Source organism: Pteropus medius, unplaced genomic scaffold, assembly GCF_902729225.1.
Source record: "Pteropus medius unplaced genomic scaffold, Ma_sr-lr_union100, whole genome shotgun sequence".
In the NCBI taxonomy this organism is placed as follows: Eukaryota; Metazoa; Chordata; class Mammalia; order Chiroptera; family Pteropodidae; genus Pteropus; species Pteropus medius.
In genome coordinates, this window is record NW_024349802.1 from 6,290,910 (window position 1) to 6,360,844 (window position 69,935).

Here is a 69,935-nt window from a genome sequence, read left to right on the forward strand (position 1 = left end):
GCTTCAACCCTGAGCCTTAAAAAAAAAAAAAACAAAACAAAACAAAAAACCTTTTTAATTTAACTTGTTTTTTGCCTCCTCACTGTACATAGCCTGAATCCAAAGAAAAAGAGCTGTCCCTGCACCCACACATCCCCCCTCAACAAAAGCCTTTAGTTCCTACTTTAGCCACTGGCTTCTCAGATTCCAAAGATCATATATTATAGTGTAGTGTTACAGGAAGTCTTGAGAAAAAAAGGACTATTGTAGTGTTCAACGTATTTTTGTATTAATGCATCATCATAGAAAAACTTTTTTAACATGAGAATAAAGATACTTTTTACTGGGTTTCTTTTTCAAAGCTTTGACCCTGGGGAATAAGCTGTTTCAGCAACAGAGCATGACACTATCCTTTTCTCTGCAGCCATGAAACATAAGATTTATTCTCTATTATAGTACACCTATTCTCAAGACTTTCAACCTAAAGAAGCAGCTAGGGATTAACTCTCATCTCCCCTTATGATGGCTGGGGCCTGCCCCAATCCCCAGAGCCAGGCTTGTGCTGGGTATAAGCTTCCATTCCAAGCTTTGCTCTTAACCCCTCAATCCTCTGACCTCACAACTGATGCAGGCACAGGCCAGTCTGCTCCCCACTGCTCATTAGAGGCTAGGTGGGAAACTACCACCCACAGACCAAAAGACAATCTAACCAGAAATGGGTGCACATCACCACGAGGTTCCATTTTTGGAGGGCTGAAAGAGAAGACAAAACTCCAGTACATTCCTATTTCAAGGAAAACTAGCGAACAAGTCTTAAGCCTGGTATAAAAATCCGAAAAGGTATTTTAAGAGTACCCTTCCCTCCCAAAGGTTGTGTCTATTAAGGTGCTTGAAGTATCTTCATATTTTTATACAAAACCTCTGAAGTTTGATAAATCTACAACCTACTTTTTATATAGCATTTTCCATCATGTTAAAGTATGCTGTTAACTTCTTGAGACCCATCATGAATGTAAAAGGTGTCATAAAGCCACCTCAATAGGTCAGTCAACCATTAGGTACAAATGCTGGGCAAGAACTGTATACAACAGCCAGCCACTGGGCCACCATCATGCATTGTAATTTTCACTGAGTTATATTTTTTGGATTTTATGTTTAAAAATATTTATAAATAAAGTCATCTTCCAGAGTAGTGTCTATTTAAAGTAGGGCACTGGAAGTTGTAATCCCAGATTTGCTTTTTTCTGGAAGGGTGCTAGAGGAGACTAGCCATTCTCTTGACAGCTGTCCCATTTAAAGAATTCCGCTCTGGCTACTGGCCTAGTTGTTTCAAAAAGTTACATTCTAACCAAGGCTTATGCAAGACTGGGTTGCTGCATCTGATTTGGTGTCTTATTTAGAGCACACTGGGTACATGAACAATGCACTCTTTGTGTATATGAGGGTAGAGGGGGGCTTTGGCACTATTGTTAAAATCAAGCCAGTCTTTTTCAAAAAACTCATTTCAAAGAGGAAACTGAAACCCTTCCAGATCACACCAGGACATTCCTATTAGGTCACAGGGTGACTTGAGAGTGCAGCCCCCAATTCAACTTCAAATACATTAGTAACACCTCACTGCCAGCCAAGAACCAACCCTGTTTTCTGAGATATAAGATACCCCAACCTCCCTTGCACATTCCCAGACAACTGGAAGATTTGCTTGAAATACAGATCTTGACCCCTCCTTCCTCTGTTACAGCTGCTCCTGCTTCCCTCCTGTGCTCACAAGACAGATGGCTCAGACAAGCAAGGCAGCAGAGCCTTCACATAGTCTCCCAATTTGAAGGTGTTTCTTCCTTTTATAAGAAGCCCTCAAGGCTAGGCTCTATTCTGAGCTGTAACTATCTTCTGAATGGCCCAGCCACTCTGTACAATAAGGCTGGACAGGAAGGCCACAGTGGAGGAAAGCAGAATGGTTCTTTACATTGTTCCAAAAAAGGAATCAGTTCCTGCATGCATTTCTAGAAAAACAAATAGCACAGAAGGGACAACAGTAACAAGGACTTGCCAGGCCTATGTGTCAAACTATAAGATTCGAAACTGAAAACTAATTCATATATAAAAAGCTGAACTGGCTTTTTAGATTGAAAAGGCTGCTTTAAGGTTGTTTCTCAGCTCTCTTCAGAACTTTGAGTTCACCATGGGTCCTTGAAACAGAGCAGCCATGCAAACACACTAATTGCTAGGTTGTATCAACTCCCCCAGTCTCAATCTCTATTCCAATCTCTTTCTCAAATCCTAGATAACCAGGAAACTTTTTAACTCAGGCTCCTAGGCTCTCCACTGGTCCAGAGCAGCTAATAGACCAATGACCCTTCACTGGTCTACTTGTCCACAATGGGCACGGTGGCCCAAAAAGAACTCTAACTTCATGTACTCAAACAGCAGGGAATGTTAGAACACAGATTGGGATGTTCCCATAGTCAGTTCTCTAGAATAAAAGCCTGACTCAGGTCAGGAGAGATTCTGAAGTTACTACGGATAGTATGGGATCAGATACAGAATTAACTGTAAAGGGCAGATTCTGTCCTGGGGGGGGTAAGAACTATTCTATCCCTAGCAGTCCTCATAAGTTAGGTCACTAGCAATATAAAGTAAGGGGTATTCTAGCAGCTATGAATTATGTGGGAGAGAGTTAACTAGCTCAGGCTCACACTTCTTTCAAGTTCACTAAGGGTTCTGGACTATGGACCAGGGCTTACTTTTTCATTCAGGTATTCTCTCATTCCTCTATCTGAGGCCTTGTTCTTTTAGGCATGTGCAGTCAATGTCAAGGGTTGGGGGCAAGAAATATGGAGTAGGAATTAGGTTCCACTCACGAAAACAAAAACAAAGCTGCTCTGGAAATTCCTCTTAAATATAGATTTCTGAGAGAGTAGTTCTCTCTATAAGCCTCTTGGGACAGAAATAGCTGTAAACCATTTGAAGCAAGTAAGAGTGAGTCAGAGACTGAGGTTATGAATGGTATGCTAAGCACAGAAAGGACAAATAAGAATTTGCACCATACTGGTGGGAAGTACTAAAAGAGAGCACTTTTATGGAAAAAGCTGATCCACAGAGTGAAAGAGGCTGGCATATAGCAGGTTGGGTGCTCAGTAAATACTTCCTGAAAATGTCAATTTGAGTATATCAGGAGGTCATGAGAACTAAAGTGGAAGCAGATATTATTGTGAGCAACTATATTCCTCCCACAAAATACCTCTCAGTGTTGGTGCACAGACCAGATGTAGCCATCAGTGCAAAATACTGCAAGACAGCGTCATACAAACTATCACTCAACGTTCCACAATGGAAATCCATCAAACGAAAGCACTCAACACCTTTATGCCACCACAATGCTCATAACCAGACAGCTCTACAGGAAAGAGTCTCCAAATTCTACTTAGATGTCCAAATGACTCAATCTTGGGCCAACAGACATGTTCTAAACTACATTCTTTGTCTTCATATGGGCAACCAGTTCTCTCACTAACTCTGCCTTTTAAAGACAGTGATTTTTAACAGTAAATAAGAAAAAGGCATCAGGACTCTTGCTGTAAAACTCCAGTATTCAGAATATTTTAGTCTATTACTAAAAAAAAAAAAAAAAAGTTTTAGTTCAAACACTCAAAAATTGCAATGTCTCACATGGGTCTGATGAATATTCTTCCTAGAGCATCACCAAAATTCTGTCACCAGTCTGGCCTTAATGTCTCTTTCCAGCCTATACTGGCAAACCTACCAACACCCAACCTTCTGCTGCCAATTCCAGACTGAGCACTGCTTTCCCCCGTACCTTGAAATCCCTCCACCCTCAACCAAATCCAGCTTGACTTTTGAAACCAAATTAGGTTCTCTCAGACCCTTCCAGCTCTGTATCCCCTCATTTGCTCCTTAATTTGGTTCTGTCCAGGAACATTTTTATTAGTTATTCATCCCCTCCCAGCAGTATTATTTATGCTTTGCCTCTTAAACTATACCAAAAGCACCCAGGACAGCAACTATGTCTTTTACTTTCTACAAGCAGAAGCAAGGAGCTGCACACTTCAGGTATTCAGCCATTTCATATGCTCTCCCTTTACTTGCATTATTCTCCCTTTCTCCTTTCCTAGCTGGAAGTCAGTTTTATACAAATCCAGATAACTGAAAATTTTTCATCTTTTTAAAGCTCAAGCAACTTTGTAGGGAAAACATTTAATTCCTTTCTACTTGAAAGTATACTAAGCTTTAGAAAAAGAAAAATCAAAGATCTTCAAATGGAAGTGATGGCAAGCAAAAGCTTGGAAAGAAGAGTGAGATTCTGATGGCTGTGGATAGGTAAAGGGCACCCTGAACAAGAGGCCTGCTGCTCTCAGCTCTTTTTCCTGGTGAAAGCCACTTCCTATCCCTGTTCGAACTGGCCTATTAATAACAGCCTAGGCAACCTACCTATAATTTCTTCTTAATTTACCTTGGATCAGGAAAAAGACTACAGGATTGTCTAATTTTTAAGTAAATTAAGAGATAATTTGGAATATCTGCTGGCACTGGGTCACCTGACACCCATAGCGACTCAATGTTATCCTCCCTCCTCCTCCAGCTAGCTCCAAGCTAAGCTCAGTGTTAACATGACATCATGTTACAAGGCTGCAGTCTTGGCAGTTCACCAAGTTACAATATAGATTTTGCTTAATTCCAGAAGCTAGTGTGTTCAAACGGTTGTAGAATAAAGAAATCACAGCTACGTCACTCAAGCATCTGTAACTTATAGGGATGCCTTTGTGACTCTGGAAAAATATAAAAATTGTAACGTAATACCTACCTCATGTGTTAAAGGTAGATTTACGAAGGCAAGCAAATAAAATACAGGCATACCTCAGAGATACTGCAGGTTTGGTTCCAGACCACAATAAAGCGAGCGTTGCAATAAAGCAAACTAATCTTTTTGTTGGTGGAGGATCTTGCCTTCGATTTGTAAAACATGCAACATCTGTGAAGTGCAATAAAGCAAAGTGCAAGGAAACAAGGTATGCCTGTATGCCTGTAACTTGCTTCTACGATTTAATTATTAGAATCTATTTAGTCCATGACAATGTTAGGGAGATAGATAGTAGTAAGGAGTTTGGTTTATTTTTCGATCACAAGTGACACAGTCAATGAAAAACTGAGAAGCCAAGGACCGTCACAGAGTCTTCATCACCAACAAATAGCTCCACACTATATGTAACTACTATTTCCAACTTATCCAGGTCATGTAGGCACTAAGGGGCAGAAGCAGGACTCCAGCCTCACAGTATGACTTCATACTACAGCATTAATTTAGAACAGGTAAGAAGTGAGAAGGTAGGCAGGAGTAAGTGTATCACCTTTGAAGACAGGTTTAGCTACTCAGTTTCCCTGGGGAAGATGACAGCATGGGAAAGGGCCACTCACTTTCCCTTGGTAAGGTGACAGCATGGAAACTTGGTCGACATATTAAACAGTGAGTACATAGCAAGGAGGAGGGGAAAAAGTACTGCAGCCAGCTTGAAGGGCCCCTTAATACAATGCCTAGGATTTGTTTCGATACATAATGTCCACAAATGGCCAATTTACTATAGGATGAGCTGTTGGATCTCTATTAAACATGAGAGTTCAAGATTATCAGGACTTTTTATTTGTTTAAAGACTAGGGCCATCATTTAAAAAGTCAGGAAGCGAACAAAAATCTGAACTATATTGTCTGTCCACTCAATCTTATCTGTTCAGAAAGACCCCAGTATCCTTTAAATATGGGTAGTGAAGTTTTGTCCTGTAATTCTAACAATTCTTGGAGATTATACAGATCAGGAGTCAACAGTAATATGCTCTTGTTTCCTAGAAGCTATTTCATTTTCAAATTAAACATAGCCTATGCTAATAATTTTGGACTTTCAGAAAAGATTTGTGTTTGTCATGATATTGCTAGGGATATAATTGGGGGGTTAAGCTTTTTGCAAGAGCTGACCATTAGAACAGGAATTAGTACATGAGGCACTTCAGTTAGGACTGAACTCTGCTGCTACCTTCCCCACTAAGAACAGAACAAATGGAAAACAAGCTTACTTCCTGAGAGTAAATGGAATCAGGGATCCCTTTACTTTTTGTGTAAAACTTTTCGTGTAAAAGGCCAGAGAGTAAACATTTTAGGCTTCTGGTCAAATATAGTCTGTATATTATTTTTTTAACAATCCTTTTAAAATGTAAAATTTATTTTTAACTCATAGACTGCAAAAAACAGGCTGTGGACTGGATTTCACCCACACATAGGCTATAGTTTGCTATCTCTGGTATAGAAAATAAATGGGAATGCATGTGAAACGGTTTCTGGGACTTTATTAAATAATGTAGATTTGGGGCAAATAAGAGGTAAAGTAAAGACAAGCTATTGTCAAGTAATTATCTGAGCCATAACAGCTCACAGTAAACATGAAGAGGACACAATACAGCTACCTGTGAATACAGATAACACTAACTGGGAAAAGGAAAAAAAAAAGCACAGGAGGAAAGAACAAAAATAAAAAGCTCGTGAACCATCTCAAGCCTTCAAGAAAACTTCATTCTACTGTAGGGGAGAGGCTGGAAACAATTGCAGTGCAGCTGTGTGCCTGAGTTCACCAGTTAAGAACTGAAACACTGACTTCAGTGAACCTTTTCAATAACAATTAGAAGAGATAGAAGTCTATCAGAACTCTATTGTTGTCAGTGGCCTCCAGTGAGCTAGGACAGGAACTGTCTACAAGTCTTGCAGCTAAAGAATGGTACATAAATTTAACTCATTTAAGTGAAGAGACACATTTAAGTACACAAAAGCAAATTGTACTCCCTACTATGTAACTTACTTTTTATTGAAAGGATCTTGCATTCAAGATGGATGCTTTCTGGGTTTTGCCACACATTTTAATGTTAAAGGTTAAATTTTCTTTACATGCAAGTAGTGTAGTTTTCCCCACATGGGATCACTGATTACCACAAGGGTTGTCTTTTTTAACTGAAAAGCTAACAAACTGTCTAGTTACATGTCCTCTAAAACCACAAACTGAGTAGTAACTGAGTGTCTAGCCAACATATTCAAAGCTGAGAGGATTAAAAATGCAAAAACAAGTCCTCAGATCCAATTAAGGGAGCCCCATTACATACGGGCTTTACCAATATCAGAGGTACTGCTTAATTCCAGGAAGCTGGAAGACACCCTAATAACCACCACTTAGACATTTATCTCAAAGAGCCTTTTTCTAGCTTCCAACTCATGAATAAAAATGTTAATTCTATTTCAGAAAACTTTTGCAAGTTGTTTTATTTACAATGCCAACTTTTAAAAGGTCACTAAAGTTAACCAGACAATAAACTAGACAGAAATCGCTTTACAAAAAGAGGGAAAGCCCAAAATGCCACTTTCTATAGAGAACCCACAGTTCGATTTTATTTAGAGCAAAGAAAAAAGAAACTTTTGATCATACTGGAAGAAACTCAGCCATAGGTTTGGAATCTGTACCCAAACAACACATGCAATGAGGACAATATTCTGCTAATACAATTGATTTGCTGCTGCATTTGTCTACTGTTTGCCTAATATTAACAATTATAAACAGAGCAGTGCAACTAGTATTTGGAATAATCCTTACAGTGTTACAGTGTCAGGCACAACATTTCACTTCTCTTCACACCACTGGTTCTCTTTGCGTACCTAGAAGAGATGGATATGAGGAAGTACCTTAAGTAGTCTTTCCCAAATTACTACCTAATATTAATTGATCAATATTCTGTGAGATGAGTCAGAAAGGGGTGGATGGAAAACTGAATAAAAAGGCAGTAGGCAATTATAGCTTCAGCTGCCAGAGCTAACAACAAATTCAAATAGTTCATTCACATTATTTCAGTTTGTAGCTGTCAACAAAATCATTCTGATCTATTCATCCATTTACTAAGTTGCTCTGATATATCCTAACACACAACCATCATAGGACCCACTTTCCTGAAGTCACAGCTTACACATAAGGTCTCAGGTACCTTAATGTTTATTTTTTTAAGAAAGCAGTATATTTAAATGTTTAGACTCACAAAGACAGACCCATCTCTAAGAAAGAAAATTTTTAGGATACAAAAGGTAGCTAGTATACCTCAAATACAGTCAATACTCCTTGATACAGACACTTCTTTTCCTGGTATGTTATAGGTTTCATTCTCTTTTAAAAAGCATGTGATCAAGAACAAGCTGTGAGCTACCTACCTGGGCTTCTTCTTCTTCAGTAAAATCATTTTTGATATTGAAGGTCTTGCGAATCTCCTCAGGAGTTTTCCCCTTGATCATATTGGCAACAGTCTTGCATGTAACATCAAGCAAACCTTTGATGTCTAAGTAGTTTGCAGCCTGTAAAGTGATTGTTTTCATTAAAATGTACTTGATGTTTTAAACTAAATCCAAAGTTAGTGACTGGCAATCCATATGTAATTTAAGCTTAAAATGCTAATTTTAAGAAATCAAATGGAGAATAAACGAGGCAAGTTCTTCTGTGAAATATTTTTACATCTTTTGTTATACTTCTATAATTGAGTCCTTATGCTGCCTTAAGCAAACTATACACACTACACTTCAAATATTAAAGAATGGCCACTACTGCTGTGTGTGTACATCCAAGTGTAGACAAGCACATGTCAAATCTTGACAAAAATATTTAAAGAATTCAGACAAAAGCAGTTATTGCATTACCTTTGAGACATAAGAAGTTACTGCATTACCTTTTATTGATCTTCTGAAAGAATCAGCTTTTGGTCTCTGATTTTCTGTTTTCCAATTTTCTACTGATTTCTGCTTTTATCTTTAACATTCTCTTTCTTCGGGTTTAATTTCATCTTTTGCTAGTTTAAGGTAAAAGCTCAGATCACCGATTTGAGACTTTTCCAATATAAATGTTTAGTGCTATCGGTCCCCCTCTAATACTACAAAGCATCTCATAAATTTTCATGTGTTCTATTTCCATTCAGTTCAAAATACTAATTTTTATTTTTTCTTTGACTCACAGGTTACTGAGAAATGTTAGTTTGCAAATATTTGCAGATTTTTCAGATAGCTGTTACTGATGACTAAATTCCCCTGTAACCATAAAACACACACACTGTGTGTGACTTGAATCCTTTCAAACTTGAGACTTGTTTTACAGCCCAGAACATGTCTACCTTGGTAGTACACACTATAAAAGAATATGTATTCTGTTGTCACTGATGTCATTCTATAAATGTCAATTAGGACAAGCTGGCTAATAGTGTTTGTTATTCAAGTCGTCTATACCCTTATTGATTTTCTACTTGTTTTATCAATTATTTAGAGACATGCTGAAATTTCTATTATGAATTTGTTTATTATCCTTTGAGTTTTTTTATTTTTTAACTTTTTGGAAGTTCTGCTTTTAGGCAGGTAAATATTTAGGATTGTTATGTAATCTTAATGATGAACTGATCCCTTTATCATTATGCAACAACCATCTTTAATCCTGGTACTATTCTTGCTCTAAAATCTTTAATATTTTATTAATACTTTAATAAAGTATTAAATAAAGTATTTAATAGTCGCTCCAGTTTTCTTTTGATTAATGATAGCATAATACATCTCTCTCCACCCTTTAAACCTAATTATGTCTTTATATTTAAAGTGCGTTTTTTTTGTAGCTAGAATAGCTGTCTCACATTTTTTTATCCAATGTTACAATCTCTACCTTTTAATTGTGGTATTTAAACCATTTATATTTAATGTGATTACTGATGAGGATTTAAATATAGCACTGCATTTGAGTTCACAGAGTGTTAAAATTCAGTATCAATGAATTTAACAAATTTAACTCTACAAGAACTAAAGGCTTCGAACTAGAGATATCTTGTAGCATGCATTAAAAACGTACCAGTATAAGCTCAAAAAGTGTTCCTTGGTCGACTTTCAGAAATTCTTGGTCCCAAACCGGGATATCATCTGTTCGCTTTTCTTTGTTCTCATCATCCTCAGGAGGAGGAGGGTCATCCTTGTGGTGGGTGCACCACTGAATGACCTACAATAACAAAAGTTCATTCCTCTGCGGCATTTTGTCACAAGGTGTTCATTCCACTGCTGGGGCAAGGTTATTCCTACACCACACTAAGAACTAGCTAGAAGTTGACTTGAATAATAAAGTTAGTAGCCAAGTTCAAAAAGCAAAAATGAAGGCTGAGGAATCTTCACAACTCTAGAGGGTGGAAGATTTTAATAAGTGAATACTGCAGACTGATTACTATATTTGACCACATTAAAAAGCTTTGAAAAAAGATATATAAAGTCAGGACAAGGGCTGAAAAATACCTACGACATGTACCACCTACAATGGATTACTCTATAGAATATAAAATCTGAAAAATCACCACAAAGAAATAAGTTAAAGATATGAACTGGCAATTCACAAAAGAAATTTTAATAGCCAAATGCTCAGCCTCAATAGATGCAAAATTAATGCTACACTCAGATGCAACTACTTTAGATTGCCAAAAAAAAAATCAAGGTTTTGATACTAATTGGCAATAGCATAAGAGTAACATGAACTCTTCTACTGAAGAGTGTAAACTAGAGTAACCCTTTTAAAAAGTAATCTAGTTCTACCCAGTGAAGCTGAGTATGTGCATACATTATCACCAAGCAATTCTAAATACCCAGGCATATGAACAAGACTATTCAATGTAATAACAAAGCAGGAAAAGCCCAGATGTTCTTACTAGGGGAATGAACACATTATAGTTTCAGGAAGCTGATCAGCTAGACTATGTGTACTATCATAAAGGCCAAAATCAACTCCAAAAGTGTTAAGCTGTAGAATCTAGCTGGTAAGTAAATGGGTGTTTGACGTATAATTCAACTTTTCTGTATGATTAAAATTTTTTCATAGTACAATGCTGCGGATTACAAACAATGCTGAGAAAAAATAGCAGAGCCAAGAAATTATACTGCCAGGATGCAAAAAAGGAAAAGGACTATTTCTAGAAGAAAAAGCCAAGCATAAGGGGCTTTAATGAAATAAACGATAGCTTTTTAAGAAGTATTTCAGTTGTATAAGGAAAAAACAACAATTAGTATTTGCTTATACAGGTATTAAAAAACTCTTAAAAGGATAAATTAATGCTATTACTTACGAAGGTTTCTGGTCAGACTAGAGACAAGAGATTTTACAATATATTTTTACAGTTTTTAGATCATGTGATTATTCAATATAAAGTTTAAATATTTATAATAATGCAAATAGATTAAAAAACCTTATTCTCAGAAATGGCCTTATATCATCCAACTCATCAACTCTGACCTTTTCTACTCTACTTTGATTGTTCATTATACTCTAGCCACCTCAAAAGGTACGGCATGATCTTGTCTTAGCATCAAAGCACTTGCTCCCATTGACCAGAACTCTCTCCCCAGCCAGTCTTTGTTCAAAGACCATCTTCTCAGTAAGGTATTTCCTGACCATCTTTATTTTTTAAATAACTAACTCTCCACCTACCAACCCACTTATCCCCCATAGCTTTTCCATTTCGTATATTCCTTATGTTGCACGTTTCCCCCACACCTTTAGAATGTGAACTCTGTAAGGACGAGGATTTTGTCTTTTTGATTCACTGCTGTACCTCCTACACCTAAAACTTGCCTGGTACTTGAACGAATGCAAGCAAAAGTCTTTTTAGACGCATTTTACATTATTATAAAATATAATGTTAATTGTAAGACAATACTCAGAAGCCAGAAAGGAGAGCTAACTAAAATATAAAGCTTGTAAGCCACAAAATACTATGAATTGACATAAGACAAGCAAACAAAGTTTATATAGAAACTCTATATAAAGAAATCCTATAAAAAGCCCACAAGACTACAAAATGGATGAACTTTGAAAACATTATGCTAAGTGATATAACTCAGACACAAAAGGACAAATATTGTATGATCTCACTTATATGTGGTACCCAGAAGAGTCAATTCAGAGACAGAAAACAGAATAGTGATTACGAGGGGTTGGAAGAAGGGGCTAATGAGGAGTTATTATTTAACAGGTACAGAGTGTCAGTTTAGGGTGATGAAAAGATCTCCAGAACATCTTCAGTTCTGGAGATGGTTAATGGTGATGATTGCACAACAATGTAAATGTATTTTATGCCACTGAATTGTACGCTTAAAGTTAAAACGGTCAATTTTAAGCTATCTATATCTTCCCATATTTTTTTCCCCCTAGGCAAAGGAAAACAGACAACGCAGAAAATATAAATGGCCAATAATACATGTAAAAAACATTCAGGCTCAGAGAAGAATCGCCTTTTACGCAGTCTAGTTTAAAAAAACTGGTAACAGACGATTGTGGCCAAGAGTATGGAAACATGCAGTGCAGCTGCATCTCACACCAGGGTCAAAAAAAGCATAAGATGAAACTGCATATGGTCAGTGACTTTTGAAGAGTACCATAGGAAGGGGCCAACTGGAGTCAACCATTCCCATCTCTAAGCCTAGATAGTTTTCCCCCCAATAAAACCAATTGCTGTTTTTTCAGATGAAAATACAATTGAAATGGCTGGCTCTGTTAAGGAGCCATGCACCCTGAAAACACTAAAATCCTATTTGATGTGGAGAGCCATTTACGCTTAGACAATAGACACAAGATAAGGTGATCAACTGAAGAAACAAAAGTACATTTCTTGTTCTCAAGCTTTCTTTGAGCCATACTCAATCGGTGCACGAACTATACAAAAATTTTCCTTTTTGCTAAGCATGTACTATTATAGTTCTGCAATTTAAATGTTAATGAAAAAGACTAGACAACTCAAATATTCACAGGTCCTGGTTAAAAAAACTACAACAAATAGAGTCATAATTATACTATGTAGTTTTTCTTAAAAGGAAGCTATTTCTGAATCAATATAGAAAGATCACCAGAATATTGTGAAAAGAAAAAGATATACAAGTGTATAGTTTGCTACCTTACCTTTTTTAATATCGCTGCATTAACATTTGGTAGAGGAACTGGGTCATCATCACCTTCATCATCCATTCCCAAATCTAAGAAAACCAGAAGAGAGTTGCCATTATTTCCTAACCAGGCTATTTCTCAAACAAGTAACTTGTAAGATATGTTGTCTGAAACATCATAAAAAGTACAATACTAAGAATAGTTCTTTCGACAGCATTTAAAATGGGTGGTTCCTAACAGGAAGCCCATGAACCACCCCAAACTATAAAGTTTTATCAAAAGAGTTCTTAATTAGAAGGAAAATGATTTAATAAGGTAGTCACCTTATTAAAGATGAATGGGCAGCTATTTGGGAAAAAATGAAGCCAGACCCTTTTATCCTTACTCTTTATACTAAACTCTCTAGCTAGACTGCATTTAGAAAAACAAAACAATTGCAAGTAATTACAAGTAATGGAATCTCACACAACAGATCATGCAACCACTGACAAAAACAAGGCAGGTAGCTCCATATATACTGGCATAATTTCAAGATTAAAGTTTTTAAAAGCCAAATATAAAAAGAAATGTTATCTGAATAAAAATGAGAATATACTTATATGTTTATATTTAAAGTATCTCCACAAGAATATACAAGAAACTGTTGACAATATCATGTCTAGGGAAGTTAATGAGAATGTGGGTATATCCTTCGGTGTTTGTTAGTTACCATGTACATATTACCTATCATTTTGAATCTATAGGTTTTTCTGGTAAAAAGACCGAACTTTCAGATTTTCGAAGTGGTCAGTGAACTCCAAGGATACAACTTAATGTAAAAATCCATATTACTTAAAGATTCTAAACATTTTTCAAACCAAATGAGTCCATCCTTAAGTTTCTACAAAACTAAAAAGAGGTGCCAAAGAAAGTTACTTAATAGTTAGCATGTACCAAGACTATAGGTCAAAAGTTACTACAGAAGCATCTTGGTTGTACCAGAGTATCAGTTATGTTGAGATGGCCAGTGTCGAGTCAAACATTTGAGTCCTTGATATATCTAGGTGCTGTCATAGGCAGTGGAGAGTTAGCAATAAATACAGGAGGATGAGAGGAATTGTTGCAATTTTAGAGTTGATCAGGATGTCTCACTGAGAAGATGGCATTTTAGTAAACTTAATAGAGAGAACACCTAAGCAGAGGAAATAAATACAAAGGCCTTCTGACAGGATTGACATGTTCTAAAACCATTAAGGAATCCAGTGTTGTTAGAGTAGGATTAGCGAGGGTGAACAGAACAGATGAGATCAACAACAGGGGACCTAATAGTAATAGGGTCTTCTGCATTTTGGCTACTGCATTGGGAAGAGATGATAGCAGGGGGAAAAAAAAAAGGGAAACCAATTATAAGGCTAGCAATAATCCAAGTACAAGATGGCGGCTTAGACAAGGTTTACAGCGATACAAGAAAAAATGGTCCAACTCTATATGCATTTTGAAGGTAGAAGCAACAGGACTTGCCAACAGATGGGAAATGTGAAAGTCAGGGAAGACTAAGGTTTATGACATTAGGAACTACATGGATGGAGTTGCTATTAATTGATATAGGGAAGGCTGTCAGAGAACTGTGATTTTGGATGGCAGTGAATCAAGAACCCTAGTTTCATAAGTTTGAGATACCAATTAGATATCCAAGAGAAGGCCAAGAAGTTAAATATGCAAGTCTAAAAATCAAAAGAAGACACCAGAACTGTAGGTAAGCCTAGGAATTGGTGTATAGGTGGTTTATAACACTATGAGACAAATGAGATGACCAACAGAATGAATGAGTATAGATATAGTAAAGAAGTCCAATGATTAAGCAAGCCCTGGGGAACTGTAGGCTTTGAAGATAGGGAGACAGAGGCTACAAAAGTGAGGTAACAAGCAAAGAAAGTATCCTGAAGCCAAAAGTAGATGAGAATGATCGACTGTCAAATGCTGTAAAGAGGCCTAGATGAGAAATGAAACATTTCACTTGACAATATGGAGGTTACTGAGTTTAACAGGCAGTTCCAGTGGAGTTTAGATTCAAAACAGTATCTTATTTTCCTTAATGGAGGGAGTCATTCATCGCCCCTCTCCTCCTTCCCACCAATGTCTTTCCCTGATCCTATCTCTGCCAGGAACAAAACTATAAAATGACAATCTCTCAATTTGGATCAAGCCACTCATGCTTTTCCAGAACTAGCATGAAGTATTTTTAATAGGAGGGGAGAGAAAAAAATTACCTATGTAAAATATTTGTGTTTGGAAAATTAAGATTTAGAGGAATCCAACATAATACAAAAGACCAGCTAGTTTAGATACAAACATTATTTGAAAGAAGGCTTACGTTACATTAAAAATAAGGGCCTATGGTTGTAAAGGATTACTTCTGTAGCATTTAAACTAATGATTTGCAATGTTTTTTCTTTGTTGTTGTTTTTTTGCTTTTAGACCTAATGCACAAGTAGCAACAGTCATTCCTTTAAGCTATTTAGTTTCAAGGACTTTGAAAGACACCTGTATCCTGATACTGCACCCTGGACCTGAATAAATCAATCCACAAGTACAGAAGCCAAGATTTTCACTTCTGATTGTCCTGTGATTAGAAGGGTTTTATTTTTGTTTTCCCATAATTAGAGATACTGCAGATGCAAAACAAGGAAAGCAGTAAGTTGCCAAACTCAATTCAAAAAGACTCGAGTCCTCAAGAGGCTAGAATTCTATATAAACCACTAGTATTCAAGATAAAACCATTCACCACTTATGTCCAAATGTGATGGAGGAAAAGAATCATTTAACTGTTGCTGTCTATCAGTCTACTTGATTAAGTGATCCAAGTTGGTGTGGAAAATCATTAAGGAGCCCTATGTTTTTATGTTGGCAAATGCTTCTTTGAAGCAGCACAGGACAGATCACTGTGCCAAACACCAACAAAGATAAAACAAAGAACACTTTCATTGTCAAAGCAAGTATTCAGGCGGCAACTGTGGTATCAGTTTCTAAATCTAGATAAAGCCTTACTCACCTGCTCTTAGAGACACTTGCAATGCTTTCACACTCTTATTAGTGACCATACCATAGTTCTTCATTCAACAGGTACCTGATAAACAGTGACTGTGGGATGTACCAAGGGGTTTATGATCTACATATGTAGGTTACCAGGATACAGGACATGATTGGTATCAGCAAAACAGAAGTCACCTACTAAGAAAACAGAAGACACACCCTCTGCAATTCAGCTTCTGCCTCTACCACACGTAATACCTGCTGTCAGAAGTCCTCTAACTCATTAACTGTGAAATCCTAAATGACCAGGCTGCAGCATATGAATCCAATAATCACTCTGGTCATCTCAAAATGCTTCCCTCTTCCCTTGGCTTCCACAAATCCTACTCCACTGATTCTCCACTTCTGACTTCTACACTCCCGCCCCAATATGGCCAACTGCCAACCTCATTTACTCCCATAGATATATACTCTCATAACCCACCATACAAATAAGTCTACAGGAGTCTACAACACAGGGACCAAAACACATATTCAACTGCCTACAGATTGTTACAAAGATCTTTTAAAGGAATCTCAAACACATGTAACGTATTCAAGCCTGAAGCCATTTTTTCATTCCTCTCAAACTTGTTCTTCAACTCTGCCAGCTAAAGTATCACAATTTGATCCCACTCCCAAAACCCCAAGTAAAACCTCGATTTTACTTTCTCAACACATTCTACGGAACAATCTCCCAAAACATACTAATTCTACTAGGTTTGAAATATCACACTGTAACTTCTCCATAAGCCTGAAGAATAACATCAGCCAAAAGGTTCCCACAGCACTACTTGGCACACAACTTTATCAATGCACTAATTATACCATGTGACAGTTTGCCTTGTTTGGTGTCTGTCTCTCTTCCTAGTTTATAAATCCTTCCAGAGCAAAGATCATTTCTCGCTTACCTTCTTTTCACCAGCATACAGCTAGTGCTTGGCACGTACCTCTTTAGTATCTCTTAAGTATCTACACACTACAGATCTTCCCTACATAAAAACATTTGATATGAGTACTGAAAAACATTCTTATTACTACAGAGGTTTTTTCCCACCAATTCTAGAAACTGATTTGTACGTTTCATGTACTATTTATGTCCACCAGCCCACTGGTAGTAATACTAAGAGATCCATGTTAACTAGTAAAAGTTTCAAAATGTTTCAGAACCTGTTTTTTTGCCTTACTTCTCTGTTGTGCTGCACATACACTTTGCAGCAGTTTCGGAGGAATAACAAAATAGACAAAGGAAAAAACTTGGTTTAAAAAAAAAAACAACAGACATCTACTCAGTTTACAATCTACTCAGCTTACTCTCTCTGTTGAAACAAGGTGCTCTATTTAGCTACCATATAGAAGGAATCTCTTTTCCAAAGGCTTGAATTTTTGTCATTAGAAACTGTGAGTCTAAATTTTCTTGAAATAGAAATGTACCAGTCTGAGGTTTGGAAGTCATTTCAATGTTAGCTTATGCATCTATTTAAAAAGGAAAAAAAAATCATTAATTCAAACAAGTCAGAAAGGGTGACCTGTATCAGAAAAATGCAGTTAAGACCTTAAAGATAGGTAAATGTCACCCTTTCATATTCTAAGTACTTTATGACAAATTATTACTTGTATAAATCTGATGTTCACAGGTTATATCAAACTTGTGTTTTCCCCTTTCCCCTGACCAAGGTTTTTTTTTAATAAACTTACCTTCCAACATAGTCTTGATAGTCACAGATTGTTTGGCAATTTCAACATCAACTTCAAATATCTCTCCATCAGAACTTTGCAACTTAATTGAAGGCATCTAAAAAAAAAGGCATTACACTGAATTCGAAATTTAAGAGATTAGTTTTATATGACATTTCATCAACTACAGTCTGTTAAAAGCTCTCTATAACTTATTAACTATAAAATCCTAAGGACCTGTAATATATAGCCCTGGAAAATACTGTAAGTGATTATTCGCAGGCTAGCAAGCAAGTGTTTCTATAAATTTTTTTCAAAGTATAATTTCTAAGAACAGAAGCTTTTAAAGCCTGAACTCGTTAACCGGTGTAAATTTAAGAGTTACATTCCATATTTTTGATGCAAAATATATCTAAAATGGACTTACTCTTTTTGCCTGCCTTTCTGCTCTCACTAAATGACAACGCCATTTGCATAGTTAACTGCCATAATTAACCACCTGCAAACTGGAGGGAGGTCAGTCCATAATAAACAAAGCTACCAAATAAGGTAGTAATTTTCCTCCAGTGAGATTTCCAGTGAAAAATGAGTTCAGATCCAAAGAGTAGATCAGAATATACTTATTTTTGTTTGGATCAATGCAAGACCATATACCAGAGAATAAAAGATTTAAGAATAAGCTGATGTCAATCTAATTCCCTAAACCCAATAAGAAACTTAAATGAGTCCTTTTTATCTTTCATTACTGACTGTCCAGGTGTCCAAGTTTGAAATCTTCTGCCAAAATCTTCATAGTAATAACCTATTACTTGCTCTGAAAATGTATTTACTAACTCAGATTAATTATGAGTCATTAGGAAAAAAACACCTCTTACATAAAAATTAAGCAATTAACCTCAAAGAACTTGAGTTCTGGCAAAAAAACCACACACACACACACCCACCACCACCACCACCCCACCACACCACCACCCCCACCTCCCCCTTACCTCTCTTTTAAAATTAAAAGTTCTAAGCACACACACACATACACATTCACCCCCACCCCCACCCTTTACCTCTTTAAAATTAAAAGTTCTAAGCCAGCAACTTCTTAACCATCTTTAGATTCTTAGGGGGCAGAGTTTGAGGGGGACAGGGAAGGGCAGCAATACCTGACTGTAAAAATTAATTCAAGACCTTTTGAAATTTCAAGTGTGGACTTTAAAAGCTCATGCTTCTGACGTATTCGTAATCCTGTGATGTAACTATTAACTTGAAAGTACAGAATTTGGCATTTAAAACATTCACGGCACCCATTTTAGGTTCAAAGACTTAAAACTCATTAAATCAGTTAAAATAGTTATTCATCTTTTCCCAGACAATGATCTCCATCCTCCAAACAGACAAGCTGTTAGGGAAAGGAAGAAAAAAGATAAGGTTATGTTTTAAAAACCATAAAAATATGGTTTTGAAATATCCTGCTCTCACTCATCCATGGCTGGAAAGAACTGAATTTCACTTTTCAGTTCACAAATGTCTGCTTCTCCATGTTGCTTAGTGCTTGCCAATAACGCCCAGAGCAAGGGACCTTCCCTGTGACAGGCAATAACAAAAGGAACCCCAAAGGAAATATTTTAACGCGAGCCAATTTTTAATTACAAAATATTCTGTTCTTTTTATGTTCCATAGTACTGGTATGAACATTACAGAATCACGAATACGGCAATGCAGTTGATAAAATTACTTTTAAGCAAAACAACATTTCCATATTTCTTTCAAATAACTCAATAAATAACAAGATCTGCTTAGTCATAGTCAAATTCGTGGATTAGGTTACTCTTAAGGGAGTTGAGATCTTATTAAATAGCAAGGACACAATCGGCTAATCTGTAATTCGATGCACTTTGTAATCCTAAACTCAATATTCAAAGAGACCTTTTTTTTAGTATTATACACCTGGAATTCAGTGCAAAATTTTTAGAGCGTAATGGACGAAATTTTGACTTCACACGCTTCCAAGACTATTCCTTCAATTCTTTAGGCTTCTGTACTTGGAAATTAAATCACCCTCCACGGCTGGCATGAAGTGGGTTCTATCATTATAAAGAAAAAAACTGTTCTAAGGGACCCAAAATTCTGACACCTCTTTCTAGAGGGCAGAGTGGAGAAGTCTGCATTGCTCTATGACACAGATACATTCTATTGTGACGCTCTGATAAAACCCAAACCTGAAGTCTCCATTAAAAACTAAACCAAAGCAAGTGAACGTCCTATCCCTTTAAAAGTCAGACACCTGGAGTTAAGTTTTTACAAAGTTAAGGCTCCTATAAGTCACACCCTGTGACGATGGTATCTGCTATTACAACAGTTGTTTCAGCAGCTCCAGGCTGTGGCAAAATAAGAGAAATATTCAGAAGAAGCAGGCGACTATCTGCAAAGATTCGGCCCTAGCTCAGTTAGCGAAGACCCGTGACTAGTGACTCCCGAGACCGGGAAGAGAAAGGACGGGGAGCCAGAATCAAGCGCTCCCAGACTACCACCACCACGCTCCCTCCGACACCAAAACAAACACGACGCACGCTCACGACAGCCAAGGGACCTTCACTCAAAGCCTCGCTGCCACCCCCGCCCTGGGTCCCCGAGGCCGGTAGGCTCAACGCCAAAGGAGGCCCCAGGCCCCAGCCTGGGCCTTGCAGCCGAGCTCCGCGCCAGCTGACGCCAGCCCCGTGCAGAGAAGGCCCAATCCTGGGCTCAGCTCGCATTTTCGCCTGCCCGCCCGTCCGAGCACCCATGGGGAGTTGTGACGACGCGCAGCCAGAAGAGGCCTCGCCAAGTCGAGGGGCGGGTGGAAGAACGGGGCTCGCCGGCACCTCCCGAAGAACGGGGTCTAAAACGGGTTCCACCGGGCCTGAGGGCAGGCCAGGCCCAGGTGCCTCCCGCCTCGGGTAGGCCAAAGCCCCAGCAGTGCAGCAACGCAGCTCGCAATTCGCGGCGCCACCGTCCCTTCCAGCTCGGTCGGCGGCTACTCACGGTGCTTGGTCTCAAAGAGACAGCAGGCCGGAGGCTGACGAGAGTGGGGCGGCGTCAGCAAACACGAGAAGAGAAAAGCGGAGAACAAGGCCACTATCACGGCGCGGCGCGGCGTCGGCCTTTATATGAGCGGCGCAGGCGCCGAGGACCCCGGGGCCCGTGGCGTCACAGAGCCGGCGGGGCTGGCCACCGAGTTTGCCTGACGGCAGACGGAGGACCAGGTGGGGAGGCGGGACCAGCGCGCCGGAGGGGCGGGGCCGGGCGAAGAGGCGGTGGGAGCGGCGGGGCTTGGTTCTCAACCTAACCCCTTGAAATCGCGGCTCGCGGTTCTCAGAGGGAACAGGGAACTGGATGGGGTACTCCGCGGCCTGCGAGGGTCCTTCAGGCAGGGTTATCCTAAGCCGTGTTAAATAAAGACTCCAGTCCCAAAAAGCCTAGAGCGCGTGTGTGTGTTGGGGGGAGGGGGGGGGGCGGGTCTGGGTGTGTGTCTGGGTGTCTGAGTTTGGTATGTGGAAGGGGGCGCTTCTCCCCTTTTCAAGACGGGAAAGCTGGAGTCAGGGAAAGCAGATGAGTTTTGCAGTCACCGCTCTGAGATTCTGCTCAGGGCCTCAGTGACTTCCACTGAACCTGACATGAGTTAGCCCACTGTCCACATTAATCTTTGAGGTGAAATATCGTTACCCTTTTTCTCCTTTAGATGTGAGAGAACAGGTTCCCAACGGTTCAGCAGCAGAGCCAGTAAGGGATCCTTACTCCACAGTTTGGTGCTCTTAACCGTTTCCTACCATCGATTTCTGAAAGAGGTTTCCAGGCCCAAAATAACCATGGTTGCAGGGAAACCCCAAATATAGAGAGGAGGCCTCTCTCTGGCAGTGAATATCCTTTCATTCAACAAACGTCTGTTGAGCCCCTGTGTGTGCGAGGCATAGGGCTGGGGATTCGGCAGGGAACCAGACAGCCAGTACCCAGCCTGGACAGACTCTTGTATGGGATGCCCCGTGAAGGCTGTGATGGGAACCATAGACGGAGGCCAACTCTAAAGGAAAAGGGTTGGTCTGAAAACCCACACCCCCACCCCAGCCAGTCAGGGACTTTTCCCAGCTCTACCCTGCTCTGCTTAGGGAACATTGCCACCCCTCCCTGGGAGACTAAGGCGCCGAGCTCACCTAACCCACAGGCACGTGATGGTATTCCTGACGCCAGGGAGACAACAGACACTTCTACACAGGGCCTCCTAAAGAAATCAGAGGCCTACAGCTCTTCTTGGATAGGCCTGTGCAGGGAGGCCAAGCAACTTCTTGGGTTACCAGGTCTTTGTCTACAAGCTGTGGTGTCCAGTGTCTGCCCGGTGCCGCAGCTGATGACAGGAAGATGAAAGGACCCACAGCTCTCATACTTTTTTTCCATAGCACAGCCTTTCCCTCAGCAGCCTGAGCTTCAGGTTTCCTAGGCAAGGCCTACTGGAGCCCCTTTGCCCCCTCTGCCCATGGCATACAAAGTGGCACCTTGTAAACTTATTGAGTAGCCTAAGCAGGACTGTGCAGTGCCAGGTCACACATCTAGCCCAAGGACCCAACACAGGGCTTGACATAAAGTAGGTGTATGTTTTTCCAAATTTGGGGACCTTTCTATTTTAGAGTCACCAAGAGATGCTTTTAACATGCAGATCTCACTTACTCCTACATACTATTGGAAAGATACACAAGGAATCTTTGCCTCAGGGGAGGGGAACTAGGTGACTAGGGGACAGGAGTTGGGGTGATTTTTCACTTTATACCCTTTTCTACCTTTTAGATTCCAACGTATATGAATGTATTACGTATGTAAAAAATATTTTACTTCAAAAAATAAATTGGTGTCAGGTCAAAAAAAATGCAGATTCTCAGGTCAACTTCTTGCTATAATGAATCAGACTTTTGGGGTGGGGCGCAGGTTGTTCTGCCTTTTAAACAAGTCTCCAAGTGATTCTTAAATCCAGGGTAAGTTGAGAAACCTCTATAGTAGGGACTCAGCGATGAAGCACTGCTAAGAGGCCAGCAGTGTCGGTCAAAGGTGACTCATTTAGCTCCACGCTTTCTGAATCAACCCTATTTTCCTTTAAATCCTCCATTCAGGGGACAAGGCAGTTACAGGACTGTGGGGTACAGGCTAGGGATCACTCATCCCCACTCATTAACCATAAACACCAGCCCAGGTCAGAAAGGACTGGCTCCCTCACAGTCCCTTTGGTGTGAGGGCATGTGTGGAGGGTGGGGGTGAGGTGGGGGACTCCCATCGGCTCCAGAGCTGGACCTGAAGGCTGAGGTGTCTTCCTTACTTCAATGACTCCATACATCATGTAATGAAAACTTGTTCCATAGAGGAAGGAAATTAAAGAGAAGGGATTTTCCAGTGTCATACAGCCCCTTCAGAGCAGGGCTGAGGTTCCAGCCCTAGCTATGCTTCTGCCTCCACAGCCCAGATATTGCATTTTAGCCCCACCTCTCAAATATTTTCTGATTTATAACTATTCCCAGCATACTACCTCTAGGGAAGCTAAAGGCCTCAGATTTAAGCAGCCCAGGCGGGAAAATCTGTTTGTTTGTTTTTAAATGGTAAATTCATTTCCAGAGATGATCTTCCTTTGTAAATAGTTTCATTACCCATAAAGCGTTCACAGGAGGATTCCTAGGAGGACTAGCTCTATCAGTGCATCTAAAATGGGACTTTGTTGCCTGGAATACAGCTCACACTCCCTTTCTCAGGTACCTACTACCCATAGGATAGACTTTGCCCCTAAACTCTGGATGTGTGTTCCAGCATGTAAAGACAGCATGTAAGTTAAGAAGTGATACTGTCCCCATGGTCAGAGGCTTCCTGGCCACACTCTGCCGCTGTGTCAACTTTCTTGGTCTTGCTCTTCTGGTCGAGTGGTAAGCACAGCAACTCTGTTATGTGACCTTGGGCAAGTTATTTCTCTTCTCTGAGCCTCACCTTCCTCTGCTGACCCCCTTCTTCCTTATTGCCAAACTCTAAGCCTTCCACTTACAATCAGACCATCTTATTACTCCAGAGGAGAGAGTGCTGAATTGAAGAAAAAGAGTCAGATTCCTGGGTCTTGATTTGCAAAATGGATGCTTGAGACCCAGAGCTTTTTAAATGAAGAAAAAAATTTTTTTGGAATGCTGAAAGCCCAAGAGGTTGAAGGACTCAAAGCTTAAATTTTATAGCAGCAACAGCAAGGTTGGGGAGAAGAAGGTATAACGATGCCAGAACCAGGTTTCTGAAAGGCTGGGGGTGGCGGTGGGGTGAATGATGCGGAGAAGAGAGCATTGCAGTTAGCTACTGGGGTGGGTCTCTGAGAGGGGACTCTCTCGCACTCACACCACCGCCCCTTCAACCCACGGATATGGAGAGATTAGGACCCCCAGGAAGGTTTGGGAGCTCTAAGAGTGGAGAGAATCTGTTCTTTGGTCTGTAAGGTGTAAGTCTAAAGTCCTTCATCATTAGGAGGTATGACAGTGGCCAAGTAGAAATGGCAGCTGGGTGTGCCTGGGTAGGTGGGTCTGGGAGCATCTCAGGCTCATGCCTAATGTGTGAGGATCCCAAAGAGCATCAAAATATGTCCTGAGGCCCTAAAACATCATGGAAGCTGCTCAAAGAGGGGATAGGTGACCAGAAAGAGGCTTCTGGGGTGTAATAAAGGAAGCACTAAAGCAGATGAACCCAGACAGTCCAAGACAGAGACCAGGGCACAAATACAGACAGCTATGGGCACAGTGGAAACCAAGGGTGACAGCTCACAACCTGGTAGGGGAGAGGTCTTCCTGACTCCTTGAGCAGTAGGAGAAGATGGATGATGACCAAGGACAAACAACCTCCAGCCCCCTCACCTCCCACTCTATGCCATGACCTCATAAGCTCTGCAGAATGCAGCTGTGACCTTGGCTAGCAGAAGAGGGACAGAACCCTCCACTTGAACATATATCCTTGAAACAACTGAGTGGTCATATCCTCCCTGACTGAATTCACCAGAAAGTGACCAGATTATATTTCTGCTAATGGAAAGAGGTACTACAGAAAGTAAGAAAATAAGAGAGCTATCATTTTTGGCAGACCCAAGTTTTCTGACTTTAAAATTTTATATGGCCACAGGTGTACAAGAATCATGCAGATCTGCTGCTGCTCACTTGCTGCTCACATCCTGTGTGATCTGGGTGGGATGTGCGGCATCCCCTCTCCAGCCCCAGTCTCTTTGTCTATAGTATGGGGCATATAGCAGTACCTATCTTACAAGATTTTTGTGAAAATTAATATTTTAGTCTCCAGAATGGCTACAATTAAGAGAACAACAATACCAATTGTTGACAAGGATGTGGAACAGTTGGAACTCTCACCCTTTGCTGGTACAGGTGTGAATTGATACACTTCAAAAAAATGACAATATCTTCTATAGCTAAACATATATATAACCGATGGCTCAATAATTCCAACAGGAATAAATCCTGTGTCCACCAAAAGAAATATTTAAGAATGTTCGCTGCAACTTTATTCAAAAAGAAAAAAACTAGAAATAACAAATCCATCAACTATAAAATGAAAAAATAAACCATCATATATTCATAGACTGGAATACTAAACGGCAACGAAAAAGAAACTACTGATATAAACAACACCATGGATGAATCTCAGACATATAATGTTGAGCATAAGAAGCTATGAACAAGTACTTATTGTGTGAGTCCACTGAAATGAAGACCAAAAACAGGCCAAAACTAATCTAGATTAGAGAAGATAGAATAAAAGTTACCTTTGGCAGGGAGGCAGGTATTGATGAGGGAAGCTTCTGTGATGCTAGAAATTCTCTATCTCAGTCCAGATGGTGATTTCATGGGTGTATGCATATATAAAAATTCACTGAGCTATAATCACATTTCTGTACTGCATGTAAGCCATAAATAAATTTTTATAAAAGGGTGTGTGTGAAAAATGTGATAATGTATGTTGCATGCTTAGCACGGCGTCAGCTCAAAAGGAATTTTGAGCCCCTGTAGCCTCTCCTTCACAGGGTAGCTCAACCCTTCACACCCAAGGCCAGAGGGGTAATGGAAGATGTTGGGAGCAAAAGTGAGGGGTTGTTGCAAGGCTCCTGTGCCTGAGGATTTTATCTGCTCAAGGCCCAGGAGTTCAATCGAGGCCTTGGACAAAGTTGCAGAAAAGACCACTCAGCTTCCTTGCTTCTACCTCAGCCATCCAGTGCAGTTAGTTCCTCCCCTGGTGGGCAATGGGCCCACCGTTGGGAAGCTGCCTTGGAAACTCTAGACAGAAGTGGTATCCACAACTAAATGATAGAGAAAACTTCTTGACCCATATCTTTACCCATTGCCACTGGAGAACTGTGGGCCCAGGCTGGATGGAGGATTGTCAGAGTGGGCCTGCTGGTGAAGATGAGATGGGTTATGTAATCTGCCCCAGGCCACACAGCAGGGAAGTGGGAAGGTGGGATTTGAACCTAGGTCTGACCAACTCGCCATAGATGAGTCAAAGCTTCACAGAAGAGCATGGGCTACCCTCTGTTCTACCCCCTTTCTCAGAGGGAGAGTATATGGAGGTATACTGATATCCCTTACGGTCTCAGAATGGCCATGCTGGGCCCAGCAAAGGCAGGGACAGGAATGGGGTTGGCCTTCAGTCTTGTCCTAGACCATCCACGAGAACTCCCCAGCACTGATTGGCTCCAGCCAGCAGATGGTGCCAGAGGCCAGGGTGGCCATACAGAGAGGCAGCTTCAGTGAGCCTGCCCCGCCTCCCAGGTTTTCCCTCTTTGCCCTGCCCCCTCACTGAAATGCCTCCAGAAGCTGCCCTGTCTCCTCCCCAGGTCCCAGATCCCTGGTCTGGCCATCAGAGGTTGAATGCCACTGCAGCTTGGTCACACACCCACAGAGGGATGCTGGACATAGCCTCCAGACCTGTGGTCCAGTCTCCCTCTGTGAATCAAGTTCACACACAGCTAGTCTTGGTGGCATGGGCCAGGTAGGCTCAGACAGGAACAGTGCAATGCAATGTATCAAAGGCTTCTTTGCAGATGACAAAACCATGGCAGGCAGGACCTACCATCTCTTGCTATGTCCTTGCACCTGTATGCTCCTATGGGATTCCAGAGGACCCCAGCACCAATGCGACATCTGGAACCAGCACACGGGGCAAAGACCACCAGAGAGGGCAATCTGTCTGAAAGGTCTGTACCTGCCAGCTGGCTGCCCATGGAGCTCCTGGGCAGGCCGAGAGGCTGAGCATTCCAGGAGCTAGACTTGGGGAGACATCACTGAGGTGAAGGTGAGTGTGACTTGAGTATGTCCTACAAGCCAAGTGACAGTTTGTAAATGCTGAATGTCCAGTCAGGAAGGCCTGTCTGCCAAGGAGCCACTGAGTGGCAAGGATTTCCCAAGGAGAACTTCTCAGTGCAGTAACTGGTCCAGAAAACTGCCATGTGGTCTGTGCCTGTCAATCAGTCAATAAATATTTATCTGGTATCCTCTCTGCCCCCCATGTCATAGGCAGTGGTAAACAAGACAGAAGAAAGAAACTTCTGCCCTCAGGGAGTTTGTCTTCTAATGAGTTAGATGTGATAAGCACAAATAAGAGATAGGTAGATAAGTACTATGAAGAAAATAGAGTTGATCTAGAAAGTGAAGTGGGGAAGACGAGAGCAAAATACATTTAAGCAGAAACCTGCTGAAGGCAGCTCGGCCATAGAAAGAGGTGAGAGAAGCATTCAATAGGGTACGTGCAAAGGCTCTAAGGTAAGAATGAGCTTGATATGTTTCAGAAACAGCAAGGTCAGTATTGTTAGAGCTTAACAAATGGGGGAAAGTGAAAAGAAATGAAGGCAGAGAAGCAGGTAAAGACCAAATCATGAAGAGCTTTGTAGGGAGGACACTGTAAGAAAGCTGGATTTTATTCTATTTGCATTTAGCAACCTCAGGAGAGGGAGGGTAAGCAGCAAGTGGCATGGTCTGCTCTACAGTTTAGAAAGATCTCTCTTGTGACTGTGTGAAGAATGGACTGTAGTGGGGGAAGAAGGGAAGTAATAAGATCATTAAGGACTGAACTAGGGCAGTGGCAGTGGAGATGAAGAGAAAGATTTATTTGGAGATATAGTGGGGACTACCTATGGTAGATAACTATGAATGGTAGTACCATTTACTGACATAGGGAACAACAGGAATTTAGGTGGGAGATCAGGAATTCAGTTTGAGATGCATATTGGACACCTGAGCCATGTCAAAGAGGCCATTGGATATATAATTTTGGAGCATAGAGAAGTTAAGCTAAGAATACAAATCTGGGACTCTTCAGCATATAGGTAAGATTAGATGAGACCACCTAGGTAGAGGAGAGAGACCTAAGCATTAGGTCACCCTAACATTTAGAGAACAAGAAGAAACAGCAGTCAGAAAGATAGGAGGACGACAAGTACATGTAGTGTAATGATAGACAAGAAATTATTTCCAGGAAATTGTTTAGGTCAATTGCTTCGAATGCTAAAAACTAGAACTTTAAATAAAGTCGGAAAAATACGTACTATACTCAGCAATGTGAAAATAACCTTGATAAAGCCAATTATTTCAGTGGAGTGGTCTGGTGAGAAGAGAATGTAATATGAGAAGATTAACAGCAAACAGATAACAGTTCTTTCAGGGAATTTTGCTAAGAGCACAGAAAAGGAACAGATATTCGAGGGGGCCATGAGGTCCAAGGAGTTTGTTTTTAGGACTAAAGAAAGATACTAGAGCCATGTTGGTATGCTATTTGGAATAACCCAATTGAGGAGGTCGAGGGTTGTAGGTACAGCTGCAGAAAGGTTGATGGAGGTGGTAGCAAGAAGGAGAAAGAGATCTTATCTTGTCTGATTGCACTCTGAAGTATTAGTAGGCAAGGTCATCAGAGTTCTAGAGCTCTGGAGGGGAGGTGCTAGCAATTTGAGACCCCATGAACCAGTCCTTTTGAAGCCTGAGAAGGAATCTCAAAAGGGAAGGGGATTCCCTGGCAGTGACTATGGTCTCTTTGACATGTGTATAAATGTGTCCCTACCAGGACAGTTGTGTCAGTTTCAAAGAGCTATGTCCTGTTGCTCAGGTGAAGGCATCAGGTTCTGGTCAGAAAAACCCAGCCAGGACTACAATTGTTTCCCATCCACCAGCTTCCTCCCTGCTGTCTCCAACTTCTGCCCCCAGTAGCTGAAGGCAGAAATCTCGGGATGTTGCCAGGTCATGGTCAGTGCTGCTCTACAAACTACAGTTTCTTTTTTAAAATGTCATCTTGTGATAAATAGTGTCTAATATAGGCAGGTGAAAAGGATAGCTTCTTTGCATCCTTTAGGTCTTAGCTCAATGTTACCTCCTCAGAAACTACCAATCAGTGCATAAATTAAAATTTATCTAAATTTAAAAATTTGTTTATTTTTATTTATTTCTACAGCACCTGGTCTTCCTAGGTGGTCTCCCATCCAAGTAGTAACCAGGCCCGAACCTACTTAGCTTCTGAGATCAGATATCAGGCTTGTTCAGGGTGGCATGGCCCTAGACCATAGGTTGTGGCTCCACTGGGACATGAACCCAGGGCCTTCTGCGTGTAAAGCAGACATGCTAACCACTACACTATGGAACCACATCCTAAATTTAAAAATTTAAAAGCCACTACATCAAAAAGTATTCTTGCCATTAGGCAGAAAATTGTCCTAATTCACTGATTAGTGGAGTTGTGCAGTAGATAACCTGCACAACAGTAATGTGCAGGCTCTAGCTACAAGGGCACATCTTTTTACCTTCCTGCCTCCTACCCCACTTTTTCTTTTCATTGTACATTATTTCTCTTTTATATTGGTCTCACAGAGGTGTAAGCTCTACAAGGGCAGACACTTTGTGTTGTACACCACTGTTTATTCTCAGTGCCTAATAACACCTAGCACACAACTGGTGCTCAGTAAGCAGTTGCTGAATGTGTTTAAAGGTATTTCCTTGTTTGCCCTTTCAAAACTTGTTATATTTTAAAAGGCTCCTGGCTAACACAGACAGAGAAGTGGCTAGTGGAGAAACTTCAAAGCTGCGATTACCCAGGACAATACACCTGGCATCAGGGGCCTCACTACACTCTTCTGCTTCCTTTGTACACACCATGCAGCTCCTACAAGGACAGGACACAGGACCTGCGCTGTGGTAAAGTCAAAATAGCTCCTTCTCAAGCCCACCCAGGCCATCCAATCACTTGTCTGACTCAAGTACCTGTGACACACCACCCAAGCCAGCCACTAGCAGCACTCTACCACTCAGCTCAGCTGGTGCCTGGCAGTGGCTTACTTACTCCCATGGACATTACTCAAGCAGCATGACAACAGCAGTTCTTGCTCAACTTATTTGCTATGCTCCCCAGATGACAGCGGCCCTTAACTACACTCTGCCTAAGAAAACTAAGCCCTCTTGCTAGAATCACATAACCCACCTCCCCACCCCTCCAATGCACACAACCCATGCTTTCCCCTTCTTCCTATTCTTTTTGCCAATTTATTCTTACCTCTGATCTCCCCCTTAGATGAGTATCTGTTCTTTGCCTCAAATTGGAAAGTCGTAGTTCTCGCATACACAAGAATGGGAATATTGCCCATGGCTTGGAATTTTAGGTGTCAGAAGATCTCGCAGTCATAGGCTTTTAAATGCAAAGATTGGTTCCTACAGACCCAAACCAGGCCAAGCAATAAATAGACTTAGGACTCAGGTCTGTCATTCATCGATTCCCTCACCAGGAATCCAGATGAGAACCAAAGCACAGCCTGGATTCTGCCAAGTTGGTGAGGATGGGAAAGGTACAGAATCACGTATCGGTAAGGGTCTTCAGAAAGGTGGGGAGGTGGTCAGGTGATGAAGGGCTGCCATGAAATGCCATTTACTATCCTTGTTAAAGCCTGAACAGCTGACTAGTTTCTAGCAGACTTGTACAGAATACCAGAAGTTTACTAGATTCTAAAAAAAAAAAAAAAAGGTTATTCTTCAGCTACAAGAATACTCCAAAATCAATTGGGCTTTCAGGGAGAAAAGGAATTATTTCACTTAGATGTAACGGCTGGGGGTTGTGGGGTGGTAAGATAGCACAGGATTTTTTAGAGCAGTGAAAATACTCTATAATGAACACATGTAATAACACATGTTCAAACCCACAGAATGTATAACCAATGTAAACCCATAGAATGTTCACCAAGAGTGAATCCTAATATAAATGATGGACTCTGGGTATTATGTCAATGTAGGTTCACCGTTTTTAACAAATATACCATCCTGGTAGATGTTGACAATAGAGGAGGTTACGCACACATGGGGACAGGAGCATATGGGAAATCTCTGTACCTTCTCAATTTTGCCGTTGACCAAAAACTTTTTTAAAAAAAACCCTTAAAAAAAAGTTGGAGGTGGGGTGTCCCGCTCTATATATACCTCCTTAAAAGACAACATGGGTTTTCCTTTTCATTTCTAATATATCTGTCAACCTAAGCCCATTGCTTAGAAAGTTCCTTTATCCTCAAGAACAATAGTTAGGCTGTGGTGGCAGGTGCTGAGTTGAATAATATTCACTCAGCTTTGAGCAACTTTGGCTCTTTCAATTCTGGCTCATATAAACATCCTTGAGACACATAGTCAAGTCATTCCATGAGCTCAGGGAATGCAGTGACCAGGATACTTGACTTGGTCCAGCACTCAAGAGGGCCAGTGTGCAAACCTCTCACCATATACACTCGACTTCCAGAAGCAGAGGCCAGGCACAAGCACAGTCAGTTTCTCTACACCCAAAAGCTGTATAGACTCTTGCCCACCCTTCAAAGGCCACTAACTACAAATTTCAGCAAAGAACTTGAATACTTTCTCAAAGTCAGGGACTCTGGGATCAGGCTGCTGAATTATGTTTAACTTCACTCTCCTTCTGTGAGACAGCTCAATAAAAAAATCCATGTAAAATGCCTGGCAATACTCAGTGTTAGACCTATTACTATTAGCTATTTCTGCCATTTCAGGGACTGAACATTCAATACCTACTCCTCTACTAGTCACTATGAATTCAATTAGTCATTTTGCACTCTACAAATGCCTAGTGCACCAAAACCCTAACCTAGTTCAGAATGTTGGCTACTGCTTCTAGGACTGAAACATAGAAATTATGAATTTCAGAAGCTACAAATCACTTACTTTGCACTCTTCTAAGACACCTAATCATACAGGCCATCTGCCACTCAGGTTGACAGCAGAAATGTCCAAATGTTTTCAAGAGGTGGCTTAAACAAAACTTTCATTATGAAATTCCAAGTCATCTATCCACATTCCCAGCCCTACTTTAAAAATTTTGGCTTCTGATTTTCTAGAGTAGGATTTTCTCCTTGGATCTGAGGTGAAGTTATAAAAACCCAAAGGCCTAGAACACTATCATTAAGATTCTATTTGAGGAAAAATAACACATGATCTCATACGTATAATCTAAAAAAAGAGAATAAATGAACAAACAAAAGACTCGTAGATGCAGGGAACAAGCTGATGGTTGCCAGGTGGGAGGGGAGGTGAAGGGATTAAGTACAAATTAGTAGTTCTGAAGTAGTCATGGGGATGTAAAGCATAGAGAATATAGTCAATATGGTAATAACTACATACATTGCCTGGTGGGTACTAGTCAGGGGGATTGCTTTGTAAATTATACGTCTAACTACTATGCTGTACACCAAAAACGAACAATACTGAATGTCAGCTCTAAATGAAAAATAAAAAAAAGGCAGTGGGGAGAGGTGAAGGGGGAATTAAGAGGTTCAAATTTCCAATAAAACAACAAGTCCTGGGGATGTAATGGTATAGCATAGAGAATACAGTCAATAATATTACGATAGTGTTGTATGGTGTCAGATGGTTGCTGGTCACTTCTCTAGCTATATACTGAATAACTATGGTGTACATCTGAAGCTAATATATTGTACATTTTAATAAAAACCTTTAAAAACATTTTAAGTTCAGAGTCAAAGGCAAAATATGCTGCAGTGGCACCAAGCAGAGGCCCTAACCAAATCTCTCATCACTGTGACCTTTTCAGAGGTCACCGAGAGCTACTGCACTGCCACCTCAACCACCCAGTTTTGCATGTGAATGTCTCTTTCCAACCCTTTACAACCGGCTTCTGTGTGGCTATGTGAAGTAGTAGTGAGCTGGGGCTTATGTCTGTTTGTGGTGTACTTTTAGTCACAGATCACTGAAATGGTAGTTTTCTTCAAGGTAGAGATTAATCACTTCTCTTGCATGTCGTCCTAAGAAACAAAGAATGCTCAAGACCGAATACATTACATGGCTTCCCCTCCCACTTCTCTGCCTTCTGCATTCAATATACATCCCAGACCCTCACTGCTGTTGGCAAGGGACTAACCTTTAAAGGAAAGCTAAACCCAATAGGAAGGGCATGTTCTACATTTTACATCTGCTATATTTCACCATACCATATAACCTGGCCTTTTCCAGACATGTTTGGACATATCTTTGTAGTCAGGAGGCCTACCCTTGACCAGGCTTACAAAATCTAACCACTAGTCCTTGTCCCTGCCCCTTAAGTACCACTGCCTTGCTGAAGCAGTTCTGATTATACTACAAAATACCAAAACAAATTAGACTACTGGGTCACCTCACAGCTCCTAAGACATGCTAAGCTTTGAGGCAGAGGTACTCAGTGGCCTCTGGCATTTCCAAGAGCTTTAATTAGACCTTTCACTTTGGTCTTTCTAGTGTTTGCAGAACAGTACTCTTAACTTCCCTTTCTACCAATGGTGATTGGACTTGCTCGTGGCTGCAGCCTACCATTGTACTAAATCATCTGTTTGAAGAATGCACCTGGTACTGTCCATTAAAGCCTAAATAGACTTTCTCAGTGACAATACTCTGGATATCTGAAGCTATCCCAAGTAGCGAAATGAGCCACATCAAGTGGTTTGTTGCATTAGCAGCACTTTAGGCAGAGAAAACACAGCCCAGCTACTTTTCTTAAACCTGTTGGGGATACAAACTACATACAATTTAACTTCATCTATGAGAATTTGTCATTTGCCTTAAAAAAAAAAAAAAAAGTTGTGTTTTTTAAGCATGCAATCACTAGCTATAATTATCTCCTCCTTTACATCCTGGGAGAAGAATTCAAGTCCACATACGGCAGTAGACACAATCTGGAGTTTGCCGTCCAGTCTACTTACTCTTATTTATCACTGATCTTTGTATGTTCGACCTGCAAACAAATTTGTACATTATAAATATCCATAATCCATTTTCCTTCCCTGAAATTTATATATCAGCTAATAAATGCACATTGTAACCCTTTTACAGAACAGCACCTGGACTGCAAGCCAACAGTGCCATTTCAGCAACATCCCATTTTTTTCTACAGAGCAGTACCTGTGCAATTAATTACATATAACAAAAGCAGAAATAAAATGTACTTACAGTCCTAAGACATAAGGCTTAAAAATTACAATCGAAACAAACATGGAGATCAACAGGCATGCCCAACATAATACATTTACAACCTTCATAAGGTTATTCAATAAAATAAATGTATAACTGTGAAGGAAAAAACCCTAAATTAGAAAAAAAATTATAAAAGCTAGAAATATGTCAAAAGAATGTGAGAGAAAAGATTAAAGCTTTAATAAAAAAAAAAATTTAGTTCACAGGGAACAATCTACTTCAAAACCAACCAACCTATTACTAAACATTAAGACCCATTTCTAGCAACACATTACGGTTGAAATTAAGGGACTGTTTATTATACAGGACAGATAAAAGTCACTACTAAAACAAAGAGTCACATGGGATATCTTAACTATTTACCAAAACCCACAACTGCCATCAATCACCACAAAACCCAATTTTCTTAAATTTATAGTTAGAAAACTGAGCAGTAGTTCTTAAATCTAGATGTAAACTAAAATCACTTGGGAAACTTAAAAATGCCTGGGCCTTCCTCCAAGCAATTTAAATCACAACCTCTGTGGGCATCAAGGTTGAGAACCACAGAAATAGCCATTCTTTTCCTACTAAGCTACAGCTGTCTTTCTAGGAAAAAAAAAATCTAATACTGACATGCTACACTTCCATTTAAAACACACCTACTGCAACCAAGAAAAAGTAGTCATCTATGTTTGCTTAGGATATACAACTTAAATGGGCACATTTTACCAATTCTTTTTACCCGTAAGTTCCAAAGCAAACTTCTGCAAGTCCTCAGTATTAAAATACTCAAAATACTTTTAAGTCCTTGATCTTTTTTATTGAATACATTTTTTAAAAGTTTGTTATTTTCTATTTTAATTTGTTACTGATTGAGAAATCAGCAACAGCAATTATATATTTTTAAAGAAAATCAGTATACTTGCCAACACATTTTCTTCACATATTTCATCATCAGGTAGGTTATTAACACTTTCTAATTTAAATGGCTAAAGCCCAGACATTTCTACAACTAGACGATCAAACTCTGATAATCTTTCTAAATCCAACCCATTCTGGCCACAACCCCTATTCTGACACCGCAACATTTACTTTATAGAGAATATGAACCTGGATGACAGTATGTGTCAATGATAAGAACTGCATTTCCTTTAGAGTCAATTCTATTATCAGAGGACCTGAGGAACAGCTGCTTAGTATCTGGATCACTTGTACGCTGAATTACAACTATAACACATTGATAAACTAACTACTTGTTCAGTCAGAGAGAAAGGGCATAAAGGGACAAAGCAAAAAAGAGAGCAGAGAGATGTATTCCTTGTGAAAGCATAAAACAATAAAGTGAAATGGACATATGTAGAAAAACTAAGGACTTTCTGCTTTGGACAATCAACACCACAAGCCATTAAAAATACTGTCGATCAGAGAAGAGATAAAAAGAAAGTGGACTATTTAAAAAATATATAGTGTGTATGTGTATATTTTCCAAAAGCAACTTAGAAAAATGAAAAACTTCCTTGTCAGTTCCAAATTCAACACAGTACAAAGCAAACTTTTATTACTACATTCATACAAGGATTAAGTGTCCTGAAGTCTACCCAGATACCTTAAAATGACCAAATATTAGTTTCCACAGGAGAACCATTTTAACTTCTGAATCCTAGTCAAAGGATAAAAGGGGGAAAAACTTCATCAAGTGCTTAGCACTGCCCTTCATTTCAAATGCCATTTTTGTTCCAAGGTGAATGTACATTAACACTGAACCATGATCCAGCGATAGTATTCTATTTGATTTAAGTAGTATCACTTAAAGAGCTTAATACAGGATAATGCTTTAACATCTTTCTTATCTGAGACAAATTTAAGTCTAGATCACATGACAATTAATGTACGTATGTTAAGAACTTACCAATCTGTCATTTTAGAGTCCATATAGTATACATAACAATATTTATAACCAGAAACTGCACTGACAAGTAGACACATTAGTTTCTTAAGCTCTACCTGAAAACATGCTGTTTTATTAAAACCTGAAAGACTTAAGTTTCACGTTATATGCTTTTACAGTCAGGTCTCATTGAAGCAGCATACAGATTTCCTTTCTTGCAGACAATATGCAGGAAGAACCCATGAAGAGCACACTGGCAATCTGACAAAGTGTACTACCTAGACTATAAATGAGTCATGAAATTCATCTGAAGAATTCCAAGGAGTTACCAAAGAAATTATGCAGTGGCCTTGATTTTTATTTTTCTTTACCTAGAGTTCTACAAATTCTAGTATTTATCAATTGATGTATCTTTTAAATAAACAGCACCAGTCTTGCCCATTGATACAATTAAAATTTGACTTTCTCAGTTCTTAGTTCACAAGTTTATTATGAAAAACACTGCAGTGCTCTTGTGCAGTAACATCGTCTTACAGGAGGGGGCAAAAAAAAACAGTTCTGTTCAAAACAACTCACCAGGTTCTGACAATAACAAAGAACAACATGAGGCTGAGATTTGAGAAGGGAAATAAAACTGAGTGCAGACAAATCATACAATTAAATTAAACGGTATCCCTGAAAATAAACAACGATTTCAAAACTCACAAGTAGAGGGGAGGCCTTGGTACTTATTTTTAAAAATGTTCATTAAGCTCCAATGATTGTTTGCTGCTATCCTTATCTACAGTCATGCTGAGTAAAGCTATAGCTAAATGGAAGTTAAATTGTATTCACGAGGTGTTAATGTTTACATCTTATTATCTGCAGTCTCTCAGAGAAAGCAAAAGTAACTATAAATAGTGCTATGCCAGAAACTGGTTTCTTGACCAACAATGTCGCTTCAGCATGCAATGAACTGGTTCATTCTAAAGTGGTCACGGCTGTTGATGACAAGAGGCTTTGTATTTTTATATGGCACATCTTTTGGTCCGTGTGAAAACAAGTTTTTTAAATGTTAACTATTCTCTGACACTTTGGAGTTACTGTTGCTCTTCCCATTTCCATTAGGTCAATATATGGTTCATGGCAATACTGTACAAGTTTAAAATTTCATTACAGGAAGTAGTCTGGGGTACGACGAGTAACATGTGGCTCGCCTCTACGAGGTGCTGGGTCAAACTGCAAGCTGAAAAACAAGACATATGTGTTATTTATACTCTAAGACACCAATGTACTGACAATCAAAATCAAGAACATTAGTCTTTCAAACTTTACACATTTTTTTCCTAATTTATGCTCATTTCAAGATTAACTAAATCCTAATTATAGCCTAATCATCCATTCATTTAATGATGAGTCATCTAGCTGCACAAAGAGCCAAGGCAACTTTAGCCAGAGAGAATATACTTTTACATACTGGGCTGCCTTCTAAGAGAATCTAGAAGACGGGCTCTACTAAATAAATAAAACATGGATTTAAAAGTTAAAAAATTCATATTAAAGTTTATATATGACAACTTTCTACTGATGTTATTTCAAAAATACCACAGATCTGTTTCAAAGGAAATTTAAAAATTAAACTGGAATGGATTTAGCATGAGCTCCTGAACTCCACTGAAACTATATATTCAATTAAGGGCAAACAACTACTCAGGTGTAGATACTCACAAAGAGTATTTTAGAGTATCATCAAGTTCCATGATTGCAGCTTGGTTACCACAACGATAACAATAGTTCGGAGCACTGAAAATTGTTACTACGTTCCGGTCATGGCACCAGTTATATCCCTACAAAAAAAAGAAAAAAGATAAAAACATATTTTACTTCCTTATTTAAATAATTAAACGAGACTCCACTCAAGAGAGAACAAAAGATCTCTTTCCCACAATAGGCTTATAAAATAGCAATCTCTGGTTCTGCGTAATTTAATCATTTTCTGTATTCTACACAACTTTAAAAATATACATGTGTTGTATTTTTTCTCAAATTACAAACTGATTTATATAAAAAGTAAAGGCCTAAAAAAAATAGCACGGATCACCAAAGAATAAACTGCTTCTTAAATATGTGGCCTTCTATAAACAGCAGTGTCTCATCAGCTTTGTTACTGCAGTGGCCCCAAATATGATCCAAGAATGAGTATATGGCCATTCCTTGTAGAGACAGACAAATACTCTTAGGAGACCACAGCCTTCTTCTCTCCTCAGTCATTAGAGGAGGGATGCCTCTAGGATTTTCAGCCTTATCCCCTCAAAGTTTGAGTGCATGAGTTACTTCTTAAGTATTGTTCACAAATTTCTTTCCCTATCTTTAGCAAAGTCAGACTTTATTGATAATAACCACAGAATTCTATTAGTATTCATCTAAACAGGACCCTAATTTTAGAAGTATGCTAATTAAATCAATGCTCTATGTTAAGAATTGAACCATTTCCCCTTTAAGTTTCTTCTTTCAAATCACCTACAATGCTACTATCTAAAAGACCACTTAGAATATTTTGGTTTATTTCGTCCCAATCTCTCCTCCACACACACGCATTAAATATATGAAATAACAAAATTGAGATAATCAACTATTACATTCCCCTCTTTCCTGCTCCCTGAATCTTACTTTCCCACTCTTGAATCCTAAGCACTATCCAGTCAGTAAGAATCTCTGTCAAATTTATGGTGACAAAGGGAGACTAGACTTTGGGTGGTGAGCACACAATACAATATACAGATGATGTACACTTGAATCTTTTATATCAGTAACCAGTGTCACCCCAATAAACAATTTTTTAAAAATCTGACTACATGTTAACTATGAATTTCATTGTGATCAAAAGATTGAGATTTTAATTCTAGCGTGCACCTATGAAAAGACTCAGGCTATAATGGCAAACACTGGAAGGAATACATGAAATGTACTAATATCATTAATTTAAAACTCCTAATCAAAGAACAGAACATACCTCCATCACCAGCTGGTGAGCTCTAGACACCAATGTGAGGCCATTGGCATGATTAAATGTCTCAGAAATATCTTGTCCAAAGGTGTAACCAGCTCCTCGAGGAGATATACCCCAACCACCACGGTCATCTGGATCTGACCACAGCAAGTCACACATTGGACCCTAAAAAAGCAAGTTAAATTTTAAACTGCCTCTTGCAAAGATAGTTAATACATGATGAGTAATTCATCAGAAGTAGCACCCTACTGTCACACTTTTTTAGTGGTACTTGCTGAAAACAGTAAAAGGTTTTGAAGTTAAAGTCAAATATCTGTGTAAAATAAATAAGTAACTATTTATTTTACACAGATGTCTTTAAGAGGAACATCAATTAGTCCCAATAGCAATGAGCCATAACTAATTGGCCTACAGTATGCAAGTGTCACTGTTAGGCAACACAGTCTAGTAATTAAGATAGAGGCTCTGAAAACATCCTATGTCCTAAGCCCAGTCCCACAACTGCTGTAATCTTGGCACGTTCCTTAATGCTAATTTTTTCTGAAGAATAGGGTCGATGAGAGTGCTCATACTACATGGGGTCCTTTTTGAGAATTAAACGAGAATACATACGATGAACTAAACTACAGTTATCGATTTCTCCTCTAAAAAGTTCTCTGAAAATATTTTATTACTAAATGAAAGTCAATACCTCATGGGGAACTTCTTGTAGGCGATCAAGCGCTCTGATGTGATCCAGTGTATCTATGGATGGTGAGAGGCCACCATGTAGACAGAAGATCTGAAAAGAGTGGTTTATAATATTAATCTCGTCTAAAAGAAACTTCTAACATTCTGGACTAAGCTGCAGGCAGCAGTCCACATTGGCCCCACTGGTATTTGTTTTCTGCTACAAACCAGGCTCGTTTCTGCAGGGTCTATCTTTCTTCCAGCCCACTCTATACTACTAAATATACTCCTATTCTTCCTGATAAACCACCGCTACTACAGACTCCACTTCAATCGGCTCCTCCAAGACAATGTTTCTCTGACCTCACCCTCACTCTAGTCTATTATCTTCCTTCTCAGAGACTTTTCTTGCAATTTCTTCTGCATACTCCTCTACCTGGACCTTAATTACATCTCTCAAATGTGTCCAGAAACAGTCTGAGACCATGGATGGGCTACAGCTTCCATCCCTCTTGTTCCAACAGAGTTCAGGGCCTGATACAAAGAAGTCACTTCAAAAAGGCCCAAAAGAGATGTGAATGTGGAAAAATGAGTTACTGGCACTAAAGTGTTAACAAAGCAGAAAACTGAAAATAATCAGCAATGTAGGTTTTAAGAGGATCTACATACCTGCCCATCCACCAAAGCAGTGAGAGGAAGATAATCAAAAAGATCTGTAAAATATTTCCAAACATTTGCATTTCCGTATTTCCTTAAGCACTCATCATAGAAACCATATACTTGTGTAATCTGTCTGCTCTCATGATTTCCTCGGAGAATGGTGATACGTTCACGGTAACGAACCTAAAACAGCAAAATGGAAAACATGAAATGCTGGCTCCATCAAAAACCAAATGACAATTCAGCAAGCTTTCTACAGGGAAATCCAGAGGGCCAATTTTGTTGAAAACACTTCCCATGCCCCGCATCACAGCAAACTGAAACTACCTATCTACAGACATTTGTCCATGGGGTATGTCAACTCCATCTCAACCGAAACTCCCGCTACCACCACCTTTACAAGCATAATTATCAGCTATAAAACTCCATGATTTTTTTTCAGTAATTTTTAGTAAATTTAGTTATGCAACAACCATCACAATCCAGTTTTAGAACTTTTCCATTACCTCTAAAAGATCTCTCATGCCTCTTTGCAGTCACTCCTGACTCCCACTCCCAGCGACCACTGATTTACTATTAAGATTTGCTTTTCCTATAAATTTCATATAACTGGAATCATACATTATATAGTCTCTTGCATCTGGCTTCTTTTAATTCACAGAGTATTGTTGAGGCTCACCTGTATATAGATCAGTGGTGCGTTCCTATTTATTGCTACAAAGTATGCCATGTTTTGTTTATTTACTAGTAGGAAGATCTGAATTGTTTGCAGTTAGGGGCTATTATAAATAATGCTAGTATGACCATTTATGTGGAAGTTTTAATATGAACAAATGCTTTCATTTCTCTTGGGTTGATTCCTAAGTTGAGTATAATTGCTGGGTCATATGGTAGGAATATGTTTAACTTTTTGAGAAACTGCCAAACTGTTTTTTCAAAGTGGCTGGAACGTTTTACATTCCCACCATCACCGTATGAAGGTTCTAATAGCTCCCCAAATTCACTGACACTTGGTATTATCAGTCATATTGATGACAGCCATTCTAATGGCTGTGATTATTACTTTAATTTGCATTTCCCCGATGATTAATGATTTTGAGCATCTTTTTATATGCTGATTGACCATTTATATCTCTTTTTGGGTGAAATATCCAAATATTTTGTCCATTTTAAAACTATCATCTTACATATTTTAATAAATTTTTTAAATGTATGAATACAAATATTTTCTTAGTATCTTCAACAAAAAAATCTTAATTCTGATGAAATTCAATTTATTAATTTTTTAATGGATTGTGCTTTTGGTATCCTATCTAAGATATCTCTGCCTAACCCAAGGTTACAAAGATTTTCTCCTGTTTTATTCTAGAAGTTTCACAGCTTTAAATCTCATATTTAGGTCTATGATTTAATCCGTATGTATGGTATAAAGTCCATTTTTTGCTAAATAGATATCCAACTGTTTCAGCGCTATTTGTGGAAGTTCCCCCCCAACTCCAACTAGGGTTGCCACAACAAAGTACCATACAGATTGGGTGGCTTAAATAGCAGAAATTTATTTCCTCACAGATCTAGAGGCTAGAAGTCCAAGATCAAGATGTAAGCAGGGTTGCTTTCTTCTGAAGCTTCTCTCTTTGGATAGTAAATGTCCATCTTCTCCACAAGTCTTCTATGATCTTCCTTCTGTATCTGTGTCCTAATCCCCAGCCATATTGGATTAGGACTCCCCTATAAGATCTCATTTTAACTTTAATTACCTCTTTAAAGGCCCTTTCTCCAAATACACTCACATTCTGAGATATTGGGAGTTAGAACTTCAACATATAAAATTTGGGTGCGTGAGTGTGGCGCAATTCAGCCCATAACACCTTCAAACATGAATTCTTAAAGGTAACATATTCATTCTTTCTCTGAGCAGTGGAATTCAACCTGGGCTTTAAGTACAGGTTAGCTTGCAAAGATGCCTTCATAATATCCAGAGAAACTTTCCATCATTTAATCTAACTCCTTCATTTTATAGATACAGAACACAGCGATCTCCAAAATGTTTTACATTTTATATGGTTCAGATAGCTTCACGAACACACACATTTTATTAATTGCCTAAAATTCAGCTTCTGCCAAAAACCACATCTCACTGCTTCTCTAATATTAGAAGTCTCTGGCAGCCATTTCATCATTCTGCATATTAAAAAAAACTTCTCCCCAAAAGGTAAAGTCAAAATTTCTTTTACAGGAAAGGAAGAAGGCTACCATCCTAAAAGCTCCTTACCATTTCGTTTAACCTTCAGATCTTTGTATATTTCTCAAAACTGTAACTAATGTAAAGCAACTTGCTTTAATTATCATTTCTATTGTTTTAGATCGTCATGTCATGTTAATGGCTGCAAACTAGTCCACTGAGATTAATCATAAATTAGAAATTCACTTACTGTTGAATATGTAGGTCAATTATTTTTCTGACATTAAAAATAATGCTGCAATTTATGTTTTCATATAAAGCTTTTTTCCTCTTGTATTTAATTTTTTAAATTATAGGATTGCTGTGTCAAAGACAAACATTTTGACATCTGATGTTTTGTTCCTTTAAAATATTTCAAAAGTATCTAGAAAAGTAATTATATTACTTCTCCATACTCCAACTTATTGAACCAAAATTTCTATTTGACAAGCCCTTTAACATTTTTTCAAATAATCTGACTTGAAGTATTCTCTTTCTGACAGAATACCTTTTCTTTTTGTTCTGTACCATCCCCTTACTCAGAATGAAGACAGACCTATGATTTACTTATAAATCCCAAACCTTAATACTTGCATCCCTAAATGTGGAGTTTTATTTCTAAAGCCTAACATTCAGATGGAGAAAATCACAAATCACTGGAAGAAAAAAAAAAAATACAAGAAGACTGTTTGACCAGTATAAAATGCCCAAACAAGATGAAATTACCTTAAGAGCTACAAGCAGAGTAACTGTTTCAACAGAATAATATCCTCTGTCAACATAATCTCCCATAAACAAGTAATTTGTATCTGGTGATTTGCCACCAATTCTAAACAGTTCCATGAGATCATGAAATTGCCCATGCACATCTCCACAGACAGTGACTGGACATCGAACCTCTTGCACGTTGGATTCTTTTGTCAGGATTTCTTTAGCCTACAGATGGAGGAAAAAATAAATCAATACATTAGGCATTAAACAACATTAACAAAGATATGTTTATTTACACTTAATGTACTTAGAGGGCAGGCTCAGTATAAGATAAAATTACCAGCAATTATGCCCATTAAAATAAGAGGGCAAGATATGGCTGGAATTCTATTCCACTATGTCTCCCAATACCCAGAAAAAAAAAATGTTAAGAGATGCATAGCCCCGTTACTCTCCTAAGTACCAGGAATTTTTAGGCCTATCGGTAGCCATCTAAGCAAGTACTAAAGAGATTATTATCAGCTGTCATATAAGATAATGAAATGGAGCAGACATTCAGGTACCTAGGTTCTTAGCTTTAGACTTCTAACTATAATGCTGGCACTCCACAATTTCAGGCTATGAGGAAAGGTTTCTTAGTCCTGCTTGATTTTAATTTTTGGGACACATTAAAATTTTACCTGTATGTTAATGTATTTTTTACACTTTATACCGGAATATAAACTTCTTGTTTTACAATTGTGACTATTCAATATATAGTTTTCATGCTTTTAGAAAATTGTTTGACAGCATATGCACTTCCCCACATTATCACAAATTACTTTAAAAGGTAACATAACATTACTTTTAAAGGTAATATAACATTTCACTCAGTACTCCTTCCTTCACTCAACACACATTTTTTGATTATTTACTGTATGCCTGAAATTAAAAGAGCACCGGGAGACAATCACTCATTTGCTGAACTACCCAAGTGATACTATGTGCCAGGTCACTGGAGGTATGGTAAACAACAAGATAGGTGATTCCCATTGTGGGGTGGGGAGAGGGGAAGGCCCACAAAGAAGTAACCAAGTAACAAAGTACAGACTGTTAAATGCCAAAAAGGGAGAGAGTAACTGGTGGAGATCACTTTAAATAAGTTATCAAAACAAACAAGAGAGCCCATAAGAACACACAGTACAGCAGGAGAGGCAGACAATAAAAAATGATTATTATAAAAGAAAGGGCCAAGTGGTGAGACATGTTAGAGTTAAGTAGCAGTATTCCAGGATCACAATCCCTGGGACAACTAGGAAAACTGCCTGAGGTACAAAGAATGGGATGAGTTAAGTTACAGGAAGAGGATGGAAGTAGGAAATGGGACAAGGTCCAATAAAGGCAGATGCAATCATGTATATAAAGGCCCAATAGTTAAAGAGGAAAAGGTTAATATGGCTGAAGCATAACATGAAAGAGTAGAGAAGAGGGTGGACTGGGGTAGGGGTAGGGTGACTGACTGCCCTGGTTTTAGCACTCAAAGTCCCGCATCCCAAGAAATGCCCAAACAAATTATGACAGCTGGTCACCCCAGGCAGGAAATGTAGGGAAAGAATGGAACATGAATATAGACTGAAGAAGTCTAACCAAAGTGGTATTAGAACAAAGATCCACTGGCAGGAAATTTAATGAGTGAATTTAGAATTTTGGAGGTAGAGCTATGGATGTGGACATCTAAGATAGATTAGAACTTAAAGGCTGCTAATATTCAGGGGCCAATCCACAGAAGTCTTGCCTAGTCCCTTTTCAAAATGTATCTCAAATCCATCTGCTTCTATTTTTTTTTGCCACTACCCTGTTCCAAGCCACTTCCACACTGAACTCCCTGTTCCATTTTCCTGCTTCCAATCTATTTTCCATGCAGCGAAGTAAGAGCTTAAAAAATGTTCACCAGATTCATTTTACTCACAGATGTGTACACAGCACCTTGCTAGAACAAAGCATGAGATGTAAAAGACACTTAATATGTAAATAGGTAAAAGCAGTAAGAAAAGATGTCCAGGTATCTAGGTAGAGGACAGAAGCCTGAAAAACACAGGGAATTTTATCCTTGCATAGAGGGAGGCAGCATCCACCCATCAGGGAGGGGTATTAGAGAAGCTACATGACTTCCTCAGGGAGAGCCTGATTTCAGTTTTAAGCCATTAAGGTAAAAGAAATTTGTTCTGTGAATGGGTTAAAGGTATTTACTTCATATAGTCAACCAACATTTATCGAGTACCTCTTCTGTGTGCAACCAGTATTATGAAATAGTGTTCTAAAATGTACAGTGGTAGGCTAAGGGAAGTCAAAACGCTGCAACATGGGGGTGAAATTATCAGAGAACTGTTGCTAATGAGCCTTTGCTCCTTACATTTTCAGTGACAACCAAGTATGACAAAGACTGGTTTTAAGGCAGTGGTATGCAACCTTCACCACACATTAAAAATCACTTGGGAAGCTCTTTTAGAAAATATAGAAGCCCAAGCTACTTTTCTCCCAATTAAGAATCTCCAGGGGTGGAATCCAAGCATCAATAATTTTTTAAGTGTCCCCTCCCCACCCCACATTGGTGCTTTCAGGTGCAGCCAATTTAAGAACCACTCTTTTCAAGTCTCCAAACATTCTGGGGAGCCTATTTCAGTACACTCATCAATCACTGATATCCAAAATTAATTATTTAACATTTTGAAATGTCTCAAAAAAAGAAAAAAAGATATTTCTTAAATACACATACCTATGTCTCTAATGTAATTCTAACCTCTTCTTCTGATTTATTATTACTAAAAAGCAGAAGTTTACTAGGCATATTCTATTACTAACTCTGTTTGGCATTAATACCATGGCTAGTGTTTTTAGCATCTAGTGCTTCTAAACTTCTAAACCTGGGAAAGCCAAAGCTTGCTCTTTCCTTCCTACCAAATTCAGACCAGAATAATAATTAAATCCTGGAGAAAACAGTAGTATGTATCAGATGCAATTAAGTACATTTTAACAACAAAGATTAAAGCTTACAAAGATCAATTTTAAGTATGCTTTTTGGTGGGTTTTTTTTTTTTTTTTTTTGTCTCAACTATACCGAAATATATTATCACATAACATCAGAACAATAAAGGCTGCAGATGTCCTTGCTAAATATTTTACAATCAGGAAAATTAATCATAGAAAAAGGGAGGCGAGAAGCTGTGCTATCACAAAAAGTCAGGCATTTTTTAAGTCCCAGAAGTACCCAAAGAACCCTGAAATGGGTCACCTAATAGGACATCTAATGAGTCACCTTTAGAGCCTGCAGGCATTCATCAACTTATCTGTTCCAAAGGTAGCTATACAACTTCGACTTTCTAGTTTAACACTCAAAGCAAATGGTAGAACCAGACTTTCAAGGTAACTTAATTAAGATTAGAGATTTTATAAAAAAAATTTTAATAACTACCTTTTCACTCTGGTATTGTTATAATTTAAAGCCTCATGTCACCTGAATTATGCACAGAAGCAAAAGCAAAACACACACATACCAATTTTTCTTGTTTCCCCTAAAACATTTTCCAGGCCTTCAAATGTCTCAGCTAACAAATAATTAATTTAAAAAAAAAAAATTAAGATCAAGTTTTTAAAAAGTGTGTAATCACCATACTGATTTTTTATCTACTGGCACACTACTGAAATTCAGTCAAATGGTAAAGAAGGAAATGATTACATTCAAGGGAAAAAATTCATATAAAACTTCCTAGAACAAGATTAAAACACAAACAGGCTATTCCATTAATAAGAGCTTATCATAAGTAACTACAGGAAGTTAAAATTTTATACATCCTAAAATCCAAACAATTTGGAGTCACTTTAAGGAAAGCAATCTTCAGGAACATTAATTTATATTCAACGTCCTCTCGGCATTCTGAGTTTGGATTCAGAAATCTCACAACTTTATTTTTCAACCTACTATAAAACAATCAGGTATAAAAGATAAATGACCTATACAGATTTGTCTGACATTCTTAGATACAAGCCAACCCTAACCACGATAATATGAAATTACAAACAAAGCAGACTTAAATTAGACCTCACATATCATCCGAGCCTAGATTTTTTCATAGAATAAAAAAACATAAACCAACAAGATTCACCACTTACAAAAATTTCATTTCCTTAAGGGCTCACAATAGCGATATCCTTTTTATTTAACCTATATCATAGAAAAAGACATGCAATACACTTATGCATTTTTATTAAATCAAGAAAACTTTTAAAAAGACAAAATGATTACAACTACGGTAAAATTATTTGTATAAAGACTGAAAAACATTAAAATGTTTATGGCTATGTTTTAATCCTACCACATCAACAGAAAGTACTCTTCATATATTCCAGTTTTTACCTCTACACAGACCTCGTTTCATTTTGTGTCCTAACATTTCATATTTACTAATCCAATTTCCTACAGCATTATAATGATCATTTTAATATGCCATATAATATCCTCCTGAACAGATCCTCAGAAAATTTTCACCTGTGGGATTACAGAGCAATCCCACACGTACTATAAAACTACACTATGCTTTTTAAGTTAGTGGTGGAATGTGGAAGAACTACTGCCTCCGAAGCAGTAAACCAGCACGTTTATCTGCTTTGTCCTTAGTTCCACCACTCCAAACCCACCTGCCAAGGACCCTGAACGTGGGGCAAAGCAAGACCTTCCAGCTGGATCCACCCCCAATTTGGATTGGCACCTCTAACAACCCTGGGCAGTGTCTTATCTTAAGCAACTGCCTTAAGCGGTCAATGGGCTGCCTGTCTGACCACTTCTGCAATGAACTTGCTGCACCTCTTGGTGGACTACCTGGGTATGGTTTAAGAATTGAAGAGCTAAGTGCCACCAACAGTAGCAGCAACAGAATGGAGGTCAAAACAAAGTGAGACCTGCCAAAAAGACATCCCCAGCTTGGGGAGTGAGTTCAGAGAGTGGAACAAGTAGCCAATTCACTGCCCCCACTAGCACCTTAGTCCCAGCCATTTCCAGCAGCAGTGCTCCTTTGTCTTTCTGGAGTCCAACTTCCATCTCCCACTGTCATCCCTTGTCCACCTCCTCTTCCTGCATGCAGAGATCTGATCCCATTATCTATACTCAGGCTTCAGGTCAGGGATATGCTGGCTCAACTTCCTACTTTAGGAGCATGGATTGTGGATCTTATTTGATCCCTATGCATCATCAGCTTTCTGGACTAGAGGCCACACTCAGCTCCAAGGGTACCATTGAGGTCACCAGCCATCTCAATCAGTCCCCGGCTTCTCTTTCCATCCAGGGATACTGAGCTTCGAGCTTGGGTTTTAACTCAACCATTGATTGAATTATAAGGACCAAACTGGCTCCTGGAAGCTTAACTTTAATGCTGACTTCTTGGACCATAAAGATTAGACATTCTCGTGGAAATTCCAGGTTTTGTGAAGACCTGTAGAACCTCTTTTTGTGAGTGATTTAAAAATATACTGAACTAAAACATTCCAGTTTTAGCCAGGCATTGGTTAAGAGTCAGATAGGATGATGCTCAGACTCATCTTCTGATCAATTTTCTGGAAGGCAGGGAAGGGAAAGTGAAGATTCTTAGAGGGGCCCACCAACCAGTAACCGGAAATGGACAAATCAGCCTACTGAAGATCCTGTTATAGTTTTAGACCATTGGTTTTCCTGATTCGCAAAGTGATCAAAAGCATTCTAGTCCTGTGCAACCCAAACACCACCGAAAATAAACAAAACTAAATTGTGAGGTAAAGGAACGAACACCTTCATAAATTGTGAGGTAAAGGAACGAACACCTTCATAAACAGAGGTGTTCCAATGTTTTAGCCAATCCTTGGTTGAATCTTAAGAATGGGCAGTGTCTCAAGCTCACTCATGTTTCATGACCAACTGTTAGCTGGCATTGAACAACTTTTCAGGGCTGGGTGAATTGCGCAACCGATTGTCCTATATGCACTACTTTATTTAAAAAATCATGTCTATAAGGAGTCAATATGTAGTTTAAGACACAATCAGTGCTACATCGGTGGTTTTTAATCTGTGCTATACTTTAAAACTATGACCTCCTGTTATTGTACGTAACCCTGAACTCCATCTCTGCAGGGATTCTTCTGTGATTAAACAAGCTATAATTATAAGGAAAATTCAGAGCAACCAACACTTATCAAAAAAGACTACCTTTGGCTGCAGGTAAACCTGCACTGAAACTTTTACAACAAAAATGTCTCTGAACAAGGAGAGTGACAGAAGAGAAACAAAAGGACACTAATTCATCTGTAATTTACTGCTGGTAAGCCTAGCAGTAAAGAAACATTGGTCAATTCCTCTGACTGATGAATTTATAAACTGAGATGGTTGTTTATGCTTGCAGATGTTAACTGGAAAAGTTATGTATGCATAAAGCTTTTCTTTCTGGATTTGGCAGATATGTATAATCACATTAAAATGGTTCTAACACACACACACAAACACTGGATTACACCCAATTTGTTATGCAACAACAAAAGGAAGAATGTACTTATTTCTCAGCTACTTCAGATACAAAATGTTATCTCCTGATTTAAGTGGCACTTTTCATTTCAGAGTTCAAACTTTATTCCATGTTTATTTACTACCAGTTCTTTCTGCTCTTGTACAAATTGTCCACACATGTTCTTTGAGTATTCAGAGAGTTGGATGGTGTTCTTATGTATTTTTCTATTAAAAACCTGATGATTATTAATTCTAATGTTCACTGGAACGCTAGTTCAGATAAATTCAACATTTCATACCCTAATCATAGTTAAGTACATCTTCGACCAATGTAGCCATAAAGACATAAGTTGGGAAAAATGCAACTTCTGAATTTTACTTTTCAGTTTAAACAGAACAAAATAATTAAATTTGAAAGCAGGAACACATTTTTTCAATATCCTAAGAACTTCATTTTGCTTAATACTGCTTTTAGAAAAACGTAGGTTTCTTTGATTTTCATAACTACAAAAAAATTACGGTCCATGATAAATTAGAGTATATGGTTAGATTTTTATTTTGGTGTGATACGTAAGTAGGACATATTACTAGCCCTGGAAGCAAATGAATCTTCAGTTAATTATCTTTAATTATCAAACCTTTCTTCATATTACTTGTCTTTCATTAATTATACTTAACAGATACCTCTAATATTTTTATGGAACAGTTTGGTCTTCTTTGTTAAAATCAAATAATTATCTTCACCTCTGACCAAAATGAATGATCATTTTCCAAAAAGTCATATGCCTCATATGGAAAAGACTGGCCTCAATCTTTACTAATCAACCTACACATGTGCATGACTTACACATTCTCAAACATTCCTGCACATGGGGGAAAAAAGTTAATCCACTAAACTAATGTTGCTACATACACAGCTGCTTAAAAATTCTCACAACAATCATCATGAACTAGATTTAACCATTCCTGATCTGTTTCCTCTCTCATCTGTAAAAGGTGAGTTGGCCTACGAAGTCTTTAAAGTTCCTTCCGACACTAAAATTGTACTCTCTCCTAAAGTACTTAAGTCTTTTTATAAAAAGTCAGAGCTACCCAAAAAAATAGGTGGACATCTCTGTTAGTTTACAGACAATGGGGACAGAGAAATAAAATGTACTTGATCACCGCTAGAACAAATGTTCTAAAACTTTTCTTATCTAGAGTTTACAAGTTCAACCTTCTGACTAATCTGAAACCATATTAGAGCAAAAAATAAGCTAACAAATCCCTATGATGTTATTTAGACAAAGCTAAATACTGAAAACTAATAATGCATATAATGAGGGCTTAATAAATTCTGGTTGACTTTCAAAAACAAATGTATGGTGTCACATAGCTAATAGCATCAATGACATTCTATAACCTTTGTCAACTACACTTTGTATATGACTTTAGCTAGATAAACAAACTGTTTCCCAGGGGCACTCCAGAACAAAGGTTCTCAACCTTCTTTCAGGAACCTCAACAACAGAAGGGTGAAAATTCCAATCTATAGTAGTAACTAAATGACTAAGGCAGAGGTGGTGACAGGGAGTGCCATAGTGACAGGCCAACTGGTCAGGTACAGTTTAGATACCACATGTGTCATTGCCTTATTCATCCATTCCAAACCAATACATAAGTAGGCAACAGTAACTTTGTACTGTGAAGAAATTAAACAGTTAACCCCAGATTGATCCTTTACAATTCTTTCAGACCCCAGCCATTTATTGACAGCCAGACCTCTATTTCAGCCTATTCTACCACTTCTGCTCCAGACGCTGAAAGAAAAGCTATTTAAAACAATGAAAAAGCAAATCTTTCCCCTTCCTAGTTCTAGTGCAATTCAGATCTCACTCTAACAGAACAGTACGGGCTGAGAATTTTTTAAAACAAGGATGGTAATGAGAAATGAAGAAAGAAAAAAAGTGGAAATAAGAGGAACAGATCGAAGGAGAAAGGAAAGAGTCAAAAAGGGGTGGCTGGGGTAGGTGTGGGGTTCCTGCCACACATGACTTTTCCTTTCTCTCCTCAGCACCCTCAAAAAAGACCCGTGCCTATCATTACTTCAACCCAAACCCAACATCTCCTGGTTTTCCTCTAAACTAAATAAAGACAAATACTCCACAGGTAACTGACAAACATAACTTACAATAAGATAAGGAAATATTTGCTGTCATAAAAAAGGGGAAACACCAGACTGGTGATGCAAATGTTATCTCATACATTACTGCAGTCCCCACCATTCCTTTTACAGTATGAGTTTCACCTTAGCCGTACTACCAATATTTGCAGACACAACTCTTGACTCTGAGAAAACAAAGGGAGAGTTGGGGGACCTGTGTATCTGAATAGGACTGTTTGCCTTTTCAGTGTTTCCTCATTAAGTCAACTCAAAACTAACTGTATTACTGCTTCATGCCTGGAAAATCATGAAACACAGGGACAAACAGCCTTGACTGTAGAAACTATGAGGATAAAAAGAAAGGCATTTTACAAGCTGTAATAAACAATATTAATGTCAGTTATGCTTTATTGGAATGTAGTCTGTGGATCACAATTTATGCTGAGAAGACAGAAAATAAATTGGAGGTTTCACCTCATTAACCTTATTTGAGGGGTAAATGCAGTTAGTCACATCCAAAAGTGAACAATAATTATTGTTTCCTCCTCCAAGACAAAGTCAAACGACAGTATGGGGCAGGAATAGGGAGCTTTCAAGCAATCAAAATGAAAGTTAATTTAAGAGCTGTTGATTCTATAATTCATTTTGGCCCCAATTCACCTGCATCTTTCATTATTAACACTACCTCAGAAAGGAGGAGGGCTGTGAAGCATGACTAGAACATAAGTCTTAGTAGAATCCATAAGCCTAAGCAATCTCAATTTAGCCCTTGCAGTCAATAACTTTACCTTTCTGAGCCTCTGGTTTCTATCTGTAATTGAGGACAATAATTGTCTCAAACTCAAGAGACTGCTCATGTGAAAGTATGATGAAAACAATATTCTGTACCATGCTTCCATGCCAACTGTTTGTTCTCAATATTCAAATTGCTTTTATGGAAATGAACCAAACATTTTAATTTAAACACACACAGACACGCAAAAATATATCACCCACTTCATAAAGGAATTTATCCTTGTTCAAATATTTTGCAGCTCATTCGATTAGAAGGGGGGATTTGCTTTTTTCATACCCATTAATAAATGTTAAAACTAACTGAAGACTTAATGACTGACTGCATTTTATTTATAGTGCTTGTAGAGCAATGGAAAATAGCATACCTAGTTAAAGAACTCCTTTGGAGGAAAAAAAAAACAAAAACAAAACAAAAAAAACCCTGGCTATCAAACAACATTCTCCACAAGTTTGGTAAGACCTGAAAGCACAAAGCCAAAAATCATATCTAAATTAAACCACTGCTAAAGTCACATAATAAAAGACTGTTTACTCTAGTTAACTGGAAGGCAAGTTGACACTAATATTTTCTTCCAGTCTGGAGATGGAAACATACTAGTCCAGTCATACAGCTGTAGTGATGTTATTGACTATAGAACTGTACCTTAGACAAAACTGCATTCGCTTGCCACTAATTTTTAAACAATCAACAAATTATGATCCCCAAAATGACAAGGTACACTAGACACACTCAACAACCTTGGCTTTGATATAAACCTTAATCACATCTTGGCGGGGGGGAGGATTGACTAGTTAACAACAAAAACACATTCACTCTTGTCTATAAATACACATTTGGGTTCTCTGCATGTTGAACATCTACCACTATTAATTGCTGATGGGATACCATACTAATGGCCTCTGCCATTTTTAATCATATTAACCTCTTACGGTATACTTCCATCTTTACAACTTTAAATATTTCATTCAGATCAGGCATTTTCAGGTGTATAGAAGCATTAAAATTATCATTCCTTCTCCTAATCAAAATTATCAGCTATTACCAAATAGCTATTTCCAATGTCTTTTCCTTAAAAAAAAAAAAAAAAAAAAAACTATTGTACTAATGAAAAAAATTCCCTCAAGAGTTTCAAAATATGTGGCTTTCATCAAATGTGTTATTGGCCATACAAATATTAATACAGTAAAAAGAGAACTTTTGTTTTATTAGAAAGACCTGTACAAAATAATTTCAAGTCATGTATCCTAACTCATCCCATATACCTAAAAAACTGTCTTCAAATTATTTAGTTTGGAAGGTTAATAATATAATACCAAAAATTGAAATAAAAAAAGTTAAGACAATATGAGAGCTGTGTGTTACTCCCCAAAAGGATCCATTTCTTGGACACCTAACTTCAAATATTATTTCCATCATTTTGGCTCTAAGAACTAAAATCTGGACATGCTGGGTTAGCAATGGAGATCTAAGCGTAACCTGATTAATTTCACTATGTTTTAGTTTTATAAAGACGTGGAAAACAACAAACATTTACCACCCCATTTTAGCATCCAGTATTATCTTCCAAAGTCTCCAACATAAACCCTCTACTTTCTTGGTCCAGCTACTACTGATTTCCAAATAGATTCAGGCTTCCTAGAAATAAACATGATTATTCTGCATTGCTTTCTGTCCTTCTCATAAGAATAAGCAATCTTGCATATGCAATAGGAATTCGGTATTTAAACACAAAGTACTAATTAAAAATGGAACTGTATCATCTCAGATTAGAACAGACCCTGGAACATGTTTTATCTCTAGATTATAGACAAAAAATGTTGACCAAATGAAGTGGTTGCCTCAAGATCAATCACGATTACTCTGTGGCACAAAGAGAACTAGTGTCCAGGTCTAACTCCAAGTCCAGTGGTCTTCTAATTACATCGTTACCTTTCTTCCAATATTTTCTATACAAATGACGAGTTGTCTACCCAACTACTGGCTCATAGTCTTTATGTAAAGTACTAAATTCTAAAAGGTTTTAAAATCATCACTTACAGTACATAGAAATTAAGACTTGATGATATACATTAAACAATTGTTAAAAAGCATATTTCTAAACCTTTAAAACAAATACCATCCTCATTTGATGCAAAAGAATTGAGGGTCAAGAAGCAACAAAAGACTCAATACATTGCAACCATTAAAATGCAGTTCCAACAGATGATGTACCACCTCATCAACTAGGAGAGATGAGTTTTGTTCAGGTTCCAGATAAATAAATCTGAATTTGATTCACTTAAACTGCAATTTACAGCAGAGTTTCTGAGAAAGCCTGTTTTAGGAGCATATACACCAAACTCATGAATCTAATTATCACATCAAACCACAAACGAGTCAGCATACTTGCTCTCTAATAACTTCACTAATACAAAATGCTAATGACATTCCATGATTCCGTAATAAATGAAATGCTGCAAAGTTAATTTTGAAAAGGAAGTTAATATAGGCTACAAGATTCCACTCTCAAGAAGTTGAAATAAAATATTTAAACACCAAGCACAATGTCTGGAATACAATAAAGGCTCAATCAACAGCTATTATCAGTACTACTACTACTACTACTTAAAGCCACAAAAATACAAGCAAGTAACTTTCCAAAAAAAGAGGATACAAAATTTGCTCCTTTTGCTGTTGTTCATTTTAAAAATAAATGGCAAAATGCCAAATACATTAAGCTTAGAGAAGGGTTTTACACCACCCAACTTGTCAGCATATAAATCACAGATTCAACTGACACTTGATTTTGAATCTCGAAACTCCTTATGTAGTATGACTCACCAAATTCTCCATTTCTCCCAACTATGAAAAATAAGTCATACTCCTCCCTATAACTACCACCGTGACCTTCATAGAAATTAGATTAATGATTTTTAAATCCTTAAAAAATACGCTTTAAAAAAAAGTCTCTGAAAAAAATTGCTCGGTTTTAGCACAAACCACCCACGATAGAACTAACTAAAGCTGTGTGACCTTTGGATAGGTCCTGGGATCTGGCCTACAAGCTTGCCTTTTGGGGGATCCTCTGGACACCTTTGGAGCAAAGAATTAGTCCTGAGTACAAGTAAAAAGCCTCTTGGCCACCTCACAGTAGAGTTCTAGGCCGTATTCTCAGGCCTTAGAACCTAAGTCCTCTTATCTTACCAGGATCTCAAAACCGTCTCCAACACTGACACACAGGGTCTCGGCTCCCACACCACCCCTCCCAATGCCACGGCCGGGAGGCTCGGAAGCCCCTGAGTTGGATGAACGGCGCCATTTTAGACGGCGGTGGCAGCAGCAACCAATCCCTGCTCGAGAGGCAGGGGGCGCCGGGTCGCCCGGGAAGCGCCGCCGGGCCGCACCGTGCCGGACGCCAGTCTGAGAGGTTCGGGGGGTCCGGGCCGGCGGCCTCCGCCATGTTGCACCCTCCCCACAGCCGCCTCCTTCTCGGCGGGATCAGCCCGTGGCGGCTTCCGCAACCGAAGTGCAGCTCACCTTCTCGCAGAGGCTCTTGACCTGGGACTCGGAGAGCTGCTTGCACTCGTTCAGCTGCTCGATCCACTGGTCTAGCTCCTTGGTGAACACCTTCTCGTCCATGATGCCACCCGCCCGAACCGGCTGCCGCTCCGCGCTACTCCCGCGCCGCCGCCCGCACACGGGCCACACGCACACGCCGCCGTCGGCTGCCGGGGTACTTGTGTGGCTACTGGCGGTTGCTCGGCGCTAGTGCTGGCCCGCTCGCTCTCCCCACAGTGCTCGGCCACCGGCCGCTGCCCTCCTCCGCTCGCCCTAGCCCCGGAGCTCGGTTCTCTGTAATGGCGGCCGCTGGCGTGCTGACGTCACACCCGGCGTCAGGAGGCGGCGGGGTGCGGAGGGGTAGAAGGGCCACGGAACCAGCTGCGCAACTGCAGGGCCAACCTTGGTCCGCCGCCAGACCGGAGTGGGGGCGGTACCAGGGGCTAAGGCGCAGGCGCTACGTAGCCGGCTGGTAACTGTGGCACCTTCGGTTTTAGGGCGTGGTCCTCCAGAAGGGTGGGGTCCAGAGGAAAGGGAAGACCGAGCCCCAGAACGCGCGGCGCTCGCAACTGGGAACTGAGCTAATCGCGGAGCACTATCCTACGCGGGGCGGGAGCCGATCTGGCGCAGGCGCAGATCTGGCGCAGGCGCAGTCTTGACGGGAGGGGGCTTCCCAGCTGCCTGAGACCTTTTCCCAAAGGTGTTACGCGCCTCGTCTCTTTACCCGGCTACTGCAGCCAGATCACGGAAACGGGAGTCGAGACCCCCCACGGCTCTTCCATGGTGCAGCAGCACTGGAATTGCATAGGATTCCCACATCTTTGGGGGCAGGAACGGGCGCCGAGTGGTAGCCTGGTTGGAGGCCACCTCCGCCTCTGAGTGGCACCTTGTAATTAAGTTAGTCGTAGGCGGAAGAGGGTGTACCTGACCCGGGAGTGCCGCGCAGTGCATCTGACTCCCCCGGCACACACTTGTCCTCGGACCTAGGTATCTCGTGGGGCGCGATGGCTGGGCCGCGACTTAGGCTTCTCTCTGGGCCTTGGACTTTGCCTAGCTTCCGCAGGCCCCTCGCAGCCTCGCCCGTTGTCGCTTTCCGCCTCAGGTGTGCACCCTGCTCCGACTCCGGTTCATCCTGGGGGTGTGAGACACCCAGCCACGCCCTCCCCCCCCCCGTCCCCCCACACACATACACACGCCTGCCTGCCCTGGCCTGCTTTCTAGAGGGAAGACTATAGGATTGGACATAACGGTCCTGACCCACAACCCGGTGGTGTTAGATACAGCTACGATTTGCACTTCAAAGAAAACTTGGATACCTTAGGATCGGACCTCTGTCTGGCTATGAATCTCTTTGGAGTTTGCGATGTATTTTCTCATTCCATTGGCCCTGCATTCACAGAAATGTTTGGCTTTGTAGAGCGCCAACTATATGCTAGATCCCATTCCTGGGCGAGGTCCCTACCCTGGTGGAGCTTGTATCCTACCACGGTACTCTTAAAATGGTGTGGGGATAGATAGGCAGAAGAGAGATTATGATGTCCACAGGACCTGAGAGAAGCTTTCCAAAGCACAAGGCAAGAGTTGAACCTGGTCCCCTGTCTTCTAGACTCCTTATCCCCAACAAAAGTCAACTCTGTTGCACCCAAGCGCTCAGAAATGTACTGGAGGAGAGTGTTCACTGCAGCTCTGAGCACATCGTCCTTACCAACAGGCCGAAGAAGAAGGCCCTGGAGGCCCGGGATCAGCCAATGGCGGGACTGAAAATTCTCCATCCAAGACAACCTGCTTGGCCAGGCCAACTGGCTTGGCCTTCCCCATGCTAGAAATTGCAATTCTGCTTTCCCTTCGTACCTCTCAGTAGCATGCCCAGAAGAAAGTACCTTAGATCTACTCCTCGAAGGCTTATACTTAATTTACTAGACTGGGAAAAGTTCTTTTAGCCCCAAGTGTGACCATGTTTTGTAGTTAGTATCCCCAGATAATGGAGGAGTAAGACCATGTAGAAAGAATGAGGAAAAAAATCATCGCTTGGTACCCATGATTATAAAGCCATGTCTGGTGTGCTATCTTATTCTACAGATTGCCCTGTACCTGCATGAGAACTGGTCCTGTCTCATAGAGCAAGAAGCAGACAGAAAAGAGAAGGGACTTGCTCAAGGTAGTGATCAGGATTTAAAACTCCATAATCCCAGGTTTAAGGTCTCAGCCTCACTCACACAACTGACCTCCAGGGACTTAAATATGGAACAGGGTACATATAATTTCCTTTTGCCTGGGTTTTCTTATCTAGAAAGGTGGGAGTAATGTTAGTTTGGTAGATTAAAAAGTATTGAGCAAAAAATAAATTTATTAATTTAAAAAAATAAATAAAGCATTGAGCACTCTCTATGTGCTAAGATTATAAAGAGTAGGTTTTCCCAAGGTACTGTGAGCTCCTTGTTGGTAGCATTAATGTAGGTTTTATTTATTTTCTCTTGATGCAGATGACTTGGCACACTACCACCACAAAATGGAGGGAACATATAATTATACATAAAACATCCTGCCAAATAATTAGATGCCATGACTTAACTTCTTAAACAATGAAGTCTAGGAAGTTCTTATTAGCATTCAAGCAGTGAAGTAAAGCATACATGATTATAAACAATAAAGAACTATATTAGAATGTCTTTTCCTTTAGAAGAATTCTAGAATGTTTTATTACTCTGTAGAACTCAAAATAGCCAATGGGCTTGAATGTGTGATTAATCTGGTCTTGATTAATTGGACCTGACCGTCTAAATTCTAGAGCTGAGGAATACTTGGAACAAAAAGTTAAAAGCAAACCGAAAACATTTTTCCTTTTAATTTCTTGGCAAAAACTGGAGAGTGACTAAAGCAAACAAACTTTGAGAAAGATTCTTTGCTCAGATGACAAATTCAGTATACGGCAAGTCCGAGTGTGCCTATGATGTTTAAACATAGCTATAAATAAAAATCATCTGATGATGGGGGTGGGGTAGGAGGAAGATAACCTTGAGCAAATAGCTTTGTAATAGGCACTCTTAGTCAAGGTATAAAAATTGACATGAGAAGTATCTTGTCAACCATTTTCATGGCCTTATGTAGACTTTATGTTATTATTTGTTGTTCCTTCCAGTTCCCTGACTTCTAAACGTACTGAGACAGAAAGTAGAGCTGTGTAGGTAAGAAGTGGCTCTGGAATCAGATAGACCTGGTTTGAATTCTGGTTCTGCAACTGCCTAAGTATGTGAAGTTTGTCAAGTTACCTAACTTTTCTGAGTCTTGGTTTTCTTATCTATAAAGTGGGGATAATTTTAATAGCCAAAAAATAGGGTTCTTCCAAAAATTAAATGAAATTGTAAATTAAAACACCAGACAGTATTTAATAAATGTCCAGTAGATATTAGATATTATTATTTCTAAGTGGTTTATGATTCTAAATATCTTCCAATGTCACTTGGAGCCATGGTGCAATGATGTTTGTAAGTCGCTGGTATCTATCCCTGTTCCTCTCCTTTGGGGTTTTCAGAAAAATTAAACTTTATTGCCCTTTCACCTAGAATTAGAATTTTATAAATGTGGCCAAAAATTTTGTGGCCAGGAACTTTGCCATAGATATAATACAGCCCTCTCCCCCAGCTACTGCAATTTGGCTAAAGAACAAAAAAGAGAAATGACATGTCCCCTAGTAATGTCCCTGACATCCAGATACTATCCTCAGTTACAGAGGAAATATTTTTCTCCGCTACAGGAAAAAAAAAGTCTCTGGAATGGAAGGCAAAGTTCATCTCTCTAGAAGGCTGGGTAAACCTTAAGAATACTGTCAACTTTGTACATATTAAAAATCTTATAGAAGTTATGTTTATTGACATAGAATATTATTCACAATATATTAAGTAAAAAAGTCCCTTATAAAACAGCTTGTGTGATATAACCCTAATTTTATTAAACATATTGTAAATACACATTTATAAGACTTTAGAAAGATACACCGTGAAGTATTAACATCAGTTGCTTCTGGTGAGTGAGATTGTTTTTTGTTTTCTTTTTAGTTATGTGATTCATCTGTAATGAAAACATATTGCTTTTATAGTTGTGAAAAGAAAATCTTTAGAATATCTGAGTAAGCATGACAAGGTACCTCTTAGGGGAATTATAAGCCCAAAGAACATGTAGCCCACAGTTGTGTTAAATATTCCACTATGCCCTGGAATATTACTCAAGGGCCCCCACTTTCTTGTGAAAAGAAGTCTCCCCTCTCCTGTGACCTTCTCAAATGGTCCCCTCACAAAGCATTTCAATAGGGTCTTTTCTCTTGCCTTCCCTCTCACTAAAAGCTCTTCTCCTCAGCTCAGCTGAACCCCTTACTCTCTCTCGGACCAATGCTATACTCAGCCATTCCATTCCTACCTTCACCTCTTTGCTCAGCCTGTCCTTGCTCTCCAGGTAGTTTGGCTCCTCTTTTGGCATCAGAATCAAAAAGGCTGCTGGTCCCTGAGCTACACCTTCCCCCGCCACCTTCTTTGGGAATGAGATCCTTCTCAATGCATAGGCTGAGCACAGGCAGCCTAGGAAGCAATGAGAAGAAACAAGTCTGAAAACGAATTGCCCTGTTCTCTCCCCACATCAGAGACTATCAGTTGCCTCCAATGGTTTGTCTTTCCTTGAAGTCAAGTAAATACCACAATGTGGATAGCGCTCTCTTCCTCCAGGAACCAGTTGTAGTGTAAGGAAAAGACAGTTGGGCTCATCCCCAGTTCTGCCACCAACAATCTGTATGACTTTGAGCACCTTATATCCCATCGGTTTCCACATCCAACAGTGTAAAGACTGGGCTACAGTGGGCAGTCTCAAGTTAGGATTCATGGATGGATTCAGGGGGAATCCATCAACTCCCAAAGGATAATGTATAGGAATTTTCTTTTTGAATTGATATTTTTATTGAGATAATTTTAGATTTACATGCACTATAAGAAGTAATACAGAGAGATAACAGTTTCCCAACAGTGATTTCCTGCAGTACTGTAGTACAATATCACAACTGGGACATCGATAGTAATACAATCCACCTATCTTATTCAGATTTCGTTTTACATATACTCACTTGTGTATGTGCTGGGTGTGTGTGTGTATGTGTGTGTTTACTGCTATACAATAGGAGATTTTCTTTTGCGTGTGCTTTTTTTTCCGGGGAAAGGCTCTTAGCTTTCATCAGATTCTCTCCAGTATCAGCGATGCAAAAAGGGGTTGAATTCCTAGCTCTGGAAATTCTAGAAGACCACACCCTAAACCTCTATAGCTTTCTATTCTAGCAGCCACATTTAATTAGCACTTACTACATGGCAGGCATAGGGAGACATGTGGTGATGGGAAGAGGCGCAGGGAAAGCAGAGAAAATGCAAAGGTGCACACGACACAGTCCGCTGAGCTTATGCTCCAGCAGAGGAACACAGACAATCTGACAGGTAAATCATTTATTACACATCTACGGAGGAGGAAAGGCCTTGTTACTTGGGGCAGCTTGGGAAGTATTTCTGCAGAAGCTAATGCTTGAGCTACATCTTAAAAGATAATCCAGAATTCTTCAGTTGAGAAGAGAAGAACTAACCGTGAAAATCATTCCTACTTAAATCACATCTTTGCTAGATGTTTTGAAGAAAACATAGGAAACCATGCCTACATTTGTTTATTCTACAATGCGAAGGTGTCAAATTCTTCAACTCCTGTGTGTCGGTGTTAAGGCCAACGGATTTTTTCCCTTTGAGTCTATTTTCCACTGTCTTGTCCAAATTGGATACCAGATCCTGCCTGCTTAGCTTGAGAAAGGCATTTTATCTCTGGCGCCTTGATCACATCAGAGCTTATATTTAAAGCATGAGCGATGAGAAGAGATCGCAGCTAAGTTCCTGGCTCCATCCCACCCCTAGATGCACCCGAGAGCACCCTCCTCCTCTCCACTGAAGGCTCTGGACGCCAATGCTATAGTGGTTGGTGGGAGTCAGAACTGGCCAGAGCCATGAGTAAAACATCTCTGCTCTCTAATTAATTCTCCAATCACTGGGGTCTCCTCTCTCACAGGGGCTCATTAGAAACCCTCAGAGGCTGGGTGCCCTGGCCCTCCGACGTCTGTCATCCCCATGTTCAATGGTTGGCTGCCTTATGTGGGCTCTGGTTCAGACACCCCTTGGGGGCCTCTTTCTCTGTGGATTGTAGGTTCCACATCAGGTTACTCGGTTCCCAGTATTAGTTTCAGGAGATCATTCTCTCTGGTGGAGTCGTCCCCGCTCCAGGGAGACCAAGACCCTACTATCTGGCCCAACTTGTGAAAAGCCTCCTAGAAGCCCGATTCAAGGCACCACTTCTTATGACCTCTGTGTCCTCATGCAAGTTATTTAGCCTCCTAAACCTCAGTAGCTTCATCTGTAAGATGGGGATTATAATAGTACCATCCGCACAGGGCAATTTTAAGCTTTAAATAAGTTAAGTCATGTAAAGCTCTTATAGCACATAACAGGTACTCGATCTACATGAGCTATTATTTTTAACATTTATTTTTATAATAAAATTATTTCTGATTGTAAAAGAGTTAATGATCACTGTAGCAAATTTGTGAACTGACAATTTTAATATAGAAACAATCATAACATCCAGGGATGAGTACTGTCTAATCATTTTGATGTAGTCTTCTTAGATTTTGTGTGTGTATATGCAAATATATACTCATGGGAAATTAAAAATTGGTTCATGTTGTGTATGTCTGTTGTGTAACCTATTTTATTCAACTGATGTATCATGAGTATTTTCATGATGTATACTCATGATGTATCATGAGTATAGACTTAAATACCCTTAGAAAATAGTATTTTTAAAAGACTACCTAGTTTTCAAGTATATTGATGTAACCCAAGAATTATGTATCTAATTCTTTAGTTTAGTATTTAGATTGCTTCCTATTTTTATTTTTATAAATACCATGGTAAGTGTCCTTGTTCATAAATTTGCGTGTATATCTCTGTTTATTCCTTAAAAGAAATGCTTAGAAGTGGAATGTCTGTGACAAAGGCCATATACCTTTTGTTTTGCTTTGTTTTGTTTTTTTTAATGTTGGGTACACAAAACTGGATTAACCATAATCCTTGGTTCATGATACTCTCACAATTTGTACTTGATGATCTGATTTTATTAATTTAGGTGGTAAATTTATTAATTTTAATAACATAATCAGTTCATGTAAATCCACAACCCAAAACAAAAGCTAGGACCTCAACAATAACCAACATTTACCCATAAGGCTTTCCACCCCATCTCCCTGTGCTCTCCACTCAAGGGAACCATCCTGAATTATGTGTTCATTTCCTTGCTTTTCTTTTTACATAAATTTTTACTTTATCGGTATATAACTCTAAAGAGTAATTTTTAAAAATTATTCTTAGCTTTATAAAAAGGATATGCTATATGTAATACTTTAGGACTTTTTTTCCCACTTATATTACTTTGCTAAACTTCATCCATGTCATTGCATTTCACTACAGTTCATTTTGACTGATATAAAATACTACAATGCATAAACATACTATGCTTTATCATCCATGCTCCCCCTGATGGGCAAATGCAAGGGCACTGTTTCCAGGATTTAGCTTTTGTTCACACTGCTGCTATAAACATTACTGTAAATGACCCCTGTTGTACAAGAGTTTGTCTAGGGAACCAGTTTACACTCCTGCCACGGACCCATGTTGTCAGGTTGCTCTCCAGATGGTTGGATCAGTCTACCTTCTTTCAGCAACCTATGAGAATGCCAATTTTCCCAAACTCTTTCCAACCCTAGGGATCATTGAAAATGTTTGATCACTTGATAGGAAAACATGACTCCATAGCTGTTTAACTCTGTGGGAAGATACTGACTCCTCTAAAGGCTGAGTGAGAAGGGGTTTGGCTCAGAGAATTATTCCAGTCTGATAACTTCAGTGACATTTCCCCAGTGGCTCAGTTGCTTTCCCATGTCCTAAAAGAGGTGACACTGTTGGAAGGAGGGAGTGAGGGGGGCCAGGATGGGAAACAAGCCCAACTCACCACAGTGGAAGCTTGTCTCCTGGTCCCTGCCCCTGCTAGTGTCAGATCACTCCTTGATGAAGCAGGCATTATCTCCCCACCAACCCCCACTCGAAATAAGCCAGTATAATGCTACCCTTTGTTATTTGAATTGATAAATTTAAAACTCTTTCCCTGTTCTGCAGTAAAAGAACTTTCTATTTTGAGCTTAGTGACATAGCCAAAACCAAGCAGAGAGCAGCAGGCTGCAGCATGAGTTAATAGTTTTTCTTCAAGGGAGGAATCCACAGGTAAACAGAAAGACCTTCCAAAATTTGTCATCTGCATAGCAACATGCAGCCTATTTGCCTGTCTTTCTGCTGACAGATATATTCCAAGGTTCAAAATTGAACTCTGTCTAACCTTCAGAGTAAGCTGATGAATTAATCCCAAACAATCAGTTTTCTTAATTTAAATAAATTATGGATGCCCACTTGTGTACCTAGTGCTGGACTAAGGACTGTCAGGGGAGAGAATTCTGTCTTCAAGGGGAATTCTAGCCACCAAAATTATACTGATTTAAGGAGTGCCTAAAATATTTGCCTAAGAATATGCCTTCCTCTGCTAGTCTGGTTTTCTTCCTGAAATCCCTACATTAACATAGGGTCCTGGGTCTCAAGAGGTCTCCAGGAGTACATGGAGGTCATGTTTATAAGAGGAGCAATCTATTCAAACCAATGGCATCTGTAAACACATAACCATACTTGAAAGACTGGGAGAGAGGACAAGTAAGTCTCATCACTCTTTCTTTTGTCAACTTTTTCTCATGGGAAGTTTCAAATATGCACAAAGGTAGAGATAATAATATAGTAAACCTCCACATACTTATCACCTGGCTTTAACAATTATGAACGTATGGCAATCTTGTTTCATCTGATTCCCATTCCTTCCTCATCTCCATTTTAAAACCAATTTAAAGCAAATCACAGATATTTCTGTATGTGTCCGTAAGAAATAAGGACTCTAATAACCATAATATCCTATCTTAAAAGTTAACAATAATTCCTTAATCATCTAGTCTCCAATAAGAAGTTCAATTGAACTGATTTTCCTAAGCGTCTTTCTGTAATCGGGAGCCAAAGAATGTCATTTGTATTTATTGATTCATCTCTTCTGTCTCTTTTGGTTTATAATTAAAAAATTTTAATTGCACACACTTAAATTTGCACGCACTTGTGTGAGTGCAAATGATGAGAACACTTAAAATCTACTCTTGGTCTCTATCATTCTTAATGATAAAAGAGCAGGGGCCTGGGCTAACACAGCAGGGAGAGTTGCTGACTCTGGGTTCACATGAAGTAGAAGCTACCCCAGACCTCTATAAAGGGAACATCAACAAGCCACTGACATGAGTTAGTGACTCCTAGGATATAGGGATGGGGACCCTAACCAAGAGACACATGGGAACAGGCAGTGTCCAGGACTCTGAGGGGAAAATGTATTTCTGGTGCAAGGGATGGACGGGGATGAAACTGTGCTGGAGCTATTTGAAAAGGATAAGCCAGGCTCCACTAGATGGTAGATGCCTTGTCCTAAGCAGCCAGGCCATTTGTGAATCTCTGGGTCTTTCCTGTCATGTGGCAGCCACCTCCAGGTTTTAACTTTTGCTCCTCTTTCTTAACGCCAAGCTTACGTTATGGCTCCTATGCCACAGATCCACTTAGTGGTCACTATTTTCCAGACGCTGATGTTTGTTAATGCACACAGCTGATATATACTTTTGTTCCTCTGTATTGTTTCAAAGCCCACCTCTTTGTTTATTTACAATTGTGCAACATGACAGTAGTAACAATGGGATTCAGTATTGATCACATTCTTGCGTAGTTCACTGTCATCCAGGCTTATAAGTACTGAAGTGTAGTTCTAAATTCATAAGCACAATCCAGAAATATAGTAATAGTTTGATTTCTGGAATCTGCCTTTCTCCAAGATTCTTCCTTGAAAAATCATAAATTAGGCTGTCTCCTTTTAGAAGTTCTTGTTGTGACTGTCCTCATTTGACAGCTGAGAAAAACATCAGCTTAAAAATATCAGCTTTCTTTGTACCATGGGTGTTTGATTTACCTCCACAGTTATTTTAAGAGGGTTTAGATGTATCTGAATGGTGACTAAGAATTTCTGATGGACTTTAAACCTGACCTGTTTAAAGGAGCTGTCCAAGATGATTGACTCAAAGCCTTTCAGCTGACCTTGAATGAGGACTGTCTCTTCTTATTTGTGTCTATCAAAGGATGCTCACCAAGGGGGCAAAGGCAGGATGGCTCAGGGCCAGATGTCCACCATTTGTGGCCAAGCCACTCAGAAATGCTCCCCTGTGGATATGAGGCCAGTCACTTTACCTGTGTCCTATGCAGCATTAAGGGAAAGGATGTTTCTCTGCCACCTCCAAGACAAAATGAGGGAGCGAAGTGCCTAGCCTTAGCCTTAGACTCAGACAGGCACCCCTGTGTTATAGCCATGCCTGACTCCCCAGTTCCTGTGGACCTTATAAGCAAGCCATGGTGCTCACACAGACTGTCAGCCCAAATATGAAGTGCTTAAGCAATGTGGTACTACATGGTCACGTTAAGTATATACATATACTATGATGAGAATTTTGTGGTCAATTGACTCCCTTTCTTATACTGACCAGGAGTGATGTTGCAAACAGTGGAAACCTGGTGGAAGCGAGAATAGGGGAATGTTTATTGGCAGGGCCCCTTTTACAGTTGTGCAGATAGTTCCCTGAGCAAGGCTACAAATGAGGGGGTGAGTAGAGGCTGAAACCCAGCCTGAGCTTCACCTCGTCAAGCCTTGTGCTTTGCTATAGAGCTATGACCTCCAAGAGGGAGAGGTGCCTTTTCTAATGTACATAGAGACACTGTATGGATGAGAGGTTGTCTACAGACATTGCCATATGGGTCCAAGATGGATCATACATGAGGCTGCTCGTGGCAGCATTGTTTTGGGTGGCGGGAAGTTGGAGGCACCGAAAGTGCCCACTCTCGGGAATGGGGAGGCCAAATGTGGTGGAAGCATGGGTGGGGTCTCTGTGGCAGTCAGAGATAGTGGACCGAACGTGCCTATTGTATATGGATAGATCTTTAAAAAGTATGGAGTGGAAAAAGTTAAGACACAGAACAAGATCTATAACAATGCTATTGATGTAAATGAAAATACACGCAAATGAGACACCACCACACATTCCACATGAACACATACAAGCTCCAAAATATCATTAAATATATTAGAATAGTTGTTTGTGTCAGGTGGGGGGGTGGGGAGGAAGGATAGGAGTGAGGAGTGAAAATAGAAGGAAATGCCTACATACATAAACCAGAAGAGCTGCCTTGTATAGACCAATTATAGTATAATGTGCCATGAACTAAAAAGTGTAATTTAATGTTCCATACCTGAGGCCTAATAAGTTAAAACAAAAATTAAGTGCCCTGTGCCTTGCTATTTGAGGCTTTCCTCCACTCAGCTGTTGACCACCAGCATGGCTTGATCAGTATGACCACAGCTTTTTAATAATCCCATTTACTGAGGCTTATATCTGGGCTTGTGTGAATTGCCTTATAACATGCCTGCTCTTATCAAACTCAGGGACGTCTGATACTATCCTGGCCTTAAATCTTTGGAAATTACCTTACTTTATCAATATTATTTTATTTTCTTGATACTGATAAACGTAAAGAAGTGCAAGCATTTACTTCCGTGGAGATTTAATCGAACTCTGAAAGCTATGATAATGAAGAATAGGGACTGCAAAGAAGAAAACTTTCAATTACGTTTGGCCTGGTTTCCTTTAAATCCTGCATCTGCTTTTTGCATCCAGCCGAGGCTGGCAGTAGATGGGTTAGACTGGGTCCTCGGTCATTGGGACAGATTGTCTTGGCTTCTTCAAAGATAGGTCTAGAACATTCTAGACCAATGCAAACAAAAGCATTGCACCATTTAAAAAATATATTGAGTAAACCTAGCACCATTTTGAGCTATTTCTTGGTCAACAGTGTGTGCAACTTAAACCAAAAAAAGACCTATTATTCTCCAAAGTAGCGTGTGTTCAGTAGGTATTCAATAAGTATAAGTTGGATTGAATGACCTTTTACCATCCAGTCAAGGACTCCTCTTCCCCATGTTGTGTCTTATGTATTTGAAAAGGTACCTCTTCTTCCTGGCAGCTCAGTCTCACAGTCAGGCACAAGTGTGGCAAGCAGAGCTAGGGTTCAGCCCCACTTATTCCTTGGTTGTTCAGGATACAATCTATACAACTGTAGAATGTGGCCCTGCAAACAAATAAATTCCCCCTTCTCTCTTCCATTAGGTTTCCATTGTTTGCAATATCTTTGATGGTTGGTGTAGGAAAGGCAGGCTTGATTCTCCAAATCAACAGAACACATCCAAAGTGACACTGTAATTTCTGAGATTAGGTCATAAAAAGTGATATAGCATCTACTTTGTTGGTTGGAACATTTGAACTTGGAACCCTATGCTGCCATGTAAGAAGTCTGACTATCCTGAGACGGCCACACTGTGAGAAAGCCATGCCGCATGAAGAGGCTGCCATATGTAGGTGCTCTGGTCAGCAATCCTAGTATTTGAGTGCTCCAGGCTCAGACACCAGACATGTGAGTAAACAGGCTTTTGATGCTTCTAGCTCTCAGTTGTGAAGTCATCACCAGACTTCGAATCTTCCCAGCTGAGGCTCCAGACAGTTTGGAGCAAAGAGAAGCCATCTCCATTGTACCCTTTCTGAATTCCTGACACACGGAATGCACAAACACATCAAATTGGTGGTGGTTTTATGCTACTAAGTTTGGAGTGGTTTGTTACACAGCAATAGTAACTAAAAGACCCGTTATCTTCAACAACACCAAAAAGTAGAGCAATAAAAAAGGAGGGGAAACTGTTATGTGCACACACACACAGTAATTATGTGACATGATGCCGGTGGTAATCATTTTTCAACATATAAGTGTATCGAATCAACACAATTGTATCTCAGTACAGCTGTGTTGGGGGATGGGGTGATAGAGAATGATGGAGACCAGAATTGGTTCCTGTAACTCACTGAAAGGTCTCACATTGGATTTGGATTCTCAGGTGACCCTTCCTACCCTCCCTCCTACTAGATTCCAAGTCTAAGTTACGTCATGTTTGTTTATTTATGTTTTTTATTGGATTTAAAAGTATCTTTCTTCTGAAAGTCTCAAAGCTCCTAAAAAAATTTTCAAGGAGCAGCTACTTAGTAATGATCAAGAAGTTATTGTGAGTAATCAAGAAGAAATGATTGGAGCCTATGATTGAGTTGGCTCCTGGCAAAGTATTTGACAAAAGAGGAAACACAGGCTAGACAAGGCCATGGGCAAGAGGGTGGGAACTTCATCTCATTCCAGAGCCCTCTAAAGAACAGAGCAGGAGAACTTGCATCCTCTAGATTTGAGGCATGCTTGCCTGCAAACAGGGAAAGGCACAGGTTCCTTTTAGATGTGGTAACACATCAGAAGAGTGGCCAGGTGCTCTAGCAAGCTAAATTTTTTAATTTCAA

At 39.5% G+C, this 69,935-nt stretch overlaps 2 protein-coding genes and 2 pseudogenes across 2 annotated transcripts; 1 reads left to right on the forward strand and 3 right to left on the reverse strand.

Moving 5' to 3' along the window:
* Positions 1-6,316: 6,316 nt before the first annotated feature.
* On the reverse strand, positions 6,317-20,854 carry SKP1 (S-phase kinase associated protein 1). Its single transcript, XM_039836036.1, has 6 exons — positions 20,700-20,854; positions 17,709-17,805; positions 12,975-13,048; positions 9,894-10,037; positions 8,228-8,368; positions 6,317-7,684 (listed from the first exon to the last, which is right to left on the reverse strand). The coding sequence occupies exons 2-6, from the start codon at positions 17,803-17,805 to the stop codon at positions 7,649-7,651; spliced, it is 492 nt and encodes a 163-aa protein (XP_039691970.1). The 5' UTR covers positions 20,700-20,854; the 3' UTR covers positions 6,317-7,648.
* Positions 20,855-29,150: 8,296 nt separating this feature from the next.
* On the reverse strand, positions 29,151-29,266 carry LOC120581855 (uncharacterized; annotated as a pseudogene).
* A 6,457-nt stretch (positions 29,267-35,723) lies between these two features.
* PPP2CA (protein phosphatase 2 catalytic subunit alpha) lies at positions 35,724-56,705 on the reverse strand. The gene is made up of 7 exons (XM_039836037.1): positions 56,291-56,705; positions 43,346-43,555; positions 40,408-40,581; positions 39,761-39,850; positions 39,073-39,234; positions 37,788-37,906; positions 35,724-37,305 (listed from the first exon to the last, which is right to left on the reverse strand). The coding sequence occupies exons 1-7, from the start codon at positions 56,390-56,392 to the stop codon at positions 37,233-37,235; spliced, it is 930 nt and encodes a 309-aa protein (XP_039691971.1). The 5' UTR covers positions 56,393-56,705; the 3' UTR covers positions 35,724-37,232.
* On the forward strand, positions 48,196-48,791 carry LOC120581293 (homeobox protein OTX2-like; annotated as a pseudogene).
* Positions 56,706-69,935: the final 13,230 nt, after the last annotated feature.

What these genes read in the sequence shown, in the direction of transcription:
- PPP2CA (XM_039836037.1), bottom strand. Translation starts at nt 56,392, where the DNA reads ATGGACGAGAAGGTGTTCACCAAGGAGCTAGACCAGTGGATCGAGCAG. An exon ending in CTGCTTTGGTGGATGGGCAG is followed by an intron (nt 39,851 to 40,407) that starts GTATGTAGATCC and finishes CACTCTTTTCAG; the next exon opens with ATCTTCTGTCTACATGGTGG. An exon ending in CTCACCAGCTGGTGATGGAG is followed by an intron (nt 37,907 to 39,072) that starts GTATGTTCTGTT and finishes TTTTTTTTGTAG; the next exon opens with GGATATAACTGGTGCCATGA.
- SKP1 (XM_039836036.1), bottom strand. Translation starts at nt 17,805, where the DNA reads ATGCCTTCAATTAAGTTGCAAAGTTCTGATGGAGAGATATTTGAAGTT. An exon ending in ATGCAGCGATATTAAAAAAG is followed by an intron (nt 10,038 to 12,974) that starts GTAAGGTAGCAA and finishes TTGTTATTGTAG; the next exon opens with GTCATTCAGTGGTGCACCCA. An exon ending in CACTTTTTGAGCTTATACTG is followed by an intron (nt 8,369 to 9,893) that starts GTACGTTTTTAA and finishes ATCACTTTACAG; the next exon opens with GCTGCAAACTACTTAGACAT.